Source organism: Equus caballus, chromosome 7, assembly GCF_041296265.1.
Source record: "Equus caballus isolate H_3958 breed thoroughbred chromosome 7, TB-T2T, whole genome shotgun sequence".
NCBI classification, from domain to species: domain Eukaryota; kingdom Metazoa; phylum Chordata; class Mammalia; order Perissodactyla; family Equidae; genus Equus; species Equus caballus.
In genome coordinates this window covers 32,947,452-33,008,399 of record NC_091690.1, presented here as the reverse complement: position 1 = coordinate 33,008,399, position 60,948 = coordinate 32,947,452, and the positions used below count along the sequence as shown (strand labels likewise).

The 60,948-nt window shown below is 35.2% G+C and overlaps 3 protein-coding genes and 1 pseudogene across 4 annotated transcripts; all 4 read left to right on the top strand.

Annotated features, from left to right (window-relative positions):
• Nucleotides 1-907: 907 nt before the first annotated feature.
• On the top strand, nucleotides 908-1,840 carry OR8B1 (olfactory receptor family 8 subfamily B member 1). Its single transcript, NM_001391553.1, has one exon. The coding sequence runs from the start codon at nucleotides 908-910 to the stop codon at nucleotides 1,838-1,840; it is 933 nt and encodes a 310-aa protein (NP_001378482.1).
• Nucleotides 1,841-10,988: 9,148 nt separating this feature from the next.
• On the top strand, nucleotides 10,989-18,928 carry OR8B86 (olfactory receptor family 8 subfamily B member 86). 2 transcript variants are annotated; one of them, XM_070272209.1, is made up of 2 exons: nucleotides 10,989-11,904; nucleotides 18,921-18,928. In XM_070272209.1, the coding sequence occupies exons 1-2, from the start codon at nucleotides 10,989-10,991 to the stop codon at nucleotides 18,926-18,928; spliced, it is 924 nt and encodes a 307-aa protein (XP_070128310.1). The 2 variants fall into 2 exon arrangements, with proteins under 2 accessions (XP_070128310.1, NP_001378656.1); NM_001391727.1 differs by lacking the exon at nucleotides 18,921-18,928 and having other exon boundaries at nucleotides 10,989-11,924.
• On the top strand, nucleotides 32,235-33,154 carry OR8B95P (olfactory receptor family 8 subfamily B member 95, pseudogene; annotated as a pseudogene).
• On the top strand, nucleotides 58,235-59,164 carry OR8B1X (olfactory receptor family 8 subfamily B member 1X). The gene has a single exon (XM_001501950.6). It carries the CDS (start codon nucleotides 58,235-58,237, stop codon nucleotides 59,162-59,164), a length of 930 nt encoding a protein of 309 aa, XP_001502000.4.
• The last annotated feature ends 1,784 nt before the right edge of the window (nucleotides 59,165-60,948 follow it).

The following is a 60,948-nucleotide window of genomic DNA, read 5'->3' as shown; positions in this document are numbered from 1 at the left end:
AGGGCATATATGAAATAAATCTGGGCTACATCCTTTTGGAATTAAAGAAGACAAAGCCTCAGAATCTGTAATTGCCTTTCCAGGACCACTGTGGTAAATACCAAGGACAGGAGAGCACTAAGGTTTTCTGGCTTAAGGAGGGTGAGTTTCCGAATTCTGTTTAATGTCCTTCTTGTTTTGTGATAGAAGTCTAGGGACATAAGATCTACCACATTCTTTCCCATTTTGTGCAGTCTTGAGGTTCAAGTGAAATTTCCAGGAGAATGAATTCAATAGAGATCAGAGAATGTTTACAGATCGGATTAGGAGGCTCAGAAAGTGCAGTATCTCAGTCAGTATGTTCCCTCTCCATAGATGGAACGCTCACGTTTCTAGATTTATGGCTTTTACTCTGTGACATGGGCAATCACTTAACATTTCCTAGAATTTGGTTCCTTAGTTTTTGATTGGAAACAATCTCCTTGGCTCCCACTACACCAAGTCAAATCTGCATTAGAAGCCAGGACCATGTTGCTTGAGTGGCTGCCTCCAATTTTACCAGTGAGAGGAGGGCTTATGTGAGTGCAGAAATGATGAGATGAGAGAAGGATAATTTTGTTCTGGTCCATCAATCTTCTCGCTGGTTTTCTCAGCAGTCATGATTGCATATGACAGAACTGACCTTCTCTCTGTAGGCTATTTATGATGCTCTTTTCTATATTTGGCTTATTAAAACTCTAGTAAGGGAAAGTTCATGTATATCAGTGTCATGGTAATGGTAAAGGCAGATTCTTTTGTTCCAGGTTAGGCTAGTCTCAGACATTCCCAGTATATACAATTTCTTACAGGATGAGATATTGCAGGAAGAGCTGAGTTGTTCTGTAATCTAACACTTTTCTCCTGTGTCTACAGATTCCCTTAGAGAAGAATGGCTCCTGGAAATTATTCTTTTGTGACAGAATTCATTCTTTTGGGCTTAACAGACCAACCAGATATCCAACTCCCCCTGTTCTTCCTGTTTCTAGTAATGTATATGGTCACTGTGTTAGGAAATTTGGGCTTGATAACTCTAATTGGGCTGAATTCACACCTACACACCTCCATGTACTTTTTCCTCTTTAACTTGTCATTCGTAGACCTCTGCTATTCTTCAGTATTTACACCAAAAATGATGACGAACTTCTTATCAAAAAAGAATTATATCTCTTACTCGGGGTGCATGACTCAGCTCTACTTTTTCTGCTTTTTTGTCATTTCTGAATGCTATGTGCTGACTTCAATGGCCTATGATCGCTATGTGGCCATCTGTAATCCGCTTTTGTATAACATTGTCATGTCCCCTAAAGTATGTTCCAGCTTTATGCTTGGTTCATACTTAATGGCGTTTTCTGGTGCCATGACCCACACTGGATGCATGCTGAGACTGACGTTCTGTGATGCAAACACCATCAACCATTATTTGTGTGACATCCTCCCTGTGCTCCAGCTCTCCTGCACAAGCACCTACATCAATGAGATGGTTGTTTTCGTTGTGGTGGGCATCAACATCATTGTGCCCAGTCTCACTGTCTTTATCTCTTATGGTTTCATCCTCTCCAGCATCCTCCACATGAGCTCCACAGAGGGCAGGTCCAAAGCCTTCAGTACCTGCAGTTCCCACATAATTGCTGTTTCTCTCTTCTTTGGATCAGGTGCAGTTATGTATCTCAAACCATCTTCTGCTGGATCTATGGATGGGGGAAAAATCTCTTCTGTCTTTTATACCAATGTGGTTCCTATGATGAACCCCTTAATCTATAGCTTGAGGAACAAAGATGTTAAAATTGCTCTGAGAAAAACCCTGGGGAGGAGAAAACTTTGATTAGAATCAGTGTCTCTTTGTACATATAGTCATAGGAGAGGGAGATTCCATGATGGGACTCAAAATACAAATGAAATATTTCAACTTCAGAATAAAATAGTCTTTTAAAAAATTAAGTTCCATTCCTTCAGATTATTTTGGAAACAATTAATAAGAAAACCAGATATATGGACAGACTGTAAAAGTTAAAGGTGGCAAAGTTTTAATAGAACCAATTTGTCTTTTTATTTATTTTATTTATGTGCTGTATAGCTATTTGGACTTCTTGATACAGTAGGGATATGTCAGAGAAAAAATATCAGGTGTTTACATGCACAGTATAAAGTGATTATTTTCAGTTTTTTGTTCTATTTGTTATATGGAATGTGATAAAGGGCATTATGAGGAAAAGGTAATTCTATTCAAGTTGTTGCAGCTGAGAGTCAAACAAGTAAGCCACAGGATTTGCCCATGCCTATGTACTAGGAAGGGCATTTTTATAGTTCAGTGTGAAAACTTAGACAGTCTGGGCAATAACAGAAAATGTTCCCCTTAGTTAAACCATTGAGAAAATTTCCTGGAGCCAGCCCGGTGGCGCAGCAGTTAAGTTCACATATTCAGCTTCTCGGCGGCCCAGCGTTCGCCGATTCGGACCCCAGGTGTGGACAGGGCACTGCTTTGCAAAAGCCATGCTGTGGTAGGTGTCCCACGTATAAAATAAAGGAAGATGGGCATGGACGTTAGCTCAGGGCCAGTATTCCTCAGCAAAAAGAGAAGTATTAGCAGTAGTTAGCTCAGGGCGAATCTTCCTAAACAAAAAAAAAAAAAAGAAAATTTCCTGAGTACATGCTAAATTTCTTTAATGTAAATTTTCTCTGAGAAAGCTGCTATTGTTGTTCAGGATCAAGTTTGGAATGAGTATGCTCAGGGTGTACTGTGGTAAAGAGCTGAGGAAAACCAGAAGTAAAAGGGGTTTTGAGTTTTATGTCCTCTTAAGCCCTGAACCCCTCAACTTTATTGAACTCCATCCTCCACTACAATTTGCACTGCCTCCCTACACACACGCAGTGTCCTCAAGTCTTGTATTTTATGAGATCACTGCCTAACATTGATTGCATGGCATGCAACCCACTTTTAATCTTTTTTAAGCACATTCGGGTAGATGCTTCCTGGTTCCAGCTCCAGAGAGGCAAGTCTGAGCACGAAGTACTTGATGAATCCAGCAAGAGGAAATGATTATTGCTTCAATGATTTCTTCATGTAAAAGCAAAACAAAATGCATTTGTTACCTACTGAGTGCCTAGCAATGTGTGGGAATGTGCTATCTGTCACAATCATAAACAAGGCAATGCAAGAGAAAGATATAAACTTAGAGTTTCATCATGCGACGTAGTGGAGTTACATACCATATGTGGATAGATTCTAAAATTGGACTTCTGTGGTTTCAATTAGTCCTGGAAATTGATTGTGTCAGCAAATCTCCATGTTGGGAACAGACATGGTCGAAGTCTGGCACACTCAGTGTCCTCCCTAGCATGAGAGATTTCACCATATATTCAGTTTAGTATCAAATGAAGTAGCTGGTTTATATTCAGGGTGTTGCTGTACAAAATATGTACCGTTGAACATTAAAATCACTCTCAGCATGGGGAAGTTGTACATTCTGAGACCGAGATTTCCTCCTTTCTCAGTGATAGGGAGGGCTGATGGAATGACCTAAGCTGTTTAAATTCTCTCTGACATAAAGTAGAATTAACCCACTTCAAATATTAATATATGTGCAGGAAGGTATAACTATTCTTAGAAGGGCTGCTGTTTTACAGTTTGCTCTGCACTGTTACATCTGTCAGTCTATGTGTTTTCAGGGAAGAACTTTGAGGTTCATGAGAAAACGGGTCTTTTTATTTATTTATTTATTTATTTATTTACTTTTTGATGAGGATGATTGTCCCTGAGCTGACATCCCTTGCCAATCTTTCTCTTTTTACTTGAGGAAGATTGTCCCTGAGCTAACGTCTGTTCCAATCTTTCTTTTTGCATATGCGATGCCTGCCACAGCATGGCTTGATGGGCAGTGTGTAGGTCCGCACCCGGGATCTGAACCTGTGAATCCTGGGCCACCAAAGCGGAGCGTGCAAACTTTACTACACCACTTGTTCGGCCCTGAGGAAGGGGATCTTGAATGATGAGGGTGAAACATTGTCCAGAAAGTATCTTTCACATTTCACATTTAACATTTCTATTGCCTAATTTAGAATTTGTGAACATATTCTTATTTTATACTGGCCTATATAATAAATGGTAATACATAAAGGTAGCCTATAATAATCATTACTATTATTGGTGCTTACTAAGTTCAAGGGTCAGCACTAAGTTCTCACACTCAACAATTATTTAATCTCCACATCAGTGACTTTGGTAGGCACCAATATGATTAGTCCAATGTGGCAGAGATTGGTACTGTTCACCTCTTATTCCAGAAAATCCATTTCCCAGTATGTTTTGCAGTGAAGTGTGGTATGAGACTGAGATCTAAACATGATGGAAACCATTCCAGGGCCAAAGTGTGCCCTTTTGATATTCTCTTAAACCTTCTGTGGGCTAGATGCTGATGACAATAAGGCCTTACATAGGTGATGAAGCTACAAGAGAAGCCAGGAAGTTATTCCCATAGAATCAGGATGGAGAATGGAAGAATGGAGCACACAGAAGGTTTGGGGTGCTGACAGTAATCTATTTATAGGTCTGCAGGTTGGCTATGTGCTGTTCATTTTATTTAAATTACAAGAAGTTTTTATTTTATAGACTTTTTTCTATGTGTTTACCCTAAATTTCACAAAAAGTTAAGGTTAGAAAACTTTGATTTGAGCTCTACTTAAACTGAACATTAAACTAATCTAGAAGCAAAAACTGAGAATAAAGCCCCGAGTATATGGAACAGCCTGCCTAGTACAGAATGCCTCCCGCAGAAGAAACCAGTGGAGGTAGGGTAATATGTACAAAGTTATCCAGACCAGTCCAGGGAAGAGAGAATTCTCTTTGCCAACTCCATTAAGAATTTCCACTAGTCTGTGCGGGTAGTGGAGTCAATGTATGATCCTATTGTATAGATTTGGAGTATGTTGTATGTTACTGTGCTTAGGTTAATTGCATTATAAAGAGGAATTAATTCTTGTAATTTCATTTTCTCAACTTTTTCTACATTCTTGATAAAGTCTTTCCTAAAGAACTTCTTCAGGCTTTATTTTTGACAACTATGAGATGATAACAGTTTGGGAATATAGAAATATAGATTTATTTAGGCATAGAGAATGTACTTCAATCATCAGAAATATGATGAAACATGATGATTGAATCAGAGTAAAGTATCACAATTATAATAGAAGTTCAGAGTAAGTAACTTTGTGCTGAGTAACAGAATATTGGGTTAGAGCATTTTGTGTCTCACTTGTCTGGATAAAAATTGTTTCTGGAGATCAGGATAGACCTGAGCCTGAAGGTAGAAGTCAGAAACACTCAGTGGAGTGGAGAGTGAATAAGTGGTTGGCCATTGGTTTTTGCATGTATATACTCATAATGCAATCATAATGGCTCTTCCAATTCTATCAATATGTCGTAATATTGGGAGCTTGCCATGGATTCAAGAGAAATGAATTGATTTTTAAAAATGATGAAAAAGAACATTTTGGCAGTTATTGCCATGAGCAATAAAGATAAATCAACATAAAAGACTAAAACTAGAAGGGGACAATTATGAAAAATAAGGGCTACGGGTAAGAGTTCATTCACCACTACTATGGGCTCAGAAAATGTGAAAAAATTAACATTATTTTGACAGAACTCTGACTTGAATCTTTGGATTGAAATCCCACGCTAGTAAATTCTGTGGATCAAAAACTCAGTGAAATTTTAATTTGCCCTTGCAATACTCAGGCTAAAGACTTCTACTACCCTATTATTCCAAAAAAGAAAAAAAAAGAGGCTTTTAATTTTCCCTAAATCTCTAAATATCTCCCTGTTCGCTAAGGAGATCTGAATTTATGGGAAATTACATTGATGAAATGGTGCTTTCTGTTTATTGAAATCTTAGTTTGGAATTGGAACTCATTATAGAAATCATAATGTGGCAGAATTCCATGTGCCAGATAAGCAACTGTGGATTATACAGTGCAGAGTGAGGTATTATGTATCACACCGGGGAAACATTTATTTTGTTGTTGGTACAATTTTAACCTTTCATCCATATATTTTCCCCTGCTTGGACCGATGATCTCTTCCTTTTCTTTCTCCTATTACCTGTTAGTCCTATCTTTATGGAAGCATTTTCTGATTCCCCGAGATTGGAGGAGGGTTACCTTCCTTGGCTTTCATCCCATTGGTGTTTACTTCTACTGTAGTATGTATCACATTGTATTATAAATATTTTATAGGTATTTGTCAATCTTAACGTAACACCTCTAGAAGCAGATTATTTTCCCTCAAAATGAGTGGGTCTTTGCACAGAGAACACACTCAAGTGTATGCATAAAAAAATATTTCAATGTCACCTCTTCTCTTCAAGGCAATGGAGAAGAAAATGGAATACCAGTAAGGCTTTACAGTTTCTCACCACACAAAGTAGGGTAGATGCATTATCAATGAGTATGGCAAATGTAGTTGATTTAGCATGCTGAGGTTTCCACCAAACTCGTCCTTTCTTGTCTGGTCAGTCAGGAAACCTACAACTATGGGCAGGCCTAAACAAGTATGTCTTCTTATGTTATCTGCCATGGAGAGATGTCTAGTTTGATTCTTATGGGTCAGTCAGATATAGTCTTGACTCTTGTGGACAGTTGCCAGACATTCAGGGGCTGACATGTTTAGCTACAAACTACAAGCCATATATTTCTATTTCTATCATCTATCATCTATCCATCTGTCTATTTATCTACCTATCTATCTATCTATCTCTCTAATCTCTCATATGATATATCTAAGACCCATTGACATGCTTACATTTCAAACATAGAATTGATGTCTAAACTCAAAATAATATATTATAATCTGCATGTATTAGCATGTTTTACATTTAAGTTAAGTGAGCTTTAATGAATGAGTGTTTGATTGAAGAGCCCCAGATCCTAACTGAAGAATGTCCTGTGCTTCTACCCAGAAAATATTTCTACCTCTCACCAAAATGTAAGATATCTAGGGATGTAACATTGCTTTGTTAACTGTTATATCCTCAGTTTCTAGTACCTCATTGATGCTCAACTAATATTATTTGAATTAATTAATGACTGAGTGACAGGTCTGGTGCTGTCAAGTAGTTGTCATGAGTCACAGGGGCCTGGGGGTGGTGATGTCTGCTAATTTGAAGTTTATTATGGTGGCTTCATGAGCTATTCCTTTCAGATTAATTTCTCTTTGTAAATTAGATTTATTTGGGAGCTTTAAGTAAGTACTGAGATTCATCAGATTTAAAACAAGAGCTGTACATTAAAATCAGAATTAAATATGATGTTTTATTCAAATATTTAATCTTTAGTAAAACCTTAGAAGAAATGCAATGAAAAGGTGAAAAACCTGGCTTTTGAACTGAGATTTTTACTTAAATACCATTAAGTTTAGCTATGACTGCTTTTAACCAATAAACTGAGCATCCATCTATAGGTCATATCTTAATTTCACATTTTCTCCTCTCACTCATTTGACTTAGAACTCTTGGCAATATTTTAATTGGCAACCCTATAGCCAGATCTGGATCTATGTTAGTATACTTTTTTAAAAAACATAACTTCCTGAGATACACAAAGTTACTAGTGTCTTCATCAAAATAAAGAGGAAATTAAAAAGAAAATCAGCTATACTGACTTCTATATTCCCCTTCCTTCTGCAATAGAGCCTCATGTAAGGAAATATCAGAGTACTGAGTCCTGTTAGCGGTGAATCATTCACCAGATATGCTGTATTCATCTATCAACTCAACCAGGTTTATGACTGTAAGAGTTATCTGATTTAAAAATAAACAGAGACTATTTATTTAAATAGAATCTCTTAAGCAAATTCTCCAAATAGAATATTTTATAGACAACTAAAATAAACTTGAATGTTAAAAGACAGCCTCATACTAGTCCCAGCCTAGGTAGATGGCATTTAAGAAGAAGCAGCAATCCAAAGAGAAGACAAACCCTATGTCAAGAAATATGTTATATGTTAAAGATATAAAGATGGATCACAATTGGTGGCTATTTCATTAAGAAGGCAACATTTAAAGTAGCTATCTGGAAAAATATCCTTTTAGGCAGGAGTAGTGGCCACTGAAAAACCCCTTAAGTGATATTTTTTGCATGTTTAGAAAACACTAAGGTCTATTGTATTGAATTAAAGGAGTGAGGGGGAGAGTTGAAGGATACGAGGACAGAGATGTAACAAGGGTCAAGATCATGTTGGATCTTGTAGACCATTTTGAAACTTGGCCTTTTTTGCTGAGTGAAATGGAAAATGATTTTGGCTGCTGTGTCTGAAATAGACTGTATGAGACAATGGTTGAATCAAGGACCTAGTCAGAAGGGCTCTGTAATAATGCAAGTAAGAGAGAACATTTTCTCAAATGAAGGCAGTTGTAGGAGAGCTGTGATATGTTGTGTAATTATGTATATGCTATGGATATAAAAGTAGACATATTTCATTGCATGAAGTTTAAAAATTTTTGTTTTGGGAAAGATACCTTAAGCGAATCAGTGGACTGATTGTGAATTAGAAAATATAGCTTAATGCAGGTGACAAACATTAGATTAATATCCATTCTATTAAAGTTAAATTTATAAAATTGGACAAGAAGTGAAAAAACAACACTACAGAATATGGGGCAAGGACATTATCAGACAAGTTACAGAAAAGTAAATTCAAACGTTTACAAATTTATAAAAAGATACTCAAGATCAATAATAGGGGAATGAAATTTAAAGTTAAAGTGACACATCACTTTACATCTACCAGATTGTCACACTTATAAAACACAAGTACCATTTTTTGCTGATAGATATGCTAGGAGAGGAAAAGGTAGTTTCATATAATGCCTGGGGAAATGTGAACTTTTATAGCCTTTGGGAAAATCATCTGATATTGATCTGAAAGACAACATTCTGGGAATTTATTCCGTTGAAATAAAAGTGCTGGTATATCACGATGTATGCACAATGATGATTATTTTAGTATAGCTTTTGAAGTTAGAAAAGACTGAAAAATTTATGGATTTCCATCAAGGTGGAGTGGTTGAATAGGTTATGATGCATCCAAAACAGAGAATATTAGAGAGATTTTAATGAGGTACGGTTAAATGACAAAAGCAAGAGGTCAAAAAATATGTAGTTTGTAATAAGTTGTAGAGCCTCTTTAATTGAATTTGGTTATACGAACAAGTAGGGAAATATTGGAAGGCATTCTAGATTATAAACATGAACAACTTGGAGTGATGGATTGAACTGAGCTAAAACAGGAAAGGGAGTGCTAAGGAAAAAGCAAAAGGAAGTGATTGCTGTAAAAAATATAAAGTATGAAACATATGGTCAGGTATGCAATAATGTTAAAAATTTGTAACTGTGGGAGGACGTATATCTGCGTGTAACATGTTTTGATAGCTATTTTAAATGGCATTAGCTATGTGATAGCAATTGCACCTAAAAGTCAAAGAAGCAGTAGGAAATAGAGATAGGGAGAGAGAAGTTTTCTATCTCATTTGTCCTGGGAAAATGTGCAATCATTGAAGTGAAATTTTTTTTGAGGGTGGTTAGCCCTGAGCCAACATTCACCACCAATCTTCCTCTTTTTGCTGAGGAAGAGTGGCCCTGAGCTAACATCTGTACCCACATTCCTCTATTCTGTATGTTGGATGCCTGCCACAGTGTCGCTTTATAAGAAACGTGTAGGTCCATGCCCAGGATCCAAACCAGTGAACTCTGGCCCAACTTAACGGGAGTGTGTAAACTTAACTGCTATGCCACTGGGCCAGCCCCCCTGAAATGAAATTTTGAGTAGAATTTTGAGGCCCCAAAGACACCAGGGTTAAAACTGCTTCATTGCTATGTAAATAATCTCATAAATCTGTCTTTCCTAAAGGATTTGAATTATAGAGGGCTCCTGGGAAAGCTTTTGGATCAAACCCCTGAGATCATGAAGCTCAGAATAAAATACTGTACACGATGCTAATTATGTTGAAACCAAGAGTGCTGTTTATATTCCTTTTTTGTAGTTCAGTGATCACCTCTGGGGAAAATCATAATTAAAAATCATAATCTTTATCTGACTGACTCTCAAGGCTGAGATTTATAAATGCTCTGATCCCCTCCACACAGATGGAAGAGGAGGGATTTTAGTTCAGTTCTATTACTCCCTACAGCAGCAGACCTTTCTTTTTCGAGAACAGTGGTGGAGAGCAAACAACAAGGACAGTTCTCATGCCTCTAAGCAAAGAAGAGTGAGAATTGAATCATTTACACTTTTATGTCTTTCAAAACTCAGAGGCATGAAATGTAATAGACTTGTTTGTATTCCCCAGCTCAGTCCATGAGGTGCAGATGATTAGAGTCTGTGTGGGAGGAAAGTAGAGATTAGAAGTAGTGTTGAGATTCTAGGGTTTGAAGTTCCTACAATCCTTCTGCCTCTTAGAGAATTTTCTATGTAGGAGACCCAGGTTCCATTCCTGACTTAATGATTTTCTTGCTGTATACGCTTGGGAAGCCAAAGAGGCTCTGTGTGTCACTATTTCCCAAACTCTGTTATGGACATGTGCTCATGATCTCCACCCTACACAGCATCCATTCTGGATTTGTGGTCAGTCCAGGGTAGCCAAAGTGTGGTGAGTAGGGATTAACAAGTACCAACTGGATTAAATGAAAGAATAAAAGGTATTAGTGACAAATGAAAGCAGAGAAAAGATGAAAAATACTTGTACTTCTTCACCTCTTGAAACATTTCTCTGAGTAATACTTGGAACTATGCTGATGCCTCCTATGTGCTTGTCTTCCTTGAGGAGGGCCAGATCCAGCTTTCTATAAAATAGGAAACCACACCAGAGTCTCCTGGTTCCTTGGTTCCAGAATAGACTGGACTGGGAGTACATGAGAAATCTGGATTCTGCCTCAAATGTGACTCTACTCTCCTATCTTTCAGATCCCACTGGAAGAGAATGGACATTGGAAACAGTTCCTTAGTCGCTGAGTTTATCCTTGTGGGTTTAACCACATATTCAGAGATCCAGCTACCCCTCTTCTTTCTTTTCCTAGGAATCTATATTGTCACGGTGGCAGGAAACCTGGGCTTGGTCACCCTCATAGGACTGAATTCTTACCTTCACACGCCCATGTACTACTTCCTCTTTAATTTATCCTTTATTGATCTCTGTTACTCTTCTGTCATCACCCCAAAACTGTTGGTAAACTTTGTGTCAAAGATGAACACCATCTCCTATGCAGGGTGCATGACTCAGCTATTTTTTTATTGCTTCTTTGTCAATGCAGAGTGCTATGTGTTGGTAGTGATGGCCTATGATCGCTATGTGGCCATTTGCAAGCCGCTGAAGTACACAGTCACCATGTCTCCTCAGATCTGTTCTCTGCTGGCTGTGATTGTATATGTGGGGGCATTCATTGCCACCTGGGCCCACACAGGATGTATGCTGAGATTGACCTTCTGTGATGCCAACACCATCAACCATTACATGTGTGACATCCTCCCCCTCCTGGAGCTCTCCTGCACCAGCACTCACATCAATGAATTGGTAGTTCTCATTGTGGTGGGCTTTGATGTTAGTGTACCCAGCCTCACCATCATTGTCTCTTACTCATTTATCCTCTCCAGCATCCTCCGCATCCGTTCCACTGAAGGAAGGTCTAAAGCCTTCAGCACTTGTAGCTCGCATATAATTGTTGTTTCTATTTTCTTTGGGTCAGGGGCATTCATGTATCTTCATCCTTCTTCTGTCTTGTCCATGGACCAGGGTAAAGTGTCCACTGTGTTCTATACCATCGTGGTACCCATGCTCAATCCTCTGATCTACAGCTTCAGGAACAAGGAGGTTAAGATTGCCCTGAAAAAAAGCTTGAGTAGAAAATCATTTTCCTGAGCTGGAGTAGTATTAATTATCATAAGAGAATACAGCTTTGCTTTATTTTTCTTTTCTTCCCCTATAGTGTTCTTTTACACAGAAAGAAGTGAAATGTAAGAGAAAGAGTGGTGGGCTTAGAGTTAGAAAGCTTGAGTTGAAAGCTCTGCAAAGAAGGCCATTGCATTACTTTACTGGGTCATCAGGAAGAAAAGTTAGTGCAAATAAATGTTTGTAGCGTAGTATTTGGGGCCTAATAGCTGAGAAACTTATTCTCTCTTCTTTTTTTCGTTCTTCCTTTCTTTCTCTCTCTCTTTCTTTCCTCCCAGTGTTTTACTCTTACAATTTAAAAAGAATATTTAAACCATTTTAATTAAGTATGCTTGTTCATAGCAGATAAAACTGTCCAGATTATGGAAACAATTCCTTCATAGAGAGTTATAGATAGAATTTCCATTTGATCTTCAGATCTATATTTTAATCAATTAATATCTCTCGTTGAATGCTCCACGGGCATCTGAACTTAACGTGTGAAAATTAACCTTATCATAGAAACATCTACAAGCCTACCAATCTCTCTTCTTGTCCTGTGATCACAGTCACTGTGAGTGGCACCATTATCTAGTTGCTGAAACCCCACATTGACATCTTCCTCGATTCCTCTCTCTTTACGTGTCTTCCACACCCAATTTATTCAAGTGCTGACCCTTCTTCTTTTCCTCATAGCACTGTCATTTCTCATCTAGAAGCCAACTTCTTAACTGGCCTCTATCTCTTCTCTTTCTCAATTAAAATCCAATCTTCACACCAAAAGAAGAGTGCTCTTTCCTTGCTTCCAAGAAGATCTCGTTTACCTTAGTTTACTCTATTTGCTGCAATTGCCTTCAAGATAAAACCAAAGCTCCAGAGTCTGACAAACAGGGATCTTAATATTTCGTCCTTGTTCAATTTTTCACCCAGATATTCTGTCACTACAACACCCTCTTCCCTGTTTTCTTCCTAGACCTTTGCTAAAGTCATACTGAACTTTCCCAAATTTAATAAGCTCTTGTTCCTTGGCATACCTTTCCACAAGCTCTTCCTGTACCCTGGATTTGCCTTGCTCAGTCTGTCCATCCTTCAGGCATCAGCCAATCCAGAACCCCTGGGAAGTCTTTCCTGGATGGAAAGACAAGAACAGATAACCTTCAGATATACACTCATAGCATTCTGTGCCTACCATAGTGTGGTATAGATCCAATTGTAGTGAAATTCCTTTGCCCCTTAGATATACAATCTCATTTTATTTATTTAATTATAAGAAAACTTCAATAAAATCATTTGCAGGAAAATTTTCAGTTCAGTACAAGAGGTATGTGATGTAAGAGAGATTTATATGCTTAGCCAACTTGGATTTCCAAAAATAGTAAGAGAATCACATGAGAATTTATAGAGTATGTAGAGGGTATCTCTTGTTTTCTTTTGCCACTTTTCCTTGAAAATACATTTTGCTCAGTGAACAATAAGGCTTCTTCCATGGTTATATTCTATTTGCTTTTATTTTTCTAGTACACTCTTATTAGCTGTTTCTAACCCACTTTGTTTTCTTTTAATGCTTCAAATACCAGCTCAAGGAAACCCTGTCTAAACTAATTTGCAAAGTTTAGGTGCTCTTTTTCATTTTTCCCAGGGTGTAGCAGTCAGGCCAGCCACAAAGTAATGAGAACAATTTTCATATGCTTTTCTAATTGCCTGATTCTCTATCTTCCTTGTGAGAGAAGGCACTATGTGCACTTTATTCTGTTTTACACATCCAGTGCTTGGCAGAGTAGCTGGGACTTAGTAAAGGCTCAATAAGTATTGGTAGAATAAGTGAATGCTTGCTATATGTTTCAATTTTGAGTCATAAAGAGAGGATATTTGGGAAGAAGAGTCATCAAAGAATTGTTAGCACTTTCCCTCTTAGGATGGTTTTTGGAATAATTTACTTTCATAGCATTTTTCTATCCTATCTTAAAGCGCAGTGATGCAAAACAAAGATTTGTTATTTTTATCTAGATTGTTGTCTGTATTCAGGAGTCAGAGGAGGAAGTTACAAGTTGGGCAGACTCTTAGAAGCAACGTAGAGTGAGTATGCTCACAGTGTCTGATGGTAGACTACCTGGGCTTGAATTTTGACTCTGCTATTTGCTAATTATGTGACTCTGAAAAGTTATTTAACATTTCAAGATATCAGATTCCTCATCTCTAAAATCAGAAAAATAATAATATCTACCTAAAAGGATTTTTGTGAAGATTGTTATTCATTTGCTTGGGATTCAAGCTGTAGTAAAAGGGGTATAGTTCAGAATTTTTCACTGTAGAGCAATGTTATTTCATTTTCATAACCTCATATTAGTAGCATGCAAAATAATAATTTTAGCTGGATAATGTCAGATATTCCATATGTTTTAAACATCTTGTGATGTGTCTCAATTTATTGACTTATATACTACTAGGGTTGAGCTACATTAATGATTCACAACTTGAATATGCTCCATTCATTCAGAAAACATTTAAAATTATGATCTCATGGTTCTGTCTCAGATGTACTCAATTAGACTATAAATTCTGAGCGGGGTTTGGGAATCTGCGCTTTTAAAACTCTTTTCAAATTATTATGATATTACTGTTTGGAAAACAGGTGATTTAGAACTTTCCACTTCAACTATTCTGTGATTCTAAAATTGCCTCTGGACAGGAAAATATGTGGCACTTATAAACTTTATAGAAAGGAGACTTTGTGGTGTCAGGAAAGTTAATTAACTACTTCAAGATGGAAAGAGGGGTGTGTAGTGTTCACTGTTGTAGAGAGGTTAGATGAGACAAACATCAAATCATGTCCTTTGTATTGGGAATCTACAAACTTGGCAAGAGAAGTTTATGGAAATGACAGAAGAAGAAACATAATTTCAGTTGATTAAGAAGTGGAGAAGAAAGAGGAAGTAAAAAAATATTCATAGGTTACTCCTCTGAAATGAATTAGAGTAGATAGATAGGTAGATAGTAGATAGATAGATCAGTGGAAAAATGTAGAAAACCTAGAAATAATCTCAAATATGTGTCAATATTTAGAACATAATAAAGGTTGTATTCCAAATCAATAAGGAAATGGTAGATTTCTAATAAATAGTGGTATAGTGATATATTTGTTGTTTAGAAAAAATATACAGGTATATATTTACATTAATCCATATTCCAAAATAAATACCATGTGTATCAATTAAATATAAAAATTTAACTATAAAAGAGCTAACTAGAATATATGTGAATATTTTGTCTAATCTCTGGGTAAAGGCAGAAGGATAAACCATAAGAAAAAAACCATTTTCACCATATGGTGAACACTTCTGTAAATATAACAATAACAAATAAAAGATATTCACTTTCACCTCCTGCTGTGTGGTGAATTAGATATTCTGGTAAGGTCTATTCCTACAAAATAACTCAATCCTGCATAAAATATAACATATAACTAAGTTGTTGTGCAAGTAGGATATATGGGAAATTGCCAAGGAAAACAGTAAGAAAGGAAGGAAGGAAGCATGGAGGAAAGGAAGGAAGACAAACTTTAAAAAACAAACCACTGATATTGGAGCAGCAATCTGTGTGGATACATATAAGGGCTTGCATAAGAGCATGGGATGATATCATTGAATTAGGCCAGTAACCAACTCAGGGACTTAAACATAGAACTCCTAAATTAAACCTGAGAATCTAGAAGGAGACAGGCTGGGTACCACAGTGGTGATGCCCTTGGTTTTTTGAAAGAAAAGACAGACAAATAAAGAATTATAAATACTTATAGAAGAAAAGCATCTTAGGATCCTCAATTTAAGCCTCTGGGTTTTTCGCTTAATACAAATCAAATGTAATTTTATAGTCAAAGATCATCAAACTCATATTGGGAAAAAAGAACAATCTCTAGAGAGTCATCAGAAACAGCAATAAAAACATAGACCTTCGGGATTTTAGATATTCGAGTTATTAGATATGTGATTATAATCAATGATATGTAAAATGATAAAGAACTAGAATATAGAGTCATAGAAATTAGGAGGCAACAAGAAGATACACAAAAATACAAAATAGAGCTTTTAGAAATAGGATTACTGGAATAAAAATAAACTCAATTCTGATTAGACAGAACTTCAAAGAAGAATCTTAAGAAGTTATGTAGAATTCAGCACAGAGACACTAGAAGGTGAAAAATATGAAGGAGCATAAAGATTGTGGAACATAGAATGAAGAGGTGTCATAAATGTCTAATTAAAATACTAGAAGGAAAGAATGGAGAACATGATAGAAATAATTTGAAGAGATGAATGCTGAGCATTTTTCAAGACCAATGGAAAATGTGAATCCACAGTCACAGGCTAGTTTGGCTGAGCAAAGTTAATGACAGGAAGGTAATAAGTAAGAGGTATGAAAGGTAAAGGGAAGAGGGACAGGTCATGCTGGGAAACAGCAAACACAAGATACATGAAGTAGGAAAAATAAAAATAAAACCATTTGCAGACAAATTACGATACTACAGAACGAGAAAGATCAAGACACTAACATAACTGGATAAAGAAAAAAGAAGATGAGTCAAACTAAAAGGAATGACAAACTGCCAAGGACTTCTAAGAACAACAATAAACCAGAAAATAGTGAAATAATCCATTCATTCATTCATAGGACACATATCTATTACTATGACTCACAGTGCTCTAGGCACTAGAAATATATCAGGAAATAAAGCAACCCAAAATTCCTGCCTGTATGTAGTTTACCATGAAAAAATAAGTCAATTATATGGTATGATGGAAGATAATTAGAATGAAAAAGATGAAGCAGAAAAGAATATAGGAAATTTTGGGTGTGCATCTTTAAATTAGGTGGTCAGGAAAAGTTTCACTAAGTTGTTTTTTGAATGAAAATTTGAAGATGGTGAGGAAGTAAGTCGTGGAGATATCTAGAGAAGAGGAGTCAGCTGGCATATGTCCTGCGCTGGGAAAGTGTTTGGGCAATTAGAGGAACAAACAGAAGTCAATGTGACTAGAGCAGAGTTAAGGAAGAGGAGAGAAGTAGATTAAAAAATCTAAGAGGTAAGGGTGGAGGAGAAGATTGTATCAGGACTTACAGGCGATTGTAGCAATTTCAGCTTTTACCCTGAGTAAGATGGAGAAGTACTGGAGTTTTGGGGCAGAAGAGTGACATAAACTGACTTAGAACAAGATCATTCAGGCCACTGAGTAGCATGGCAAAGGTGAAGGCAGGGAGAATTATTTTGAGGCTATTGCAATAATGCAGGCAAGAGAAAATGAGAGATGGTGGAGGTGGTAAAAAGCAGTTGTATACAGATAGTTTTTAAGGTGGAGGTCACAGTATTTGCCTTTGATTGGAATTTGTGTGGGAAAAGAAGAACGGGCCAATGGTGTTGATAAAGTTTTTGGCTTGAATAAGTGAAGAATTGAATTTTCATTATCTTAAATGGAAAATATTGCAGGAGGACCAGATTTTGGAGGCAAGATCAGAATTTCAGTGTAGGACATAGTGGCTTTCTGATAGTTGTTAGACATATAAGCAGCAATATTGAAGAAGATTTTGATGTAATCATATGAGACTTAGAGAGAAAGTTAAGCCAGAGATATAAATTTGGAAGTCATTAAAATGTAAATGATTTTAAGCCCTTAAGACTGAAGAAGATCATCAAAGGTGAGTGTATATAAAGAAGAGGTCCAACGTATGAGTCTAGGGACACTCCAACATTAAACTATTGGGAGAAGATGATGAGTCAGTAAAAGAAACTGAGAGGTAGGTGGAAACCTCAGAGAGCTTGAAGGGTCCATGAAACCAAGAGAAGAAAGTATTTCAAGAAGAAGATGATTAACAGTGTCAGATGACTTTGAGAGCAGAGTAAGATGATGACCAAAAGTAGACCAATGAATTTAGCAATGTGGATATCACTGACGACCTTAATAAAATTTTCAAGATGCTGAAAGAAAATAAGTATCAAAACTTAGAATTTTGCAATTTGCAAAACTATCTTTCATGAACATGTGCAAGATAGTGACATTTCAGATAAAAAAACCAATGCAGGTGGGTTTTTTTGTTTTGTTTTTTTGCTACAGATTTTAAAAAAGGGATTTCTAAACAATGTTTTGCAGGAAGAAGAAAGGTAATCAAAAAGGAAAGTCTGAATTATGAGCAAGAAAACTGACAAATGTGTAATTAAATCTAAACAACCATTGTCTACTTAATATATTAGTTCTATTAATAAGTCAAACAAGAATATTTCTTAAATTTAGGACTGAAATAGTGTATGAAACTAATATGAATGTTAGTATGGGAATGTCAGAATGAAGTTTTAAGTTCCTTAGATTTTTCAAATGGAGCTAAAGCTATTCACTTCAGGCCTCAAGTGTGCGTGGCAAATTATATGGGTAACTGCTAAAAGAAGACAAACAGGAAATGATGCTCCCAAATCTGAAGAGTAGGGATGCAAATTCAGAAAATAAACAAACATACAAAATTGAAATTAATAAAGGCAAGGCAGAGAGAAATACAGAGAAAAAATAAAAATGGTAAGAAAAAATCTGATAATAAATAATAATATTTATATACAATAACAAATCTGTTTAGGCTAAACTCACTAGATGGAGATTATAAATTTGGCTAATAATAAAATAATTTCTCGGGGTCGGCCCGGTGGCGCAGCCGTTAAGTTTGCACATTCCACTTCTCGACAGCCCGGGGTTCGCCGGTTCGGATCTCGGATGTGGACATGGCACTGCTTGGCACGCCATGCTGTGGTAGGCGTCCCACTTATAAAGTAAAGGAAGATGGGCACGATGTTAGCTCAGGGCCAGGCTTCCTCAGCAAAAAAAGAGGAGGACTGGCAGTAGTTAGCTCAGGGCTAATCGTCCTCAAAAAGATAAATAAATAAAATAAAATAATTTCTCTCTAAGCCGTTTTCAAGAGAATCACCTAATAAGGACATGGAAAAGCTGAAAGTAAAATGACAGAAAAGAGATATATCAGGAAAATAATAACCAATAGAATGCAAGGGTAGCTGTGTTATTCTTAGAGAAAATTGTCTTTAAGATTAAAAGCATTATCAGAGATAGAAAGAGTCATTACATAATAATAAAATATTCAACTGACCAGAAATATACAATTCTTAGATTATATGGAGTAAATTAAAATTAAAAATTGTAAAAATTGTCCTACAGTAAAGCATTGTTTATATTTACCACCTTGTGGGTGATTTCACTACTTACTTACCAACTGTTTTTTAGTCTATGCGAACAAAGATAAAATAAAGATACAGAAGATTTGAACAACACAAGTAGCATATTTGGTTATTGAAAATGTAAAACATTCTGTTCCATATTGTTAAAGAATACACATTTTTCTTAAGCATATATAAAATATTTTCAAAACTTGTCCGTGTACTATGCCAAAGATCAAGTTTCAATATATTTCAGAGTCAATATTGCAGTGTGTTCTCTAGTCATAAGGTCATCATTTTAGAAGTCAATTACAAATAAGAAACACCTTCATCAACATTTAGAAATTTAAAAAATAGAAGTGTTTATACATAAATTATGGGTCAAAGAGAAACAATAATGATATATTTTATACTTAATTTATGGGATTCAGAAAAGTACTTAGATAGAAATGAGAGCCATGAAACCCTAAATTTCAAAAGTAGAAATGTTTAAAATTTGCAAATTAGAACAACAAAAGTACACTGAAAGAAAAGATAGATGAATAGAGCTAAGCCAAATCAGTAGTTAAAAGTCTTCTCACAAATAAAACACTGACTCAGATGGCTTTGTAGAGGAAGTGAGCCAAACTATCAAAGGACAATCATTCCAATTGTAGACAAAGTCATCCATAGATTAGGGAAAAAAGAAATGCCTTCCACCTTATTTAATGAGAGCAAGATAATTTTGGAAACAAAGGCAGATAAGTAAAAATTGAGAAAGGAACCTCACCCATGATTTTAGGTGTAAAATCCCTTAAAATACTAGTAAAATACTGCAGTGAATAAAAAGATTCTAACTAGTTTTATTTTTGGACCACAAAGGGCTTAATAATAGAAAATCTAAAAATGTTATTCAAGATAATTATTTGAAAAATAATTTTATTAAGATTATGTACTTGTTCATATAAAAAGCATTTAACTGTCTAGGAATATAGGGGACTATCCCTAATATGTTAAAGGATATCTACCAAAAACCTACAGGAATTATCCTTTTCAAGAGGTAAGAGACATGCCCTTGAAAATCAGGAACAAGATGATTATATCCACTATCACCACAACTAATCAGAATTGTCTTAGAGGTCCAAGCCAATACAGTAAAAGAATAAAAAGAAATAACAGAACAAAGATTAGAGAAGAAAAAACAAAACTGTCATTATTTGGAATTTCTATGATAAGTTATGCAGAAAATGCAAAAGAATCTACAAAACTAGTATACATAATAATAGAGTTTAGCAAGGTGGATGTGTCAACATTCAAATATATCAATTGTATTTCTGTTCTCCACTAATAAAAAGAAAAAGATTGTTTGATTTATAGTAGAAAAAAGAGAACCTAGAATTAAATCTAATCAAATATGTAAATTTGATTTATATCTTGCATGACATTAATTCCATGTGTATTAAAATGTAATAAAAAAGAATAGCTGAAACATCTAGAAGAAAATAAAGGAAAACATATTTATGACTGTGAGGGTAGGGAAAGACACAAAGAACACTAACCATAAAATAAGTCTGATAAATTTGACTGCATTAAATTAATAACATTCTTTGGGGGGAAGATTATCCCTGAGCTAACATCTGCCACCAATCCTCCTGTTTTTGCTAAGGAAGACTGGCACTGAGCTAACATCCATACCCATCTTCCTCTACTTTACACGTGGAATGCCTGCCACAGCATGACTTGACAGGCAGTGCATGGGTCTGCACCCAGGATCTGAATCTGCGAACCCCAGGCCACCGAAGAAGAGCATGCTAAATTAACTGCTGCACCACTGGGCCAGCCCTTAATAACTTTTTTTTTTTGGTTAAAAGATACTTCATAGAAAGTGTAAGGAAACATCCCCTGGGAGAAGATATTTGGAACATACAAAACTGACAATATCCCTAACATAAAAATTAATCTTACAATTCAAAGAACAACATATCCAGTAGAAAAAAAGGCAAAAGATATAACAGAAATTTTGTTCAAGGGGAACCATAAATAACCTTTAAGCTTATGTAAATATGCTTGATCTCATTTTTAACCAGGAAATACAAATGAAAATCATAGTGATATACAGCTTCATAGCCACTAGATTGCAAAAATTTAAAATATCTGAGAATAATCAAGTGTTTATATAAGTGTAGCTTAAAAGAAGTATCTATAAATTCTTGTGAGTATAAATTAGTATGATAGCATTGGAATTAATTTGTTATAATCCTGTAATTCCACTCGTAATTATGTTACATAGAACCTTTTCCATATGTGCACAAGTAAATATACCATAATATTTATGACTACATCATTCATAACAGCAATAATCTGTAAATATTACAGATATCCACCAATAGAAGGTAGTCCTGTACATTTTGGCATATTTACACAAAGGAATATTATACAGTGGTGAAAATGAATTAGCTACAGCTACATACAACAAGATGGAGGAATCTTCAAAACTATTTATTGAAAATGATGTTGGGAAAACTGGACAACCACGTGCAAAAAAATAAATGTAGACCATTATCTTACACCATACACAAAAATTAACTCAATGGATTAAAGACTTGAATGTAAGACCTAAAACCATAAAACTTCTAGTAGAAACACATGCAGTACACTCTTCAACATCTGTCTTAGCAGCATTTTTTTCAAATACTATGACTCACCTGGCAAGGAAAACAAAAGAAAAGATAAATAAATGGGACTACATCAAACTAAAAAGCTTCTGTACAGCAAGGCAAACCATCAAAAAAGTGAAAAAACAACCTAATAATTGGGAAAAGATATGTGCAAACCATATATCTGATATGGGGCTAATATCCAAAACACATAAAGAACTCATACATCTCAACAACAAAAAGAACAAATGACCCAATTAAAAAAATAGGAAAAGATCTGAACAGACACTTTTCCAAAGAAGATATACAGATGGCCAACAGGCTCATGAAAACATGTTTAAAATCACTAATTATTAGGGAAATGAGAACAAAAGTGCAATCAGATATCACTTCACACCTGTCAAAATGTCTATAATTAATAAGACAAGAAATGACATGTGTTGGAGAGAATGTGGAGAAAAGAGAAACCTCATACACTGCTGATGGGAATGTAAACTGGTGCAGCCACTATGGAAAACACTACCGAGATTCCTCAAAAAATTGAGAATAGAACTATTTATGATCCAGCTATTCCACTTATGAGTATTTATGCAAATACAAAAGCATAAATGCATAAATATATATGCAACTCTATGTTCATTGTAGCATTATTTACAATAGCCAAGACTTGGAAACAACCTAATTGCCCATCAAGGGATGAACGGATAAAGATGTAGTATATATACACAATGGAACACTATTCAGCTATAAAAAAGGATGAAATCTTGCCTCTTGTGGCAACATGGATGGACTTTGAGGGTATTATGCTAAGTGAAATATATCAGGAGGGGAAAGTCAAATACTGTATGACTTCACTCATAAGTAGAAGATAAAAACTGGAACAATAAGCAAACAAACACATAGATACAGGTGATATTGGTGGTTACCAAAGGGAAAGGCAGAATGGAGGAAGACAAAAAGGGTGATAGGGCACATGTGTACAATGATGGATGATAATTAATCTTTGCGTGATGAACAAACATGGTATAGTCTACACAGAAATCAAAATGTAATAATGTAGACTAAAAATTTATATACTGTTATAAACCAATGCTACCTCAACAAAATGAAAAGAAAAAGTGAAGTGAAGAATTGTTGTAAAATAATAATGATGATGATTGTGCTAAAATATGCTTAAAATATCCCATACTGTATGTCAGGCATCACATTAACTCATACCTCTCAGGACTTTTATATGTGGTAGATAGCATATACCATATTCCTTTTACAAGTGAGAAAAGAGAGCTTAACTAACATGCATTGTTACACAACTACAAAGGTGTTCACTCGGACTTGAACGCAGGCTATCTGTCTCCAGAGTCCCAGCTCTTTACTACTTTCCTATAATGGCAATTTTTTTTTCTGCTTTATCTCCCCAAACCACCCCCCCCCCGCGTACATAGTTGTATATCTTAGCTGCAGGTCCTTCTAGTTGTGAGATGTAATAATGGCAATTTTGTAAAGCAGAAAAACAGAAATAGTAAGCAATATATTTCCATGAATTAAACACATAAAAAGTAAAACTAGTAAAAATATAGAGACTTTTAAAACACAAAATTCTGAGCAGTGATGACATCTAGGCTGAGCCGAAGGATAAGAGAGAGAAAAAGAGCACAGACATTCACTCATATTTCACAACATTTCAGTCTTTATATGGATTGTAGTTTCAAAGTTTTGATTTCATTATTATACTTTATAATTTACATTTGTCTTATGTATAAGGATTTAAAATGTCTGATATTAAAAATAATAAAAAGCAGGCTTAAAATTAGGAGAATATTGCAAAATACAAGCCCAAAATAAATATTCTTAAAAATGGTTAAGAAAAAAATCAACATTCTCAGCATACAAATGGGCCAATCACAAGAATAGGAAATTTTTTAAGACAAGAATACAAATGACTGACAAATACATGAAAAAAATCAATTTAGTAGTAACAAAATATGTATACTGAAACAATGCTGAGATATCATTTCCTTCTATCAAAGTGACAAAGAACTGAAAAATAATTACATCCAGTTTTGGCTGGGATTATAGACAAAAGGCATTCTCATACACTTGTGGTAGGAATAAAATGTATAAATTATTTGGATGACAATTATATTAAAAAGAGCTAAGCGTGTTCATTCCTTTGATCCAATAACTGAACATTAAGAATTTATTCCAAGGAGATAACCAGAGATGTGCACAAAGGTTTACTTGCTAGATATGGGGGAACTGGATAGCATGTCATCCTGAAACTACTTTAAGTATGCAAACCAGACTGGTATTCTGGCACTTCATTTGTAAAGGATTTCCAATGACCAGAATAACAAAACATAATTATGTATTCATGAAATTCACCGTTTAATTCAACCAATGACTTTTATTTTTGAATAGACATTTTATATGTACTTACATAGGAATTACACTTTAACCAGACTTCTTTTGTTACTCTGAAATTTTCTTCCACTTTTCAGGAGTCTGAGAATAAAGTAACCATTCCACTTCACTGGAAATATATTATAAAAGGGGAAAAATACAGTGAGGCATTTTTTATTTAATAGTTTTCTTACAGCTAAAAACTATCTCTACCTCTCTTTCTTCCCAGTTCCTCCTGAGCATTTTAGGGTGCAGTGGCAAAACAAGGAAAATATAATTAATATTCAGTCAAGTACGTTGACTCTGTTTCTCCCTTTATTTATTAAGTATTATTGTAATTAAGTCTAAAATGTATGAAAAGGTATGATGTTATTAGGTTGAGCTACATTCTAGAACTTTAAAAGAATCTAAAATGAATATATTTTAATACATAATGTAGAGTCGGTATTAACTGTGAAAAATGAGAAACATTATAAATGCTCATCAATAGGCAATTCATTAAACAACATGGTGGAAGCATTCAATCAGAAACTGTAGACTTTTTATATTTATGTTGTAGAAAATATTAACATGAAAAATGTGTATGAACTATATACTCTGGTGGAAATACAAGTTGTAAACATTATGTAAAATATGATCTCAATTTTTACAATGTATATTATATATGTGTGTGACTATATATAAATACACATAAATATAATGTACACAGATAGACACGTTCATGCACATATGTATAAATGCTGTATTTTGAAAATCTGCATCTTAACACGCTAAGGATACTGAAGATAATTTTTATACTTTATATTATTTTTGTATTTTCCACAGCAGTCACATATTAGTTTTAGAAACAAACAAAAAAAATCCTTTAAGAAGATAATGTAATCTATAAAACTTCTAGAAGATAACATAGGAGAAAAATCTAGATGATCTTAAGTTTGACAATGCCTTTTTAGACAAAATGCAAAAGGCTCAATGAAAGAAAGAAAGAATTGATATATTGGACCTCATTAAAATTAAAAACTTCTCTGCAAAAGGGAATCTAAAGAGAATAAGATAAGCCACAGACTGGGAGAGGATATTTGTAAAAGACATATCTGATAAAGGACTTTCATCCAAAATATACAAAGAACTCCAAAATTTAATAAGGAAATAAAGAACTTGCCTTAAAAAAATAGGCAAAAGATCTCAACAGACACTTCATCAGAGAAGATATACAGACAGCAACTATACATATGAATAGCTACTCAATATCGTAGGTCATTAGGGAATGGCAAATTAAAACAATGAAACACTACCACACATCTACTGGAATGGCTAAAATACAAAATACCAACACCAAATGCTGACAAGGATGTGGAAAAGCAAGAAGTTACTTTCATTACTGGTAGAAATACAAAATGGCACAGCCACTTTGGAGGAATATTTAGTGGTTTCTAACAAAACTGAACATACTCATACTATATGATCCAGGAATCATGCTCCCTGGTTTTACCCAGAGGAACTGAAAACTTAGATATACACAGAAACCTGCATGTTTACAGCAGCTTTATTCAGAATTGTCAAAACTTGGAAGAAAGCAAGATGCCCTTCAACAGGTGAATAGACAACTAAACCATGGTATATGTATACAACGCAATGTTATTCAGCACTAAAAAGAAATCACAAATTATGTCATAAGAAGACATGGAGGGATCTTAAACATATTTTACCAAGTCAAAGTAGCCCACCTAAAAAGTGTCCATATTGTATGATTCCAAATATATGGCATTCTGGGAAGGGCAAAACTAGAGAGAGTAAAAATATCAGTCGTTGTCAGGGTTTGGGGGAGGAGGGAGAGATAAACAGGAGGAACACAGGACATTTTTAGAGCACTGAAACTACTTTGTTTGATACTATAATGGTGGATATATGCTGTTATACATTTGTCAAATCCCATAGAATTACAATACATAGTTACTCTAACATAATTATGGACTTTGGGTTATAAAGATTTGTCAATCTTGGTTCATCTATTTTAACAAATGCATCACTCTCCTGTTGTATGTTGATAGTAGAGGAGGCTGTTCATCTGTGTGGGGAAGGGGGATTTGGATTCATAGCTGAGCTATACTTTCCACTCAATTTTGCTGTGAACCTCAAACTTCTCTTGAAAAAGGAAGGGGGAGACGGTGGGCACAAGGGGTGCAGGGGCACATTTATATGGTGTTTGACAAATATTAATGTACAACTGAAATTTCACAATGTTATAAACTATTTAGACCACAATAAAAAAAATTTAAAGTTAAACATAAAAGACTAAAGTCTATTAACAAAACCAACAACAAAAGAAGATTGTGCTAAGAGGAGAGGGAAAGACACAGGACAGATGTTAAAGGACAAATAAGGAGTAGAACTATATGGAAATTTTTTTGAATTACTATAGTTCAGCATGGTGAGAAACTGAGAGAAAGTAGCCTGTAGAGAAGAGAGAGGCTGAGCCTAGAGAATGAGAGGGGAAAGCAGATAGTAGCACATCCTATAGGCAGTGAATATCAGCCAGGAGACTGTACTACCCTTGGACAGGAGGGGCAAGTCTTACTATTTTCATTACTTCCAGATTCTCTTTCTCCATCAGGTGAGAGAAAGAGATTGTCATCTGCTAGACGTGATAATGAAGGTGGAATCTCAGGAGAGAAAGGAAGTTTTAAAATAATCCCTAGTAGGTACTGAGACTGACAGAGGGTTAGAAGGAAGACTTAGCTGAGGTCAGAGCCATCATGGGCACAGAATTGTAATGCTCACCAGCTTGGGGGAGCGACTAGACAACTTAGAGGTGCAGTCTCATTTAGTTTTGTTGCATGAAAATAGCAGAAGGACAAGGAGCAATGGAATTGACGGTGCCACGACAGAGATGCTTCCAGAGGAATTAGGAGAGGAAACAAAAGCAGAAGCAAGAAGCATGCAGGCAGGACTATATCTTTGCTCAAAGTGGGTCCCATTCACATGCTAATAATACAACTCAATGAAAATTCATGCTGGACATTTTTCATGACTATAATTATACAAATTTTTGTGACATTACTTAACAGAAGATGTGTCCTAATTATGAGATCTATTTAATAAATAGTATTTATATTAAATCTATTTTGTGCAGTTTAAGAAATTTATTTAACTAGGAGTTTTCATTGCCTGAGATTCTCTCTCTTTCCTTCTTCTCTCATGCACATACACATACAGCACATAGCATTTTTCTAAAAATGCAATCCTGGAAATTGTCTCCAAGGAGATTCTCTATTTTGTGAGATGAATTATTACTAAATTTTTGTTCTTAATACAAATAAAAATCAAAGAGTACATAAGCAATATGCCACAAAAACACACACAGCTATTATACATTTCCACAACCATTTCATGCATGAGTAGACATATATGTACATAAACTAGCCTGACAGCACTTAATGTACAACTTCATTGTGTTATGATTGGTATTTTGGTGTCACAGCGCATTGGTACTTCATTTAAGAGCAACAAGAGCTCTTGATGCTTATTCACTCTAAAATATAACATTTTAATGTCATTTTTAAGGGAGAAATGTTTGATGTCAATGAGAATAGAGAAGTGGAAGGCAGGGTAAAGGAACCAAGGAGGGGTGGGAAAAAGGTATTTTATATAATGGGAGGAGTTCTGAATGATCAAAACTCAAGGTCCAGTTGCACCCCTTATTAGCTATGTAGATGTAGAAAGGCATTTTATTTTACTTATTCAAGATATATCATAATTTATGATGGCAGCTATATTTCTCAATTAGAAAATAGATTGGCATTCAGTTTATTCATTAGTCTCTCATGATCCAAGTAACTATGAGTCTTCTATATTTTTGGTTTACTAAAAAATGTAGTATATTGGGCCTAAGAATTGAGAGACCTTGAAGTTTTGTTCATCATGAGAGTACTCTAGGGTGAAGCCCCTGAAGATAGGAATAATTATCCTACCTCCCTAGTATTTGCCCCATCTTAGCTGATGCTCCTTTTTTGAGAGGAAAAGGGATGGAGATGGAGGAAGAATTCAGTAAAGAAAATAATAATTTCTAGACATATTTCTCATTAGGAAATAGGAAATAAAAGTTGTTCTCACACATTTAATTTGAACACTATAATTTGCATTTTTTAAATCTGACTTTAATTCCTTTGAGATGAAATCCCCTAGAAGTTGAAATGGAAAATGAATTATCTCTGCATCTTACATCACTTAAAGATGAGCTCTCAAAAATTCCCTGTGGAAACAAATACTTTTAATAAATCCATGAGGACTTCATCTCCTTTAGGACACAAAGAGGACTTATCTTGTGGGATTCATTTCAGGTTTTTACTGAGGAACTATGGGTCTTCTTTTGTATGCAGGGGGATTAGGAATAAGCACAGAGACTCATCAGATTAACTACAGTTTTGGAGAGAATTCTAAATGAAAGTTACAAATTAAGGATTGAATATTAGAGAGCACACTACTTTTTCTTGTTTTCTTTTTCATTATGTTTATAAACTTATTACCTGATGCTTGTTCCATAGTTAAAATTGATTGTATTTTTCCTCTTAGTAAGTCTAAACTGTGCCAAAGTATAACCAGCCTGCATATTAGTTATTCCTGAAATTTAATGATTATGCATCTCTACCCTATATTAAATAAAAAGAGAATCCCTGGGGCCTGCCTGGTGGTGTAGCAGTTAAGTTCCCGTGTTCCACTTCGGCGGCCTGGGGTTCACTGGTTCAGATCCTGAGCGGGGACCTACACATTACATATCAAGTCATGCTGTGGCAGGCGTCCCACATATAAAGCAGAGGAAGATGGACACGAATGTTAGCTCAAGGCCAATCTTCCTCAGCAAAAAGAGGAGGATTGGTAGCAGATGTTAAATCAGGACTAATCTTCCTCAAAAAAAAAAAAAAAAAGAACTCTTTGGCCAAATAGATAAAAGTTAATTAAAATTATCATTACATTTATAAAAGAAGATTCAGAGCAAAATATACCAATAGGTAGTATAAATAATTTCATTTATTGAGTCAAAAATAATTATTCAGCACTTCTCACTACATATCATTATATAACACTAGTTTGGTGTTCTACGTTCTGTAACACAAAGGTAAATAAGGAATATATAGGGTCCTGGCCTCCCCGGAGCTTACCAACTAGTCCATGTTTCTCAATCTTTTCAAAAGAATGGCACCTAAAATGTTTTTAATTCTACTGTATGTAAACAGAAGACATGAAGATTTTGTAGAATTCAAACTTTTGTAATCTTTATTTGCATACAACAGGTCTATTGAATATGTATTTTGAAACTGCACATGTATTATAGGTAACCCTTGTCAATCCTGCTATCTAGTTAGGAACAACATCTAGTGAGTAAGTGCTTTAGTTGTCTTGTTTAATTCATAACAATTATTATTATCAGTTTGTTTCTCCTGTTAAGGGTCTCTTTCCATCTCTTAAATGTAGTGTTAAGTATATAGCATGTAAAATAGATCTGACAATCATTAGAGTGACAGGTTGTACACAAGGAAGAGAAATTGGGCTTCTGATATTCACAGGTGAAGGAAGATGAAGTGATAGACTCTGCATTGTTGGCTATAGTGGTAGTCCTATCCAATGTGGGTGTTATCCAACCTCCACTTGCCATTTGCCCTTTATCTACTCTTTGGAATAATCTCGTTCACCCCATATAACTTCAACAATCTCACTACTATTAAGGTAACTTTTTCCTTTAATTTGCTGGCTTTGTCCTCTCCAACTCACTGTGACCACCATGCTATCACTATACCTAACACCATCATAATCATTTAATAAGCTTCTATGGTGTGACAAATACTTTGTAAGGTTCTTTCAACAAAATGCAATTCCTTTATTTAAGGAACTTACAGTCCGGAAGAAGAGACAGGAAAGTAACCACAGGCAAATTCAATATCCAGTGGTAAATTCTACAATAGAGTAAAAACACATGGAAGTACAGGGGGAAGAGTTTGGCTCAGCCCTACAAGAGCAAATTTCTTCTTAAAGAAAATGATATGTAAGTTGGGATCTGAGTCAAGTAAGAATTTGTCTACTTATGAAGGAACAGTCTTAGTATTGGTGGTGATGGTGGGATAGGCTAGAATTGCATTTTTTGTGCCTGTTGGTACACACCAGGATGAGAGTTGAATTATGTCCTGATTCTTCACATTAACAATAGTGAATTCATCAACATTCTCCCCATCTGGTCTTTGTTAATATCTTCTCGTTTTTATTAATTACAATGCCATTCCCTCAGTTTCCAAGATCCCAAAACATTGTCATTTTAAACTTCTTCCTCATGCTCTGTATCTCATATCATTTTCTATCATGTAAAGTCTTCTTGTCTCTCGGGTCACATTTACTTTATTATTGCATGGACCTTCTGCTGAAGTCCTGTCTGAAGACTCCTCCTCCCATTCAATACAAATCACACCTGGGATCTTTTTTTTTTTTTTATGAAAGTAGTTTAATCATGTCATTCTGCTCTTCAATATCCTTTAATGACTCTTCATAACATTAAAGATCAATTCCAAAAAGAACAACCAATTTGAAAGAATTTATTCTGACTTAGTGTTCTGAATTGATTTTCAGCTTATTCTACATGTATTCTTGGCCTTAATTAAAAATAAGTGGTCATTCTTTCCCCAGTATGCCTGTATTTTTCTGCCTCCGTACCTTCCTCATACCCCTTTAACTCTAATAATGCTTTTCTTCTGACAATTCAACTTGTCAAGTCACCAATTTCAAGATTTCTTTCTCAAAAATTTCCAATTTATAATGAAGTTCTCTTCTAAGGCAAAGATATATATATTTGCATTCTCAGTGCATGGCATTGCAAGACCTTTGCAGGGGCTTGTGGATTGTAGGCCTGCATTACATGTTTCATAAATAAATGGCTTTAAAAGTAAATACATGACAAACAGTATGGACATTCCTCAAAAAATTAAAAATAATTTTTAATAACCTTATGATCTAGCAATCCCACTTCTCAGTATATTTGCAAAAGAGCTGAAATCTCAAAGAGAATCTCATATTCACTGCAGCACTATTCACAGTAGCCAAGATATGGAAGCAACCCAAATGCCCATTGAGAGATGAAAGAATAAAGAAAATGTGGTATATACATACAATGGAATATTATTCAGCCTTATAAGGGAAGGAAGCCCTACCATTTTTAAAAAATATGACCATGAAGCTAAGTTCAATGAATTAGTCACAGAAGGGCAAATTCTTCATGATTCCACTTATTTGAGGCATCTAAAATAGAGATTCTAATCCTTTCCTACCCCTGTTAATCTTCCTGACTTATTGAACTCTTAACCATGCTTAAGTTCTCCCCCAATTGCTTACCCCACATGTGAACATTACCCCATCCCCTGAGCCTCAGATAATATATGAGCTTCAGTCTATTCCTCAATTTATTTTAGCCTTCTACATTGTTAACCTCTCCATCTTTGTGCCTCATTCCATCAATCACCATCTACATTATACTTACTCCATCCTTGAACTTCACATCTTTCCTCACTTTACCCATGTACCTCACACAATGTTGAATCTCACTCATCCTGAGAATCTGATCCACACCATCTCTGATGTGCATTCATCTCTCTGAGTTAAGCCTAGGGATTGGATGAGGTTCAGGTACATGGGACACAACACGTGGTTAAAAAATAAGACTGAAAGTTCAATACTTTAGCATCAGGAGACCAAATATCAACTCAATTAAAAATCATCTGCCAAATTATCATGTACTTCAAGTCTTCATCACTCTTGTATCTTAAAACTATCATTAACTCTATATAGGCTCCAGCCATTCCAGTCTTTTCTATTCAGGCACTCTGGACCAACCCTCTGACGCTGTAGCCCTTCTGTAAATCAGAAGATGTTACTGCATACCTCAGGGTCTGAAACGTCACCCCAAGGGTCCAGAGAATATCAGTCTGTGTGCCATTTCATGATTGAGAAATTGTTCAGAAAAGCTCAATTTTCCTTTAACTGGATCTTCTTTCATCACCATTGATTGACTCCTACAGAAAAATGATAGATGGAAATTACTTCCTGATGACAGAGTTTATCCTCAAGGGTTTAACGTATAGGCCAGAACTCTAAGTGTCTTTCTTTTTCCTATTCCTAGGGATCTATCTGGGTGCTGTGGTGGCCAATCTGAGCTTGGTTTCATTAATTTCACTAAATTCATGCCTTCACACATCCACATATTAGTACCTCTTCAGTCTACCATCCATAGATACCTATAACTTCTCTGTCTTTGACCCCCAAATGCTAATTAACTTTGTAATGGAGAAAAACATAGTCTCCTATACAGGGTACCTTACTCAACTCTCTTTCTTCTGCTTCTTTGTCATTGCCAAACGCTACATATTGACAGCAAAGGCATGCAATCACTGTGTTGTCATTTGCAAGTCACTGCTATATAATGGCATATTGTCTCCATGAATCTGTTCTTTGTGTTTGGACATATGTGATGGGATGTTGGGGTTCCCAGCCCACCCTCTCTGTGTGGTAAGACTAACCTTCTGTGATGCCAATATTGTCAACCGTTATCTGTGTGAAAAACTCCTGTGCTCCAGCTTTCCTGTAACAGCACCTACACCAATGACATTGTGGTCTTTCTTCTAATAGGCATGAAGATTTTAGTGTGCACCAGCCCTTCTTTCATCTCCTATGCTTATACCATCTCCAGCATCCTCCACATCAACTCGACAGAGGGCAGGGATAAAGCCTTCATTCAGCATCTGCAGTGCCCCTATAATGACTGTTTCACTTGTCTTTGGGGCAGCAGCATTCATGTTCCTCCAATCTTTTAATGCAGAGTCTGTGAACCAAGGGATATTTCATACAAATTCTCACCCATGCTGAACCTTTTAATCTACAGCTTGAGGAATAAGGATATCACACTTTTTCTGAAGAAAACTTTGAGAAGAAAAGTATTTTCTTGAGCAGCAACAGAATTCATATGAGGAATTTTAGCACAGGGTTATTCTGATTTTCTTGGGGTTCTTCATGGCTGGTACTCATCTTAATCAAGTGGAACTCATTTTCTACCTTAACGAGGGCCTTTGCTTGCTTTCTTTCTTTCTTTCTTTCTTTCTTTCTTTCTTTCTTTCTTTCTTTCTTTTTTTCTTTCTTTTTCTTTCTTCTTTCTTCTTTCTTTCTTTTAAAGCTTTGTTACTTTTTCCTCTACGGTGTGGAATGACATCTATCTCTGGGACAAATATTGTAGTTTCTATAATTGATTAATTGAATAATATTACAAAATATCTACCTACACAACAAAGCAATATGTCTATAGCCTGAGGGCTCTGCTATTGTAAGCATGTCTTTAGTGTTGGTAGTAGAATTCATATGATACAGATACAATTCCAAATTTGCTCATAATATCACCTCACACCTGTTAGAATAGTCAACCTCAAGAAGAGATAAGAGATGTTGATGAGGATGTGGAGAATAGAGAACCCTTGTGCACCATTGATAGGATTGTAAACTCGTACAGCCACTATGGAAAACAGTATGCAGAATCCGCAAAAAATTAAAAATAGAACTACCATATGATATAGCAATTCTGCTTGTAGGAATATATCCAAAGGAAAGAAAAATACTAACTCAAAAAGATATGTGCCCTCTGATGTTCATAGCATCAGTATTTACAATACCCAAGACAGGGAAACAATCTAAGTGTCCATCGATAGAAGAGTTGATAAAGAAGTTGTGGTATACATATATATATATATATATTACATTGCAAATTCATATATACAAAAATCCATTGCGTATTGGAATTGCAATATTCCATTGAATATTCCATTATTCAGCAATAAAAAAGAGAAAATTCTGCCATTTGTGAAACTACGGATGGAACTTGAAGGCATTATGTTAAGTGAAATATGTCAGATAGAGAAAGACAAATATTGTATGATCTCACTTACATGTGGAATCTAAAAGCAAATGAAAAGAAAACACATTCATAGAAAAAGAGGTCAGATTTGTGGTTACCAGAGGTGAGGAGGAGGGGGAGAGGAATTGCAGAAACGTTGCCAAAAGGTACAAGCATGAATTCATCAGAAATTATTTTAAAGTTTTAAAGTTGCTACACTTTCATATCTTAACACACAAGTAGAATATATGAAAGCACTTGTTAATTTCTGACAGAAAACAATTCCATTTAGTTTTGGCAATGTATTAGATAACAGACATTTGTCTTAGAGTTTGGTTAGAAATAAAAAGTAGGTTTTCAAATTTTAGCGCATAGTAAGCATATTGCTTTTCTCATTAACAGGAGAAATTGTGCAGAGGAAAAAAATAAGAAATTTTATTGAGGAAAAATGAAAAAGCCAAAAGAAATTAAAAGAGTGTTAGAACAGCAAGAGATGTTTTTGTTAACACTGGTAGCAATTTCCAGGAGATATATCTCAAGAGTACAGGAAGCTGCTTACTTTAAAATATAAGTGGGATATCAGTGAGTAAAAGAACATTATTTTGAAAACCTATCCCAGGAGTCCCAACACTTCTAAATTCATCATCCAGGGTATTGACATTTTATTCCTTTTACTAAATCTAAGCCATATATTTGTTCAAAAGCAAATCAACTAATATACCATGTAGAGATTCATAGTGACATTACGCTGGCAGAATAAGATAATATGGAAAAAATCTAAAATAGCAGCCAATGTGTATGTATATCTGAAATAAATACCATGATGAATACTGTCTTTCATAATTTGCCTGAATCAAAATTCTAGCATTTTCTTCTGGTATACTATCTCCTTCTAACCCCTTAAAACCCTTTTAATCCATAATATTCCCAGTATCTCCTATCTTTTTATATTTGCTTAACATCTTGACTTTCTTGGCAATTCTTTTGTTCCCTCCCTCAGGATAAGGTAATAATCCTAGGGGAACTAAAAAAAAATGCAAAAATGCTTTGGATGGAAATTTTTTTATGAGTCATGCTGTAGGAGATTTCCTCAGGGAAAAATAAACACTTAACAAACACAAAATGAAATAAACCATTATTAGTGGGACATGACATACCCAATAAATAGTAGCATTAGGACCTCAATAATTTCTGTTAGTAGAATGTTAATCTGTAAAACACTATCGTGGAGTATAGAAGAGATCATTATCCTCTGCTCTTGAACTTTCCTTCCATGTGGAGGGACATTAGTGGAATCACCTGCCCATTGTCTGGCCCTTACCTGATTGGGTGATAGTGTGTCCCTTCTTCTCTTTTCCTTATAGAAAGCCTGACTGCCTTCATGAAGCAAGTGCCCTGTTATGATCCTCTGTATCAAACATCAGGCCCTGATAACTGTAGGGAGAGGTGAGCCTGGTGACCAGATCAGTAACTATTAATCAAGTATTACAAAGTACAACAAAGTCCATTTGTTTTAAAATATGTTAGTGTCTTCAACACCAAATTTATGGTTTAAAGATGATATTTTGTCTCCAATATATCTTATTTCTTACCCATTCCGAACTTAGTGGAGAGGACTGTTATGTATTATGTTCTTGAATTTCTACTTGAGAATACAACACTTGTTTAAAATGATTAGAACCATAAAAGAAGAAAAAGAAGCATTAAAAAGAAAGATACTATTAAAAATTAACACATAGATTTGAATTACAACTAAATACTCACATATTTGCCTATACAGCAGTCACCTCTTATCTGCAGTTTCACTTCCCGCGGTTTCAGTTGCCTACAGTCAATTGTGGTCTGAAAATATTAAATGGAAAATCTCAGAAGTAAACAATTCATGTTTTAAATTGCATGCTGTTCTGAGTGGCATGATGAAATCTTGCACTGTCCTGCTCTGTCTTGCCCAAGACATGAATCATCCCTTTGCCTAGAGTATACATGCTGTATACACTACCTGCCCATCAGTCACTTAGTATCCATCTTGGTTATCAGATGGACTGTCCTGGTATAGCAGTGCTTGTGTTCAAGTAACCCTTGTTTTACTTAACAATGGCCCCAAAGTGCAGAAGTAGTGCTGTTGGTAATTCCGATATGCCAAAAAGAAGCCATAAAGTGCTTTCTTTAAGTGGAAAGGTGGAAGTTCCCAACTTAAAAGGGGAAAAGAAATAGTATGCTGAGGTTGCTAAGATTTACGGTAAAAGAAAAAAAAAAATCTATTGTGAAATAGTAAAGAAGAAGAAAGAAATTGGTGTTAGTTTTGCTGTCACACCTCAAACTATAAAAGTTACAGCCACAGTACATGATAAGTGTTTAGTTAACATAGGGTTTGTACTATCTGTGGTTTCAGGCATCCACTGGAGGTTTTAGAATGTCTCTCCCATGAACAAAAGGGGAATATTATATATACATTTATATTTATATAGACATAAAACAATTTTGCATACTTACATTTCTAAAATAGTGCTGGTGTCTAAACTCAAATCAATCTATCAAAATCGAAAAGTCTTAGCTAGTTTTACATTTCAGTCAAACGAACTTCAATGACTAGATATTTAATTGAAAAGTCCCAGCTCCCAATTGAAGAATGCCCTGTGCATCTCGACCCAGAAAATATCTCCTTTCCTTACTAAAGTACAAGATCTCCAGAGGTAACAATTACTGTGATAACTGTTAATTCCTCAGGTTTACTACCTCATAGATACCCAACCAATTTATTTTAATAATTAGTTGCTGAGTTATAGGATAGTGTTTCCATGTGGTTGTAACGAGTCACAAGAGTTTGGTGTTTGATGCCAGTGTCCTAGAGGTTTAATATGATGACTTCTTGATTTTGTCTTTCAGATTATTTCTTTCTTTCCACATAGAGAGCTTTAAGTAAGTACTGAGATTCACGAGAGTTAAAACAGGAGTTCTCTCCTTAACCAGAATATATTATTTTATTCAAATAGATAAGTATTAGTAAAATCTTAGAAACTATGCATTCAAAAAGAAAAAAAACTGGGGTTTTGAATTTAAGTTTTACTGAAACACCATTAAATTTAGCATGATCTATTTTTATAAATAAACTGAATTTCTATATCTAGGTCATTGTTTAATTTCACCCTTTTCCCCAATTCAACTTTGTGTATAGGGCTGTTGGCAATATTTTAATTGACAACTCTAAGACTAGATCTGTGTCCATATTTAGAATTCTTTTCAATTAATTTTATGAAATATATTAGGTTACAAATACTTTATCCAAATGAAGAGAAAAATGAACAAAAAATTAAACAGGAAATAAATATTGGAGAGTCAGGTCACCTTAGTGTGAAATATTTTGAAAGATGTGTTGTGCTCATCCATGAACCCAACAAGATTTATGACAATAAATGTTCTCACATTTTAAAATTTAAAAAATGTGTTAGCTAAGTAGTAGCTCTTCAGCAAATTTTAAATAGAGTATTTTAGAGCCAATCAAATTAAACTTACATTGTAAGAGACAACCTCATAGTAGCCATACCCCAGCTCCATGGCATTTAAGAAGCAGAAGCAATCTAAATTAGAAAGGACAAAGCCTAGGTCAGGAAACATGCTAAACATTTAGATTACAAAGATAAATCAGACAGGGATCCTAATTCATTGAGAAGGTAATGTTTAAAGTGCATATTTGCAAAAATATCCTTTTAGAGAAGACTGATGTCCAATGCAAAACCCTTAATGTGATACTTTGGGCGTGTCTGAAAAAAAGTGAAAAAAACATTCCTACTGTACTGAAGGATGTGAGTGAGAAAGAGAGTCAAAAGTGATCAGGAGAAAGATGCAACACGGGGCATGATGACGTTGGATCTTGTATGCCGTTATGAAACTGGGGCTTTTTCTCTCGGTGAAATGAGTATGAGAGACTAAACTATAATCTGACTTATGTTTTTAAAAGATAAGCCTTGTTGCTTTTCTGGGAATAAACTGTATAAGGCAATGAGTGAAGCAGAGATCTAGATAGTCGAGCTTTGGAGTAATGCTAGTAGGCGACATTGGTTTCTCAAATCAAGGTGGTAGTGTTATAGCTGTGACATATCAGATAATTATGTATATATTATGATAAAATATAGTAACATTTTACTGCATAAAATTTGAAAACTTAATTTGAAAAAGACACCTTAAGCAAATTAATGAACTGTAGTGGATTAGGAAAAAATATAGCTTAATTGAAGGTAGCAGAAGTAGGATTAATACCATTTTATTCTACAATTGTGCAAAAAATGGGAAACAACTCACAGAAAGTGGGGAAAGAACATAAACAGGAAAGCCACAGATAAGAAAATTAAAATGATTTAGATATTATGAAAAGGTGTGCAAGCTCAAGTCAGAGGATTCAATTTAGAAATATTTGGAGAAGGAGAGTAAGTTTTTTGCACTCTCTGAGGGAATATGAATTATTATAACCTTTGAGAAAGCCATTTGACCATATATGTTAAACTGAAAGAAAATTATATGTTATTTTATTTCACTGAAATGAAAGTATTGGCATACAATGATGTAGGTATAATGACATTTATTTTAGCATTGCTTTTAATGACAAAAACTGGAATTATAGAGAATTTCTGTCAAGATGAGATGTTTGTATAAGTTATGTCTATAACATGGAATGTTGAAGATATTTCAAAAAAATATTTTTAAATGAATGTCATGATGCATGCCCAAGGCAAAGTGCAGGCTCAAACAAACCAGAGAAGACCTTAAATTTTTGTCTCAGGCTGATTCTTGACACAGAGATAGCCTAAAACATGCAAAATTACGAGAAAGTAAACTAAAACAAGAAAAGTAATAGCAAACCCTAGTGAGGAGAAGAATCTAATTTCCAGAGTTACCACATCATTAGATTCAAATATCCAGTTTTCAACAACAGATCAAAAGGCATAAAAAGAAATAGGAAAGTATGGCCCATTCAAAGAAAAATCATAAATCAAAAGAAACTGTACCTAACCTACCTGATGGCAGATCTACTAGACAAAGACTTTAAACAACTGTCTTAAAGAGGCTGAAACAACTTAAGAAATGTGTGGACGATGTCAAGAAAATAATAAATAAAATGGAAATATCAATAAAGAGTTAGAAAATATTGAAGGAAAGCAAACAGAACTTCTTGAACTAAATATTGCAATAACTGAAATTTAAAAATATGCTAGAGAAATTCAAAGGCAGATTTGAGCAGGAAGACAAAAGAGTGAGTAAATTTGAAGATAGGACAATGAAATCTGATGAACAGAAAGAAAATACATTTAAGAAAAGTGATCACAACCTAAGGGACACATGGGACACCATCAAGTAGACGGACATACGTATTGTGAGAGTCCTAGAAGGAGGTTAGAGAGAGAAAGACCAGAGAGAATATTTTAAGAAAATGGTCAGCAACTTTCCAAATTTGATGCAAAATATGATTACAACATCCAAGAAGCTCAATGAACTCCAAGTAAGATGAAATGAATGAAACTCACTCTGAGATACGTTATAATCAAAATTTGAAAGGCAAAACAAAGTAAGAATTTTGAAAGCAGGAGACAAAAGTGATGCATCACACCGAAGGGATCCTATAAAAGATCATCAGCAAATTTCTCATCAGAAACTTTGGAGTCCAGAAAGCAAGGGGTCAATATATTCAAAGTGCTAAAAGAAAGAGAGATAGAAAGACAGACTTTTTTTTTTTTTTTTTGAGGAAGATTAGCCCTGAGCTAACTACTGCCAGTCCTCCTCTTTTTGCTGAGGAAGCCTGACCCTGAGCTAACATCCGTGCCCATCTTCCTCTGCTTTATATTTGGGATGCCTACCACAGCATGGCTTTTGCGAAGCAGTGCCATGTCCGCACCTGGGATCCGAACCAGTGAACCCCAGGCCACCGAGAAGTGGAATGTGCGAAATTAACCACTGCGCCAATGGGCCGGCCCCAGGCAGACAGACAGAAAGAAAAGAAACAAAGAAAGAAAGATCTGTGAATCAAGAATTCTATATACAGCAAAATTGTTCTTCAAAAGTGAGAGGGAAGTAAAGACGCCCTCAGATAAGTTTACAGTTTCTGTCTCAACATAAGTTTCCATTTACTTAGGTAAATAACTTGGATGGAGACAACTTTATAAGAAACTTTCAAACTGTTTTCTAAACATGCTGTACCATTTTGAATACCACCAATAAGGTATGAGAATTCCAATTCCTCTGCATCCTCATTAGTTCCAGGTACTGTAATTAAAAAATAAATAAATAAATAGCTCTTCTAATAGGTTTGTAGTGGCATCTCATTGTGGTTTTAAATTGCATTGTCCTGGGGCCGGCCCCGTGGCCGAGTGGTTAAGTTTGCAGGCTCCTCTTCCGTGGCCCAGGTTTCAGATCCTGGGCGGGGACATGGCACTGCTCATCAGGTCACGTTGAGGCGGCGTCCCACATGCCACAACTAGAAGGACCCACAACTAAGATATACAACTATGTATGGGGGAGGGCGGTTTGGGGAGGTAAAGCAGAAAAAAACATGATTGGCAACAGTTGTTAGCTCAGGTCCCAATCTTTTAAAATAAACAAATAAATAAATAAATTGCCCTAATGATTAATGATGTTAATGACATTTTCATGTGTTTATCATCCATATATCTCCTTTGGTGAATTGGCTGCTGACATCACTTGCTTATTTCTTTATTCAGTTGTTTGTTTACTTATTTTTGAGTTTTAAGTGTTTTTATATATTCTGCATAAAAGTGTCTTATTAGATATACGATTTGAATACATATTTCCCAGTGTTTGGCTTGTCATTTAATTCTTTTAGTATTGCCTTTCTCAGAGTAAATTTTTAAAAAAATTTTCGCTTTTATGGACTGTACTTTGGGTAGTCCATGTTAGGAATATTTGCCTAACTGTAGTTCACATAGCTTCTCTCTTTCGGTCTTCTAAAAGTCATAAAGTTTTATGTTTTACATTTATATCTATGATTGATTTTGCAGTAAATTTTGTTAATGGTGAGGTAGTTTGTGAGGTAGTTGGTGCTTGTGGTGAGGTAGGGATTGCAGTTATCTTGGTTATGTATATCTAATTATTCCAGAAGGTTTGTTTCAAAGCCATTAAATTGCTTTGCATTTTTGTCAAAATTAATTGACCTAATATATGAGGGTGTCTGTTTCTGGTCTCTATATTCAGGTTCATTGAGTTATCTAGTTATGTGTCTATCCTTTTCCCAATACCACGCAATGTGATTATTCTAGCATCATAGTATGTGAGTACTCCAACTTTATTCCTTTCAATAACAATCTTGACTATTCATGTTTTTGGCTTTTCATATAAATTTGAGTATCAGCTTTTTACAGAACATCCTGCTTAGAATTTAATGCAATTGTCTGTAACTTCTGTATACATCAGTTTCTATAAGATGGATATCTTATCAATATTGAATCTTCCAATCCATAAACACAGTATATACTATTAGATATATATATTCTATTATTCAATGTTTTTCAGTTTATGGTGTACATATCTTGCACATATTTTATTAGGTTTCTACCTAAGTCTTCATGATTTGTGGTCCTTCTGCAAATGGTATTGCATTTTAAAATACTTGATTTTCCAATTGTTCATTGCTAATAGATAGATATAACATTGACCTTATTTTCTGCGACTTTCCTAAAATCCCTATGATTTCTACTAGGATTACTTTGTATATTACATTGAATTATTATCCATAAAATCATGTAATTTGCTAATAGAAATGATCATATTTTTTATAATTCAATTTATTTGCCAATAATTTTTTTTGCTCATTTCACTCTCTTTGATTTCTCACATAGTGTAAAATACTAGTAGTAGAGTGGAAATTCTTGCCTTGTTTTCATATTTAGGGGTAATGCATTCGTTCTTCACCCTTAAGTGTGATGTTAGTTGTAGATTTTTGTTGCTGTTGTTGGGTCTTTTCATCAGGTTGAGGAAGATCCCTTTTATTTATAGATTTTTTGTTAAATAAACATTGAATTTTAGACAAATGTTTTTCTGAGTTAAGATGATTCTATAGTTTTACTGCTTAGTCATTAGATATGGTGAATTACACTAATTTGTGTTTAGATATTAAACCAACCTTTCATTCCCAAGATTAAACTTTACTTCTCATGATGGGTTATTCACTTATATACTATTAGATTGAATTTTCCAAAATTTAAAAATAATTTTTGCATCTATGTTTATTAAGAATATTGTTCTTTAGTTTTCTTTTTTTCCATCTATTTTGTCTGGTTTTGGTGTCAGGGTAGTGTTGTGCTACAGAATATAATGCAATGCTTTCTCTGTTTTTTAAAAATTTTTCAGAGCATTCCTGAAGAATTAGCATTATGTCTTTCATAAACGTTTGGTAGAACTTAACAGCAAAGCTATCTGAGCCTAGAGTTTCTTTTCTGGAAAGGTTTTTTGTTGTTGTTAGTCTTTAAATTTTTTAAGATTTTAATCTTTTAGAGCTGCTTGGATTCACAGCAGTACTGAGAACAAAGTACAGAGGTTTTCCATGTACTCATGCCTCTGCACAGATACAGCCTCTCCATTATCAACACTCTCCCCCAGAGTAATACATTTGTTACCATTGTTGAACCTGTATTGACACATAATAATCATCCAAAATCTATAGTTTTGCCTTAGGGTTCACTCTTGGTGGTGTATATTATACAGGTTTGGGCAAATGTATAACGACATGTATCCATCACTATAGTATCATAAACAGTATTTTCTCTGCCCTAAATATCTTTTGTACTCTGCCTATTCACTCCTTCCCCACCTCAACCCCTGGCAAACACTGATTTTCTTGGTATCTTCCTAATTTTGTGTTTTCCAGGGTGTCACATAATTAGAATCATATAGCATGCCGCCTTTTCAGATGAGCTTCTTTCACTTAGTATGCATTTGGGGTTCCTCCATTTCTTTTATGGCTCCAGAGTTCATTTATTTTTAGCACTTATTACTGCTCCATTTTCTGGATGTGCCACAGTTTATTTGTGCACCCACTGAAGGACATATTGGTGCTTCCAAGTTTCGGCAATTATAAATAAAGTTCTATAAACATCACGCAATTGTTTTTGGGAAGGCATACTTTTTCTACACCGCTGGTTAAGTCTTAAGGAGCACAATTGCTGGGTCATGTGTAAGAGCATGTTTAGTTTTAAAATAAACCACCAAATTTTCTTCCAAAGTGACTACTCCATTTTGCATTCCCATGAGCAAATGAGGGCTTCTGTTGCTCCATATCCTTGCCAACATCTAATTTGGTGTTGCCAGTGTTTTGTACTTTAGCCATTCTAATAGGATGCAGTGGTATTTCATTTTTGTTTTAATTTGCATTTCCTTGATAACATGTGATATGGAGCGTCTTTCCTTGTGCTTATTTGCAATCTATATATCTTCTTTGGTGAAGTTTCTGTTAAAGTCTTTGGCCCATTTTTTAGTCAGGTTGTGTTCATACTGTTGAGTTTTAAGAGTTCTCTGTGTTTCGTAAATACAAGTCCTTTATCAGAGAAGTCTTTTTTTTTTTTTTGTGAGTAAGATTATCCCTGAGCTAACATCTATGTCAATCTTCCTCTATTTTGAATATGGCATGCTACCACAGCATGGCTTGATGAATGGTGTTTAGGTCTGTGCCCAGGATCCGAACCCATGAAACCCAGACCACCGAAGTGGAGCACACGAACTTAACCACTATGCCACTAGGCCAGTCCAAGTCTTTTGGAAATATTTTCTCCAGGTATGTGGATTGTCTTATTATTCTCTTAACATCGTCTTCTGTGGAACAGAAGTTTTTAATTTTAATGAAATACAATTTGTCAATTACTTCTTTCACAGGTCACACTTTTGTTGTTCTATCTAAAAAGTATCACTACACCCAAGGTTGTCTAGGTTTTTCTCCTATGATATCGTCTGGATGTTTTATAATTTTTCATTTTACATTTAGGTCTATGATTCATTGTGAGTTAATTTTTGCAAATGGTGAAAAGTCTTTCTCTAGGTCTATGGTTTTTGCATGTGGTATCCAATTTTCCAGTACAATTTGTTAAAAATACTCTATTTTCTCCATTGTATTGACTTTGCTCTTATGTCACACATCAGTTGATTTTATGTATGTGAGTCTATTTCTGGGCTCCCTATTCAGTTCCATTTATCTATTCATCAGTTCTTTGACCAATACCACACTGTTTTGATCACCATAGCTTTACAGTAAGTTTTCATATTGTGTAGTATCTGCCTTCCAACTTTGTTCTTCTTAATCAATATTGAGTTGGCAATTCTAGACCTTTTACATCTCCATATCTAGACTTTTTACATCTCCATATAAACTTTTTTATCAGTTTGTCAGTATCCACAAAATAACTTCTTGAATAGGAAAGCCTATTCTTTTCATTAAATAGTTTTGGAATCCCTGTTGAAAATCAAGTGACTATAAATGTGAGGGTTTATTTTTGGACTCTCAATTCTATTTAATTGAAATATATATCATATGTGTGTGTGTGTGTGTGTGTGTGTATACACCTCTCATATATTTAAATGCAATCAACTTATCTCTGTGTTCTAGCTCTTCCATTTTCTTTCACATGTCATTGTGTGAATTTTCTACTACACTTGCATCACTATTTTTAAGGCTTTTTATCCCCATTGGTTAAAAGTTAAAAACAAAGTTGGGAGGGGTGATAGAATACTTTTAAGTTACTGTTCTCATCATTTGTGATCTTCCAGAAGAGGGAGATTGAAGGTGGGGAGAAAAAAGAAAATGGCTTTAAATTTCTTCTCTTCTGAACTACTGTTTGAAAAAACAGCTTCCTTTAGCCCTTAACACTTCTTTAAAGAACTCAAAAGATTCTCATAACGAGATAAGGAAAAGTAAAAGGAAAGTGCAAAATAATTACCAAAGTTGTCTCCCAGTATATTGCAATTTATAATAATGTCTACAATTAAAAAATTTATACTAATATATTTTGAGGATCTTAATTTGATTTTTAAATAATTTTATTAAGTGCATTCAGTTTGGAAATTCCCTACAGCAATTTTTTCCTTTAATCAATTTGAAACTTGTCTAAGTCAAAAATTCCCATCAAAGAGAGCTATCTGCCTAGATTATCATGGAAACTAATTTCCAAATGAGAAAGTTTCCTTTCTCTGATAAGGACCTACTTAGACTACAGACTCCTATTCTTTAATTCATAGAGAAAGTTGACATAGACTAATTTTTCACATTGTCCTAGTTTCAATACAGAAGAAAAAAATTAATTAACTTTATTGGGATCATTATGGTTTATAACGTTGTGGAATTTCAGGTGTAAATTATGCTTTGTCAATTCCTGAGTACACTTCATCGTGCTCACCCCCAGTAGTCTAATTTTTATCCATCACCATACATAAGTTCCCCTTCATCCTTTTCACCCACCCAACAAGCCCCTTCCCCTCTGTTAACCACTAATCTGTTCTCTTTATCCACATATTTGTTATCTTCCACATATGAGTGAAATCATGAAGTATTGGTCTTTCTCTCTCTGGCTTATTTCACTTAACATCATGCCCTCCAGGTCCATCCATGTTGCTGCAAATGGGACAATTTTCTCCTTTGTTATGGCTGAGTAGTATTAAATTGTGTATATATATGGCATATTCTTTAGCCATTCATCTGTAGAAGGGCAGTTGTGTTGTTTCCACATCCTGCCTATTGTGAATTGTGCTTCAATGAACATAGGGATGCATAAATCTCTTTGGATCATTGATTTCAAGTTCTTTATATAAATACTCAGTAGTAGGATAGCTGGATCATATGGTATTTCTATTATTAATTTTTTGAGGAATCTCCATACTGTTTGCATAGTGGCTGCACTGGTTTGCATTCCCACCAGCAGTGTATGACCATTCCCTTTTCCCCACATCCTCTCCAACACTTATTGTTTTTTGTCTTGACAATTATAGCCAATCTGATGGGTATAAGGTGATATCTCATTGTAGTTTTGATTTGCATTTCCCTAATAATTAGTGACGTTGAGCATCATTTCATGTGTCTGTTTTCCATCTATATATATTCCTTGGAAAAATTTCTGTTCATTTCCTCTGCCCATTTAAAAAAAATTTTTTTGGAGATTAACCTTGAGCTAACATCTGACACCAATCCTCCTCTTTTTTGCTCAGGAAGACCTGAGCTAACATCTGTGCCTATCTTCCTCCACTGTATATGTGGTACACCTACCACAACATGGCTTGACAAGCTGTGCATAGATCTGTATCCAGGATCTGAATGAGTGAATCTGGGGCCGCCAAAGCGGAATATGTGAACTTAACCACTGTTCCACCGGGCCGGCCAACCCCTACCCATTTTTTGATTGGGTTGTTTTTGTTGAGTTGTATGAGTTCTATGTATATTTTGGACATCAACCTCTTGATGACCATTATCTTGCTCCATACACAAAAATTAACTCAAAATGGGTTAAAGGTTTGGATGTAAGACCAGAAAGCATAAAACTGCTGCAAGAAAATATAGACAGTATGCTCTTTGACATTGGTCTTAGCAACATCTTTTCGAGTACCATGTCTACTCAGGTAAGGGAAACAAAAGAAAAGTTAACAAATGGGACTACATTGAACTAAAACGCTTCTGCAAAGTAAAGAAAATTTTTACTTTTAGTACATTTTGAATTTTTTTTTACCGATTCCTTTTTATTTATTTTTTTCTGCATTTTTTTATTGCAGTAACATTGGATTATAACATTATATACCTTTCAGATGTACAACATAATATATTTCAAATTCTGACTAGAGTACATCATATTCACCACCCAAAAACTAATTATAATCCATCACCACACATGTGAGCCTAATCGCCTCTTTTGCAGTCCCCCCTCCCCCCTTCCCCTATGGTAACCGCCGATCTAATTTCCATTGCTATGTATTTGTCTGTCCTTGTTTTTATCTTCTACTTATGAGTGAGGTCCTATGGTATTTGACTTTCTCCTTCTGACTTATTTCACTTAGCATAATACCCTCAAGGTCCATCCATGTTGTCACAAATGGCCAATTTCATCATTTCTTATGGCTGAGTAGTATTCTGTCTTGTATATATACCACATCTTCTTTATCCAGTCATCCCTTGATGGAGACCTAGGTTGCTTGCAAGTCTTGGCTATTGTGAATAATGCTGAAATGAACATAGGAGTGCATGTATCATTATGCATTTGTGTTTTTTTTTTTTAAAGATTTTATTTTATTTCCTTTTTTCTCCCCAAAGCCCCCAGTACATAGTTGTATATTCTTTGTTGTGGGTCCTTCCAGTTGTGGTATGTGGGATGCTCCCTCAGCGTGGTTTTGATGAGCAGTGCCATGTCCGCGCCCAGGATTCGAACCAACGAAACACTGGGTCGCCTGCAGCAGAGAGCGCGAACTTAACCACTCGACCACAGGGCCAGCCCCTATGCATTTGTGTTTTAAAGTTCTTTGGATAAATATCCAGCAGTGGAATAGCTGGATCATACGGTACATCTATTCTTAAATTTTTAAGATGGCTTTCCCCTGAAGACTCAGTGTTTCCTTTTTCCTTTATCATGAGTTATGCTCTAGACTACTTAGAGAATTTATGATCTAACAAATTTCAGAGACAAAATTTTTCCTATAAATAAGTCATTGATAAGATAGTAAATACCCAAAATAACTTATTTCCGATTACTTCACCTCTTTTCAAATAATACATGTGTTTTTACATTGTCAGATTTGATAAGGCACACTTATAAGTCCTATTTTCCAGAAATGTAATTGTTCATTGCTTTTGCACACAAGATTTCTATTCTTTTGATCTGTTCAGAAATTCCAAGCTATGGAACAGTTTGAGGAAATGAAAGAGAAGCACTCGAACATGGTCACTTATTTTTGAACAAGGGATGTTTATTGAGCACTGGTCAAATAAGACAGGGATTGTCAGGTCCTCTTTATGTTTCTTCATCTTTACTCAGGGTCTAAGAAATAAAGTCAGGTTATTCAGCCTTAAATATCTCATAACATCCACTTGAAGCATTATTGTCTATAGCAGACTTCCTTTGATGTGGGTAGCAAGGTTTGGTAGAAGAATATCCCTGAAGAGAACCTAGTGTCTCTTTTTTAATATCATAAACAGTTGTAGAGTTTCTTGGGGAGATTTCTAATCTCAAGTCATATATTTTTCTCTTTATCATAAAGTGCTACATCATGAATATCCCTTTTCTTACCTAACTGAGTTAGTCTAGTAGTTTCAAATAATATATGATACATTGGGAAGATTCTAACAAGAGATTGAAAGATAAAAAGAAGCTTCAAAGAAACCTAAAAATAAAATTTCAAAAGGCACAATCTTAATTTTGATCTATCAGAAATTTAGTCCCTGGTGGTCTGTTCCATTTCTGTCTTTTAAGAATTGCCATGCCAAAAAGAAAAAAAGGCCCATAATTGTGGTAGTACAAAACACTATTTTGTATTTGGGCACACTCCTTATTTGAGCAGTTTGAAGACTTCAGAGAGTTTGATCCCTTTGTTTTTGGAGGTATATTTGTCATTCAATGTTATATTAATTTGTTTGTACAACATTGTGACTCACTATCAGTATACATTGCAAAATAGTCACCACAATAAGTGTGGTTATCCTCTGTCATCTTACAAAGTTAATACAATATTGTTGAATATATTCCCATGCTATACAGTCCATCCCACGATTTATTTATTTTATAAACTGGAAGTTTGTACTTCTTAATCCTCTTCACCTATTTTGTCTCCCCACAACCAGCTCTCCTCTGGCAACCATCAATCTGTCCTCTACATCTATGAGTCTGAGTTGTGTTTTATTTACAAGTTTTGTTTTTTAGATTCCACATAAAAGTGATATATGTGGTTTTTGTCTTCTCTCTCTGACTTATTCCACTTAGCATAATACTTTCAAGGGCCATCAATGTTGTTCCAAATGGCATGATTTCTTTCATTTTTATGGCTGAGTAGTATTCCATATTAAATACGTGTGTGTGTGTATATATATATATACACCCCTCATCTTCTATATGCACTCATCCATCAACGGGCCCTTAGGTTGTTTCCAAATTTTGCCTATTGCAAGTAATACTGCAATGCTCATAGGTATGTACAATCTTTTCAATTTAGTCTTTTTGTTTTCTTTGGATAGATATCCAGTAGTGGAATTGCTCAATCATATGGCAACTCCTTTTTCATTGATTTGTGGATGCTGAATGATCCTTTCATCCCTGGTATAAACTTCACTTGATCATGGTGCATCATATTTTTAATGTGTTGTTGAATTTGGTTTGCTAATATTTTGTTGAAGATTTAAGTTTTATGTTCATCATGGATATTGGTTTGTAGTTTTCTTTAGTTGTAGTGATTGTTAATTTTGGCACCAGGGTATTGCTGGCCTCATAAAATGAGTTTGGAAGTTTTCCCTCCTCTTCAACTTTTTGGAAGAGTTTGAGAAAAATAGGTATTAAATCTTCCTTCACTGTTTGGTGGAATTGACCAGTGAAGCTCTTTGGTCCTGGACTTCTGTTGGAAAGTTTTTGATTACTGATTCATGTTTTTACTAGTAATCTGTCTATTCAAATTTTCTGTTACTTCATGATTAAGTCATGGAAAAATATAAATTTCTAGGAATTTATCAGTTTCTTCTATTTTGCCCTATTTGTTGGTCTATGATTTCTTATGCTAGTCTCTTATGATCCTTTGTATTTCTGCGGTATCATTTGTAATTTCTTTTATTTCTGATTACATTAATTGAACCCTCTCTTTTTTCTTGGTAAGTCTAGCTAAATGTTTGTCAGTTTTCTTTATCTTTTCAAAGAACCAACTCCCAGTTTCGTTGATCTTTTCTATTGTCTTTTTTGTCTCAATTTTATTTTTTTCAATCCAATTTTTATTATTTCCTTTCTTCTACTAACTTTGGACTATATTTGTTCTTTTTTTAGTTGCTTTAGGTGAAAAGTAAAATTTTTTATTTGAGATTTATCTTGTTTCTTGAGGTAGGCCTCTATTGCTATGAACTTCCCTCTTAGAATCATTTTTGCTCCATCCTGTAGATTTTGATATATCATATTTCTTTTTTCATTTGTCTCTACGTATTTTTTTATTCTTTTTATGACGCAGTTGTTCAGCATCATTTTGTTTAATCTCCACATATTTGTAGTTTTTCCACTTTTTTTTCTTGTAATTGATTTCTAGTTTCCCACTTCTGTGAGCAAAAAAGTTGCTTGACGTTATCTCCATCTCATTGAATTTATTGGGACTTATTTTGTGGCCTAACTTATCATTTCTCCTGGGGAATGTTCCCTGTACACTTGAGAAGAATGTGTGTTCTGCTTCTTTGTGATGGACTGTTCTGTATATATCTAGTAAGTTCATCTGATCTAATGCATCATTTAAGGCCAATTTTTCCTTTTGATTTTCTCTCTGTGTGATCTTTTCATTGATGTAAGTGGTGTGTTAAAGTCCCCTACTTTTATTACATTGCTGTGAATTTTTCCCTTTAGGTCAGCTAATATTTGCTTTATACATTTTAGTGTTTCTATGTTGAGTTCATATATATTTATGAATATTATATCTTCTTGCTGGATTGACCTCTTTATCATTATATAGTGCCACTATTTGTCTTTTATTATAGTATTTGTTTTAAAGTCTTTTTGTCTGATACAAGTATAGCCACACTAGTTTTCTTATCATTCCTATTTGCATGGTATATGTTTTTCTGTTTTTTGCTTTCAGTCTGTGTGTGTTCTTACTCCTAAAGTGAGTCTTTTGTAACTAATATATAGATGTAACTTGTTTTTTGACACATTCAGCTGCTCTATATCTTTTAGTTTGAGAATTTAGTCTATTTACATTTTAAGTAATTATTGATAAGTAATTAAGTCATTTTATTCTGTCTATTTTTGTAGTTCCTCTATGTTAATTTCTTCTTCCCTTTCTTTCTTCTCTTGTGGCTTGATGGTTTTCTTCAGTGTTACATTTAGATCTATTTCTTATTTTCTTTTCTGTGTTTGCTATAAGTTTTTGGTATGTGGATACTCTGAGGTTCACATATATTATCATATGTATGTAATAATATTTTAAATTGATAGCAACTTAAATTTGAACACAATCCAAAACACTATATTATTATTCCCCCATGTTTTATGTTTTTGATATCACTTTTTACATCTTTTTTATTTTATGCATCCTTAGCTATGTAGTTTTAGGTAATTTTACCACTTCTATCTTCTAACCTTTGTAACTTTATAAGTGATTAATCCACTACCTTTACTATATATTTATCTTTTCCAGTGAAATTGTTACTTCTGTATATTTTCTTGATATTGTTAGTACCATTTCTTTTCAGCTTAAAGAAGTCCCTTTGCTGGTTTTTTCTTGTTGTTGTTGTTGTTTTTTGGTAAGGCCAGTTTAGTAGTAATGAATCTCCTTAGCTTTTGCTTATCTGGAAAACTCCGCATCACTCCTTCAAATCTGAATGATAATTTTGCATGGTAGAGTATTCTTGTTTGGAACTTTTCCTTTCAGAACTTTCAATATGTCATGCCACTCCCTTCTGACCTGCAAAGTTTCTGCTGAGAAATCTGCTGATAGCTTTATGGTGTCTCCATTATATGCAACAATTTGTTTTTCTCTTGCTGTTTTTAAGATTCTCTCTTTATCTTTAACTTTTGGCATTTCAATTATAATGTGCCTTGGTGTGGATCTCTTTGGGTTCATTATATTTGGAACTCTCTGAGCCTCTTGATCCTGGATGTATGCTTCCTTTCTTATGTTAGGGAAGTTTTTAGCCATTATTTTTTTTTTTAAGATTTTATTTTTCCTTTTTCTCCCCAGAGCCCTCAGGTGCACAGTTGTGTATTTTTAGTTGTGGTCCTTCTAGCTGTGGCACATGGGATGCTGCCTCAGCATGGCTCAATGAGTGGTGCCATGTCCGTGCCCAGGATCCGAACCAGTGAAGCCCTGGGCAGCCAACGCAGAGCACATGATCTTAACCACTCAGGCACAGGGCCAGCCCCTCAGCCATTAGTTTTTCAAATAAGTTTTCTCTCTCTTTTCTCCAGACCCCAATAATATCAATGTTATTCTGCTTGATGTTGTCCCAGATGCCCTTAAAGTTATCTTACTTTTATTTATTTTTTCTTTTTACTGCTCTGTCTGTGTGGGTTCCATTGCTATATCTTCCAGCTCACTAATTTGTTCTTCTACTTCATCTAATCTGCTATTGAACCCCTCTATATTTTTCAATTCATTTATTATATTCCTCAGCACTGTGATTTCTGCTTGGTACTTTCTTAAGTTTTTTATCTCTTTGTTGAAGTTCTCATGGTGTTCATTCATTCTTCTCCTGAGTTTGGTGAGGGTTTTTATGACCAGTATTTTGAATTCTTTACCTATTATAGTACTTGTCTCCATGTTATTAAGGCCTTTCTCTGAGGTTTTTCTTCTGTTCTTTTGTCTTGAACATACTTCTTTGTTTCCTCATTTTCCTTGACTTTGTGTTTGTTTCTATGTATTAGTGTAACAGCTAACTTTTTCCATCTCGAGGGACTTTCCTTGTGTATGTGATGATCCTCTCTATTCTATCTTACCCTACCTCTTAGTTGCCTTTCAAACCTTTGTGTTTGTCTAGAGCACTGATTATTCTTTTTTTTCAGTGTTTTTTTTTGTAGGGTGGATTTGCTTGGAACTAACTTCTGCTGCCAATCTTCCTCATTTTTTGCTTGAGGAAGATTAGCTCTGAATTAGCAAGTTCCAGTCTTCCTCTATTTTGTATTTGGGTCACCATCACAGCATGGCTTGAAGAGTGGTACTGGTCTGTGCCCAAGATCTGAACCTGCAAACCCAGGCTACTGAAGCAGAGCATGCTGGACTTAAATGCTACACCATAGACTGAGCACCCACCTGATTTATTCTTGATATGCCCTAGTTGTTGAGGTTGTGCCACGACCTGTCAGTGTTGCAAGGGGAGGAATCTCATTTAGCACCTAGTTTCAGATTGATTGGTAGCCAGACCCTCAGGCAGAATCTTTTAAAGTATTAGAATATATACAGCTCTCTGGAGCCACAATCATTATCCCTGCTTGCCTCCAGACCAGGATATCTAGAGATGTACCTTGGGTGAAAGTTGCAGAAATCAGGGCTCCAGAGGAATATAAATCCTTTCTGGGAAGTCTCATCCAGCTGTAGCTAGGCTAAGGGGATTTGCAATGATGATGTCTTCTACCTTTTATTCCCTGGGAGCATCTCCTTAGCCTCTAGGTGTATGGAAAACCTGAAGCCTGTCCCCCAAGCTGAAGCACCAGGCTATGTGAATAGGCCTTTTTCACAAGAAGACTGGAGTTTTGTTTCAGTCTTCTGTCTGTGCATTGCCCTGGGGGTGGTGCCTGCCAATAACTGTCTTTCCAATTATTATAGTTCTTTGGAGCCCAGGGCTGGCATCCAGGGATGTCACCTGTGTGGCTTGCATGTGCCAATTGGCTTTAGTATGTTTGCTGAAGAGTGGCAGTGTACACACTCTCTGACTTCAGGAAGGCAGCATAAAAATGTCTTGACTGCATACATCCATGGGCTTGAGCAACACAGTGTGAGAGTGCCTTGTCTGTGCTCACATCCCAGCTTTCAGCTAGGAGTGGGAGAATGCTGTGACCACTCATTCTCTCCAGCCAGGGCTTGAGAGAGTGTCACCGCCTTCAGTTTCAGCAAGGCAGTGGGAAGGTGTCCTGACAGCTTGCCTCTGTCTGTCTTAGCAAAACAGCAGGAATGTGTCACATCTGAGCTTGCTCACCTGTGCTAGCAGGAGCATTTAAACTGCCTCCCACCCCTCCAGCTGACACTTATAGATTAGTAAATGAATCTCATTTACATACAGTGTAGACGTATTTCAGACTGCTGATTTTTTGGTGGGTCTTGGGGTAAGATGGCATGAGAGCCCTTTAAGAGGGGAATCTCAATTTCCTATGGCACTTCAGCTATCTATGAATGTCAGCCCTGTTGGTTTTCTATGTCAGATATTTTGGAGGATAGTCTCTTTGGTGCAGATCCCAGGGGTTGGGGTGCCTGATGTGGGGCAACAACCCCTTGATCCTCTTGGAGGAGCTGTTTTTCGGTGAGATCCTTCCCTATTGTGTGTTGCCCCAGGAGGGGAGGGGATTTTTGCCAGACCTTATCTCTGCTTCTTCTCTCCTTTTCCATATGGTCCTTCTATCACTTGTTGTAGAAAGCAGTTCATCAAGTTTTTAGATCTTTTTTAGAGGGAAATGATTCATATGTAGCTGTCAATTTGGGGTGTCCATGAGAGGAAGTGAATTCAGGATCTTCCTACATCACCATCTTGGACCAACACCCTGATGTTATATTTGCTAGTAAGAGAACACTCTCTTGTTATAGACTGATGTTCTTCTCTCCTCCCACTACATATAAGTAGTGTGTGTGTGTGTAAACATATACTTATGTATTTTTATATTTATTTATTTATTTTGAGGAAGATTAGCTCTGAGCTGACATCTGTGCCTATCTTATTCTACTTTATATGTGGGATGGATGCCTGCCATGGAGTGACCTGATAAGCTGTGTGCAGGTCTGCCCCAGGGATCTTAAGTGGCAAACCTTAGGCCACTGAAGTAGAGTGTGAACCCAACTGCTACACTACAGGGCCAGCCCTTTATGCTTATTTTTCGCACACAAATATACATACCTATAAAATGGTTTCAATATTCCAAGATAACTGAGTTGATTTAAATATAAAAGAGTATTCACTTAAAAAATATGCATTCTTTATTTAAATTGAAAAACACAATTTCTCATATGAAATATTTTCACAATCTTTTTGTTTGTGGCAGATTGTGTTGGTGCTTTGCCCAATAGATATTCCTCCTCCCAGTTTCTCTAATGCCAGAAACTTCTTTTTTGATAGAGGCTGAAAATGAGAGATTCTCGTTTTGTCAGTACTCCTCGCATCTGGGTTGGCCATGTGGCATAGGCACAAGACTGAAGACAAATAGATGGAAGTCATCTATTGATTTCTGGAGATGATTTCCGTCATGATATAAAGAGATATATCAAGGGGGTTCTTTTGCCTCTTTGTTTGCTTTCTTCTTTGGATAAATTTGTGTTTAGATGTGATTTATGGAACTTTGAAAACTTCTTTTGTGTCCTTGAGATGACAAGTCGGAGGATTAAGGCCAACAAACTGAGGACAGTGGAATGAAGAGATGGAGTCATTGATGAGAGTGTTCTCTTGCTGAACTAAACCTTGGATATTCTCTCTCTTGTTTCATTGCCAGGCAAGAAAAATTAGGTCCTATTTTAAATGGGGTTTTAGCTGAGCATTCTAAGAGGAAGCTGGAAACCTTCTAACTGAAAATATAGATTTAAGGCTACATTCCCAAGATATTCATTAAAAAATATTATAACAAATGAACACTTTAGCAAGACTCTTGCTCTTTTTAAGTAAACACTGAAGAGAGAAACTGTAAATTATTATGATGAGAAGGTGACTTTGTGCAGATTTAAACTTAAATTTTAAATATTGTCTTTGGTTAACCTGGTCTGTGATCTTTGTCCATCATCCTCTGTGGTCTCTGAAATGTAAGAATTTTCCAACATTAGTTATATTTTTGAGAAAGTTAAAAGTTTGTGCAACACTTAATGTATGCGAAATTATTCAAAATAGTTCTTTCATGGATTCTCATCAAATAAAACTTTCACTCAATTTCTTCTTTTATTTTAACCAAGGCTAAATCATAGTTTTGAGGCTTCTATTTTTATTGCATAGTTTTTATTGTCAAGTGGGTAATGGAACACCATTGAAATTTCTTGAACTATAGAGGGACAAAGCTTGGCTTTCAGAGCTTCTTCTAACAGCAAGGTACATGGCTAAATAAGAGGGATTATGTGGCAAAATGCTAGAATAATAGTTAGCAGCCACTACAGTTGAGCACTACAGTTCAATTAAAACCTAAAAAGCAAAAATGTTGGCTGAAGGATATGGATGGAGGTCACTGTGGTTGTAGACAGTATTGCTTAGCATGTGAGAAATGCTGAATATATTGTGAAGGTTCACAGACAAAGAATAGCATGATTTTCAGAAATATTTATTGAGTTCCTTCTATATGCTCTGTGTTGCTCTTAGTTCCTGGAGCAAAGTAGTAAACAAGACAGAAAAGATATTTGTCCTTGTACAACCTATACTTTATAGGGGAACATAGTATTTGAGTGAAAAAATGTATGATGAGTCCTATGATGGAGGATATACTGGAATTTATGAGACTGTAAATAATAACGACTGATTTTTATTGACTATTGATCATATGCCAGGCAGTGTTATTACCATTTTACTTATTTTTTTTTGTTTAAGTACCACAATAACCTAATGAAAGAAATGCTATTTTTACTATCCCTATTTTACAAAGATGAATCAGAAGAACAGTGAGATTAAGTAACTTGTCCAAGGTTTTAGAGTTAGTAAGAATAGAAGTAGGAAGGCAAGAACCATATACACTCCCTCTAACTCCATAGCCCATGTTTTCTGTGATGCAAAGAAATTGATAACCTCATGCCTGAAAATGTTACGTAAGACCCAGCAGGATAGTTAGGTAGAAATTTTAAGTAAGTGTTTAAAGTTAAAACTTCAGATCAGGTATACAACATTGAAAATTATTTAAGAGACATCCCAGAAAAGAGTTAAACTGAAATGAGTTACTGCAATATTTGAAAAAAATTTCAGATGAAATAAGGAAGGCTGAAGGCAGAACACTCTTAGAAAAAAAATTCCATTTATGATATGAGAATAAACAGAGAATGAAACAATATAGTAGATTTCTCTTCATAAATGAAGACAATAGAGAGACAGGAGTTTACTTTGGATACACATTGAGTTATGTACAATCCCAGGAGTGAAATGAAAATGAGTAAAGTATTGAATCCCTAAGGAACTAAGGACAGATCATGGTCCACCACCATATATAATCTCTTTATTCCCCTTTTACAAGTAAAATCTATTCCCTGGGGAAGAGATGGAGCAAGCTTCTACCTTGTTCATAAACAAGTGCATTATATAATTAAACTCATTAAATCTTCAGTGTCTAATTAAGTAGCAAATGCAATAATAATAAAGACTTTATTTTTCTCTGCTACTCGAGAGGACTTGAAGTCATAATCAGAAATTATCTTCTGTAGTTGAGAAAGATTTCTAGAACATATCTGATTTTAACTGTTGGCTACATTCTCTTAGTATTAAAAGAATCAAAGCCTCAGAACCTAAAATTGATTCCAGAACCACAAGGTTAAATACTAAGGATAAGAGAAGACTGAAGTTTTCTGCCCTAAAGTGGGTGAGTTTCTGAATTCCTCTTATAATAATGTATTCCTTCCTTTGAGATATACATCCAGTGACATAAGACTATTCCTTTCCCATTTTGTGCACCTCTGAAATTCAAATGAAACTGGAGGAAGAATTTGTTTGAGGAGAGATCAGAGAATGTTCAAAGACATTAGGGAGCTCAGGGGGTGCAGTATTTCAGTAAGTTCCCTCCTTACGGGTGGAACTCTCACTTTTTCTCATTTATGTTTTTACTCTATGACATGACGCAGTAAATTAAACTCTCTTAGACTCTAGTCCCTTAGTTTTCAATTAAAAACAGTCTTTGTGATTCCCAACACAAGTGTAATCTGCATTAAAGGCCAGCACAAGATTGCTAGGTTTGCTCCTTCCAATTTTACTGATGAGGTGATATTTCAAGTGTATGAAGAAATGATGAGAATAGAGAAAGACAATTCTGTCCTAGTCCAAACTTCTCCCTTCTCCCTTGATCTTTCCAGCAGCCAGGTTTGCATATGGAAGCATTGGCCTTCCCTCTACAGGCTAAGTTTGCGATGCTGTTTGGTATATTTAGCTTATTTAGATGACAATGAGGGAAAGATAGTGTCACTCAATATCATGGTAGTGGTGAAGATAGAGTCTATGGATCCAGGTGGGGTTACTCTCAGACATTCCCAGTGTATACATACTCTTGTAGAACAAGATATTGCAGGCAGAGCTGAGTTGTTTTCTAATGTAACCCTTTTCTCCTGCTTCCACAGATTCCCTCAGAGAAAAATGGCTGCTGGAAATGGCTCCTTTGTGACAGAATTCATTCTGTTTGGATTAACTGATCAGCCAGATCTCCAACTCCCCCTGTTCGTCTTGTTTCTAGTAATGTATATAGTCACTGTGTTGGGAAATTTGGGCTTGATAATCCTAATTGGGCTGAATTCGCACCTGCACACCCCCATGTATTTTTTCCTCTTTAACTTATCGTTTATAGACCTTTGTTATTCTTCTGTGTTTACTCCCAAAATGCTGATTAACTTTATTTCAAAGACTACTATCTCCTATGTGGGGTGCATGACCCAGCTCTACTTTTTCTGTTTCTTTGCTATTTCTGAATGCTATGTGCTGACATCAATGGCCTATGATCGCTACGTGGCCATCTGTAAACCACTTTTGTATAACGTTGTCATGTCCCCTAAAGTGTGTTCCAGCCTCATGCTTGGTTCATATTTGATGGCATTTTCTGGTGCCATGGCCCACACTGGATGCATGCTGAGACTGACCTTCTGTGATGCAAACATCATCAACCACTATTTGTGTGACGTCCTTCCTGTGTTCCAGCTCTCCTGCACAAGCACCTACATCAATGAGCTGGTAGTATTCATTGTGGTAGGCATAAACATCATTGTGCCCAGTGTCACCATCTTTGTCTCTTATGCTTTGATCCTTTCCAGCATCCTCCACATCAGCACCACAGAGGGCAGGTCCAAAGCCTTCAGAACCTGCAGTTCGCACATAATTGCTGTTTCTCTGTTCTTTGGATCGCTTGCATTTATGTACCTCAAACCACCTTCTGTTATGTCTATGGATAAGGGGAAAGTCTCTTCTGTTTTTTATACCAATGTGGTTCCCACAATGAACCCTCTAATCTACAGCTTGAGGAACAAAGACGTTAAGCTTGCTCTGAGGAAAACACTGAATAGCAGAAAATTTTGATCAGAAACAGCATCATTGTGTAGTTAGTCACAGGACAAAGGGATTCTGTGTGATTAAGTAAAATAATTTTATTTACAGTCTTCTTATTCTATTTCTTTCATACCAGGTTAAAGGAAATGTGAGTCTTCTCTCAATAATTTATTTTCCCTTTTTGTAGAGTAGGTCTTCTCTCTTTCCTCACCACTTGCACAATTTCTTTCCTCATTTTTCTTTCACATTGAGCAATGATATTTAGTAAAAGAACTTATTATCTCTGTTTCTTTTCCTTTACCAATTTGCACTTGTATTTTTCTCTCTGGAAATAGAAGACTGGTCTACAAATGATCAAATGAAGGAACATTGGGGAACATAGTGTCATTGGAGAAACCTTATCTGCTACTTGACATTGGAAGCATGAATCAGACCATGTGTTTCTACCCCATATTTACAGCCTTCCCTGAAGAAAACATCTCCGTTGATGCCGGAGATGGAAGGTTTCATAAAGACTGTCAGTATAACCCAATTTGCATCTGTAAACACGATGCATTATGCTTACTTTAGCAAAGTGGTTTTCTTACCTTTACACACTCAACCATGCACATAACAAATTGACAAAATATACTTATTGTGTAGACAGGAAGGTAGGGCTCAGAGTGGTTAATGATTTACTTACAGTCACATATCTTCTTATTGAAAAATTTAGACTAAACTTTCCATCTTCTGATTTTAAGCCTACTACTCTTCTTATATACTTTGCTTCTACTTCATTCTATTATTTTTGTTTCAGTTAGCTTGGAATGTGAGATAATATTTCTAAGTGGAGTGTTGACTGTGCTTTGTTCTAGGATGATATATGAACTTTTCTCAGGGTGTATATTACTTTTTTGTTTTGATTTTTAATTATAAAAATGGCTTGATCATTCTTTTTATTGGGAAAGAGGAGAACTGTTGGGCTAGTATAGTTAGGAAATGATTGGCTCAACTAAGAAATTGCTCTTCTTTTGGAGAATGGTCATGAGGATATAGAAACCACATTTCAATCTGAATTTTTGTCCTGTTATATGTATATTGCCACAAATATACATTTCACAAAACATTAATAAACTTATAATGTACAATGATGATACATTAGTAGTGTTTTGGGGAATGAAGATGGAAAAAACTATGGCAAAATTTTGGGAACCAGGTAAAGAGAGGATATTTTTCAGGAGAGAAAGTAGTGGGTAGTAGTTAAAAGTCAAATTAGGTAGAAGAAATCTAGAAAATAAAATGGTAGATAAGACAAGCCCATTCTTATGCCTCCCTTCCCCTTTCTTGAAGGCCCCAGAAATATTATAGAAATCACAGGATTTCTCTAGATAGGATAAAAGCTCTAGTTATTTGATTAAAAAAAAAAACTTAAACCTACAAGGCTAGAGGACCTGGGAACAACTTAATCACTCCTGTTTTTATTGACTTCCATATGCTACTTCCTTGTGGATTTTAAGGTATAAAAACCTCCAATTGCAGTTATGAGAGTAATGATAATTTGAAAGAAACAGTTGAATAAATCAAATTTTGCCAATGTCTTTTCTGGAATAAGGTGTTGGATTATTTCTATCTTGAGAAAACAGGTAAAAAATGATTACTCTAAAAACCCTTAAACAAGTACAATTTCAACATGTCGTAAGATAATTTTAAAATATTTTCAATTTTACTTGTTTTCTAATATCCACTCAAGATTTAGATATGTGAGATTTAGTAACAATAGTATGTTGGTTTGCTTGTTTGTTTTTTAGATGTTCAATATTGGTAAATTTATGATT

Coding starts and splice junctions, on each gene's coding strand:
- OR8B1 (NM_001391553.1), top strand. CDS start 908: ATGGCTCCTGGAAATTATTCTTTTGTGACAGAATTCATTCTTTTGGGC.
- OR8B1X (XM_001501950.6), top strand. CDS start 58,235: ATGGCTGCTGGAAATGGCTCCTTTGTGACAGAATTCATTCTGTTTGGA.
- OR8B86 (NM_001391727.1), top strand. CDS start 10,989: ATGGACATTGGAAACAGTTCCTTAGTCGCTGAGTTTATCCTTGTGGGT.